The sequence below is a fragment of the Pholis gunnellus genome (genome assembly GCF_910591455.1).
Source record: "Pholis gunnellus genome assembly, chromosome: 10".
Lineage (NCBI taxonomy): Eukaryota > Metazoa > Chordata > Actinopteri > Perciformes > Pholidae > Pholis > Pholis gunnellus.
Genome location: NC_136537.1, coordinates 1,579,008 through 1,651,096, shown reverse-complemented (window position 1 = coordinate 1,651,096; position 72,089 = coordinate 1,579,008). Strand labels below are relative to the sequence as shown.

At 41.3% G+C, this 72,089-nt stretch overlaps 1 protein-coding gene across 1 annotated transcript; it reads right to left on the bottom strand.

Moving 5' to 3' along the window:
* Positions 1-14,284: 14,284 nt before the first annotated feature.
* Positions 14,285-66,532, bottom strand: LOC306702538 (uncharacterized protein; the record flags this gene model as incomplete). Its single annotated transcript, XM_079168176.1, has 3 exons — positions 14,285-15,173; positions 15,299-15,456; positions 66,404-66,532. The coding sequence occupies 3 exons, from the start codon at positions 66,530-66,532 to the stop codon at positions 14,285-14,287; spliced, it is 1,176 nt and encodes a 391-aa protein (XP_079024302.1).
* Between the last annotated feature and the right edge of the window lie 5,557 nt (positions 66,533-72,089).

The window sequence follows — 72,089 nt, the reverse complement described above, 5'->3', positions numbered from 1 at the left end:
ACAATGAATAGAGAGAAACTGGAAATGTACCACTATAGAGAATATTTGGGGTTTTAATGAGAGAAACAATCCTACTGTTGCAAAAACTATGTTTTGACCCTAACTAATTTAACTCTAATAGAGAGGATCTGGGAATGTACCATCAAGGGTTGTGGTAATAGATGATTATCTCAGGGAATGATGAAGGTGAGAGTGAACATCTATTGCCGATGCCTTTGCCAGTGTAAAACTACATTTGGCTATAACAATACTATTATTGTTATCATCATTAGGCTATATTGAATTTCCCCCCTCATTGTTTCACGGCACCATGCCCTGCATACAACTGACACTTGCCACAGACACACACCGTCTGGTTGTAGATATAACCTATATCTAATAAATTGGGCTGTACCAAAGAATATCCTCCAGATTTCTTAAGATATCAACAATAAACATTAAACCAACGGGATCAAGTAAAAACTGAATCAATACAGCAGAAACTTTGATATTTGTATTTAACAGCATTTTTGTTTTTTACCCTGTCAACCAACAATGTCAATAACTACTTTAATATTGTAAAAAAAAAGCTACTTGGGACATCATTAAGCATTATTCATGTAAAGTTTTGACTACCTTGCATCTCCACGGCCAGTCCGAGTCACCATAGTTATAGGTGATCTCCTCTCCTTGACTGATGTCTCGTGCTGCAAACAAGCACAGATGGGGCTTCCCTTGGATGCTTAGGTACTTCATCTTGGCATTGGGGTTTACATTATCGTCGTTTACAAGCCTTCCAAGCTACCCATCCTCTTTTGCTGCATCAACACTACAAAAACACAAGTAAATATTAGTTTCATAACAGTAAATATATAAAATCAAGGCAATGTGTCATTTAATTTTGATTAGACTAAGCATTGACATAATACGCACCACCATAGTTTTCCATTAAAATGAAACTTGAACATGAATACCTTAAGGCAGTCGTGGTAAAGGCTCTGTCTCCTCTCACATTCTTACTGGTTTATTAGTTCACCTCTATATTCCAACAGAAATTCTCCCTTTTCAAATGGAGCACAGGTGAAGATGCCGCGACCTATTTCATACACACACAGAAAAAACATCTGTTAAGTTTATTCATACTTTAATCATGATTACAAAATCAGAACATTCAACTTACCTTTGAAGGCATTGATGTATTTGACATCAAGTCCCACTTTGTCCCCTCCAGTATCAGTGTAGAATTTGGCATCATCCTTTGGTAATTTCAGCAAAAAAAAATGCAACGGCGAAGACGCATACACCCAAAGATGATGGTTGTCAGGATTATTATCTTAATTTATAGAACATGCGTGATCAGAAAACATTCTATAGCCATTTAAACCAGTAATATAGTGGGATAAAATATGAAGAAAATGCATAACTGCTCCATTCATATTTTTATTTGACACTGCTTCACAGGTTTACATTTACACAACGTTAGCTAACGCTAGCTAGCGATCATTCGCTAGCGCTAGCTAACGTTAGCTAACACACAATGTGGCTTGACACTGGCCTTAACAATGACTAGCGCTCGTTCGCTAATGCTAGCTAACACACCACATGGCTCGACTGCCCTTAAAAATCACAAAGCATGCCATCATAGCTCACCTCACACTGTCTCATGTCCTCCAGTCTTAACCGAATCACCTGCAGCTAGCTCCGTTTTATACTTACAAATATAAATGCTTAACTGGTGGTGTTTAATCCTCCATGAGTCCATGCATGTGTTCCATGCCTGTCTCCGTGTTTAAAGGGCTGACGGAGGCATGGACTTGACTCCTCACTAGCTACCTCCCACAGGTGTAAACTGGCCAATCCGACTTGATGTCCGTCCCTCTCTCTGACGTCCCTCCCCCGCGGGAAAACCAGCCAATCACAAGGCAGCCCGCGAAATTTTAACCGTGTGTATCAAAATGTGTATGAAACTGCACCAGCATGGTCAAGCCACTATGCAGCGCTGTTCTATACACTGGGATACACAGAAATCAGGTGAGGTGGTAAAAAAGGACTTTCCCCCAAAAAAGAGAGGGGATGTTAGTTAGACACTTATAAGGCGTTTACACTCTTTGTTTTATGAGGACTTCGGCATGGTCCGCATATACCATATAGGTCCTCATAATGTCGGTGTGTAATCAGGTGAAAAGTCCAAATAAACCATATCCACCAACACACACACACACACACACAAACATACAGTCCGTGAGTCCGGCCTCACCGCCCCAAGAACCCTGCCTCTACCCTGCAGGACGCAAAGGACCGTGTCGTTGCTGGTGGAGGGGACTGTACCGACACCAAACTGGTCCTCAGCCGCCATGAGATCCAGTTTGGCAAATACAAAGGCCAGACCTTCCACTGGCTGTTCCGCAACGACGCTGGCCACCTCGATGATCCTGGCATCTCATCAGCAGCAGCGTGACTCGGGGGACCTCGACACCAGCTCGCTGATGCAGAATAAGGACGCTCTGTCCCGGTACGCCAGGCTGTTCCCCTGCGTTATGTCTGCTGTCCAGCAGAGGAGGGTGTCTGACGGCTCCTCCTCTGAGGGAGCGCTGGACAGCAGGCTGGTGGGATTCGGGGAGCATGCTGGACTCTCGTACCGGGAGTTCTATGAGTCTCCAGATCCTATAGTGCAGAGGTAAGTCACAGAGCGAGTCTTAATCAAAACGTCACCGTGAGGCGTTTTCTGTTTTCATCTAATGTGGCTTCATCCCTCCACAGCTACAGGATGTGGCTCAGGAGAGCCCGCGTGAACTCCAAGGGCTCCGGCATGGACAACCTGAAGAGGTGACATTTTAGTGAGAGGACCACTTCTAGAGGTTGTGCGGTCCAGGCTAGGGTCATCACACAGTTTAGATCCCCTCCAAGTACCAGTTGGTGTTAAGTTTAAAAGGAAGGCCAAAAGTCTTTTAGCAAAGTCGACGTCGTCCCAGTTGGGAGCGTATACATTAAGCTGTAGATGTGAGAAGCTTAATTGACCTGATTTACCTTTATTGTGAATAGCATGAAACAGGAAGTGCTTTTACTTTGAAGAGCTAGGAAGTAGTATGATACGTGCTTACGATGAGAATGATAGTATGAAGAAATCCACATGTTGAGTGTGAGAGCGTGTTCTCTTCACTTTAACAGTTTGTTATACGCAGTTTATCATGGCAAAAGCTCCTGCACTTGATGCCATGTCTCCCCTGCGATCACACGCTGTGCATGAGCGCTGCCTGTTGCGCATGTGAGCGCTGCCTGTTGCGCATGTGAGCGCTGCCTGTTGCTTGTGTGAGCGCTGGGCAGCCCCGCCCCCTTGCAGTCAATGCGTGCCGGCAGCGTGACAGGAAGTGGAACAGTGAGTGCGCTCTGATTGCTCGCTATTTTAATGAAGTATCAATACTAAAAATATGCAAAATCGTATCGTTTTTAACATACGGGTACCGCGGTACCTTTTTAGTATCGGTACACCGTGCAACATTATGTGCCCATGGTCTTTGAACGAGATGATAAACGAGCGCATGGGTAAAATGTTTGGGTATCCATACACTAGTGACCATATATTATAGGCCAGTGTATGCTTTTATAAAACTTTAACACAAGAGTTACCAATGAAGAATTGATATCTAGCTTGAATATGTTTGTCACATTTACATGGTTAAAGTGGCACATATCACAGCGTTAAGGCTGATAACATCAATGGAAAATGTATCTAAAAAACAAATTCATGTGAAACTTTGCTAAACTCTTTGTATCAAATGCTATTCGTTACCCTTGAGTGTGCCCACCATGTATTGCATATTGTGATGCTATGTGAGACAAATTGAATGTGATGTCTTTCACCAATTAAACTCAAATGAAGTCACTTGACATCTGTGTTCTTGGCTGGTTGAATTCTTAATTTTATGGTGTAGTGGAGGACTCAAATGCACGCCAGACAGAGTAGTGTGAAGCAGGTATTTAAGGAAATTAAATCAACACGGGAAAGGCCGAGAGTCAGAGTCCACAGTGGGGTGGGTGGAGGGGGTCCGAAGGAGGGACGGCTGGATCCAGAGTTGGTCCAGACACAGGTGCTCGGGGGAACGGCCGGACTGGGGAGACTGGCGGTCAGGAGGACGGAACAGGGCTCTAGAGGCCGGGGATCAGACGGGGAGCAGGGCTCTGGAGGCTGGAGATCAGATGGGGAACAGGGCTCTAGAGGCTGGGGATCAGACGGGGAGCAGGGCTCTGAACCCGGGATCTCGGGTGGGCGGCCGGACTGGGGACACTGGGGCTCTGGAGGACGGAAGTCGCAAGTCAAAGATCTTTGAGCGACTCCGAGGAAAGCTCTCAAGAAACAAAAGATGATCACGTGTCTGAGAGAAAGCATCAAACTTTTTCAAAGAGTGCTCATTAGAATCAGAGAAAAATTTAGATAGCATGGATGAATTTCAAAGAAGGGGAATTTGTACAGGTACGCACCAAAAAGGGAGGGGGAACCAGAAAAGTGGTATGTTTCAATGCAGAGGGCTGACAGTAAATCTCCGTTAAGGAAGTAGTAAAAGCTAATTATTTCACAGCAATCAAAATGTCTTTGAAGAACCCAAACATGAAAATGGTCTTTTACATCATTATGTCATGCCATTTATTACACAATTCTCTGCACAGAACATAGGCAATGACTGTCTTACACATGGTCCTTTTTGGCTCTTAAAAATATTATTGGGCAATCACCTGTATGCGTGTGTCAATTACCTGTATTGTTTGAAGAAAGCAAAACTGGATCAAGGACTTGTCCAAGAACTTGTCTGAGAAGTCCATCTTCTCTCAGTTTGTCAAATAGGTCCATCCAAAAGTGGACACACTCACTTCGCAAGATCAGCCACCATCGCTCAATCCGCTGGTTTCCAGTGCTTCTTAGCTTGGTTCCCAGAAAAATGCAAAAGCCGCTGCATTTCAGCCATATGTCCATTTTCTGTTCCTAAATCAAGTATGAGTCTGGCAGGGCATCCATCAGTAATGATCTTTGGGTCATTGCTTTGTTTTGTAAGCTTCAAGCCATATCATCTTTCTGGAAAACCCATCAATGCATCCACTGATTGCAATTCCAAATGGCTTAAGCTTGTCGTAGCCAATAATGTGCCAGACATAGTTTGGACCACAGCTGTGGTAAACACGCCTTCTCAGTCTGTTTCTTGACCTCAGATCAACACCTTCACCATCCAATAACTGCAGCAATATTCAAACTGTCTGACGAAAACCGTGAAATTGCTAAAAAATTTTAAACATTGCTAGCTATCGTTATTTCCAAATAGCGGTCATCTGTCTCTGGTCTTAGGTAAACTGTAAGCACTCTTTAATATGAAATACTCTTGTTTATATTAATAATGTGCTAAAGAGGCAACACACTGTGAAATAAAAGAAACGTTACGGATAAAAATGTGTACTGGCCTACTCCCTAATTTATCCTATAACTTCGTGTTTATTCTATTATTTCAGAATGGCGTTACAGACTCTTCTCTGGACAAAGCCTCCAACACCCTATTTCAAGCCACCGCCAACCCACCGATGTGTAGTGATGGTAGCGGAGCAGCCCAGGGTGGTGGCCTGGGAGTTTGATGCTTCTGGTGCGAGACCAGCGTCCACCAAACCTAATGTACTGGCTGCAATTTTGGACGGGAAGTCGGTGGCCAAAGTCACTATATACGAAGAGTTTTCGTCTAAATTTCAGGAGGGTGGGAGCTACGTTTTAAGGGGACACACCTTCAGAGGGCAGTCTCCACCATAGTTACTTAGCATAAACAAAGAGAAGATTTTTTTTCGAAGTGCGCCAATCCAAATAACCCAGGAGCTGAAACAGCAGGCGGAGGCTCTCTGCTGTCCCCTCTCTCTGCTGACCCCACTCAGCAGCTGCAGTGACGCAAAGGGCCTAGTGACCGTGGAGGGGGAGGTGATCGAAGTAAGTTCAGTTTTAACCTATGGTGGTATATACATATATAAGGAAGAAAGTTTAAGAGTTGGTATAAAATGTGAATTAACTCACAATTCCATCTTTTTCAGCTGTCCACGCTGAGAAAGATCACTAAGGGGAAAGATGTATTTCCCATGCGAAATATAAAACTGCAGCAGGTAGGCAATCCACTTTTTTATACACACACACACACACACACACACAGAAAGAGAGAGAATTAGAAATAAAAGATTTAAATATTATTTCACATGACCTTCTACAGCCTTCGGTGGACAAGAAGCTGCAGATTGGGGCACGGATCAAAGTGTCCCACCTGAAAGTGACGCAGTCTGGTTACGGGATGCAGCTGCAGTGCACCAATTTCTCCAAAATCGAGGTAGCCCTACTTGGTTGTTGCTGTTGTATTAATTATTAAATTTTTTTTATACAATATTGCCATTTATTTTTTAACGTCAATTTGAATAGCTTGTATGCATGATTATCATGCAATTGACAGACAATGTTGATATTGGCATTGGTACCTGCTCTTTAACATGTTGGACACACCAGCATGGCATTGTCTCGTAAAATGAAGTTCCCATCCAATAACACTGGTCTACAGAAGACTGTTTGGGAGGAGGGCTGTTTAAAACTGTTGAAAACTGCGACTGTAATATGAGAAAAAAACATGTCCCTCGAAATGTAATTGAAATTGCAGTTTAGTGATATTGGAATGTAATTTTATAGGAAAAAGGAACGTTTCGACGGGTTATCTCTAGTGAAATACAATATTAGTTTCCTCTTTCAGTGTAAATTTGATTCATTTGCTCTATCATCACGAAGGTCAAAGGTCACATGTTGCTTGAGTACACTGTAGGTGTGTCTCAATTCAGGGGCTGCATCCTTCGGAGGACCCAGCCTTCGCGGTCTACGTGGGCTGCATCCTTTGAGGACCGTGTAGGCTAGACCGTGCGGTCTACGAAATGAGACAGCCTACGCCACAGAGGACATCCTGTTTGCGTCAACAGCTGTTCCCGCCCCGCCTCCTCTTGCTGCTCCCATCGCCTAAAATCCCTGCTCAACAGGATTATATATATATATATATATATACATACACACACATTTATAGTGTGTGTGTATATATACACATTATATATAATCCCTGCTCAACAGGATTGTAAATATATATACATATAGATACATTAAACTAAAACCTTTTCAGTATATATACTGGAAAGGTTTTAGTTTAGTGTTTTAATCAGTTTTTTTTATCATATATTCAATAATTCATAGATCTTTTTCATAATGTTTTTCTAAATTAATAATCAGTTAATTAAATCAGTTACTATGTTAAATAACACATTTTCAATCAGTTATAGTTCTTGTAATTATATGTATTTACCAATAAATATTTATTTCATTCACATATATATATATATATCTATACATATACATATATACACATATATATATATATATATATATATATATATATATATATATATATATATATATATATATATATATAGCAATCCTAAGGCAGTGGAAATCAATCAAGACAGTTGACATTAACAGCAGCAAAACAAATGTCCGCAAACGTGTTTAATAACTTGCAGTAACACATACTTTTTTATAATTTACACAGCAGAATATACACAAATTCACACAGAAATCATTTACATGGATGTCTTATTTCAATTTAAATTAATAACAGAAAAAGGTGACATTAACACATCAAAAGGATCTACTGGTTGTCTAACTAGAAAATGCATTTCCTGCTGAAAATGCGTTGGAATGCTGAAAGCTGAAATGAATTGCGAAAACATTGCTGAAAATAGATATCCAATTAAAAGAAAAAATTGCAAAAAGCTTAATAATTCAAAAAGTTTAAAGATTACAAATTTCTGAAAATACAGAAATGGGAGACTACCTGTCTGAAAAATGTTGTAGCCCGAAAGCATTTAAACTGCACTGCTGAAAACCCTTCTAGTTGAAATGTTTAACTATGGTGTCTGTAGCTGAAAGTATGAGAAAGAAGAAGGCTTTGAAGGTTAAAGAAGTTTAACAGGATTTGAAGATGTTCTCCATAGATATCCCATTAAAAAAAGATTGCAAAAAGCTTAATAATTCAAAGTTTAAAGATTACAAATATGAAAAGTCACATCAACCCTCTCCTCCTCTAAAAGTATCCAAGACCTGAATGACTAAATGAGACACACAGAGAGATAGAGGGAGAGAAGTGTATGTGCACGTGTGTCTGTGAGCCTGTGTGTTTATCAACATTGCTGATTACCTTAATCACGAACACCTGTGTGCCAGCAGCCTGTTCATGGAGAACAGACAGGCAGACAGACAGTTAGATGGACTGAGTGAGTGGGAGAGAGAGACAGACAGACAGAAAGGAGGTCTAACAATCCCTCCAAGTCATGTGCGTAGAGAGACAGACAGAGAGAGAGTGAGACACAGACAGACGGAGGGAGAGAGTGACAGACTGAGAGATAACCAGACAGAGAGAGACAGACAGACACTCTGAGCATTCCAACAATAAAGAGAAACAGGATAACAATACTTGGAATGCTTATAAGCATTCCAACAATAAAGAATATGATAACAATAGTTGGAATGCTTAACAGCATTCCAACTAATGTCCCGAGCCATGAGCGAGGAACCACGAGAACAGACTTCCAGGAAGTGTTTTAACGGCCGACACGCCCCCTCATTGTTCATCAGTTATGTGATTGGACGCTGCAGCCGATCAGACTGACTGACTGAGTTTAACACCAGAGTGAAGACAGATCAGATTAAACTCTAGTTTATATTTGATTAGTTTTCTGATTCACCGTCTGGCTTGAATAGATGTTCATTGTAGACTGAACAACAAAAGGACCACAAACAACTTTCATTTATTAGAAAGATTTGTCTTTTCATGATATTTCCCTCAATAACTTTTATTATGGAAACAATTAAAGTCAGAGAGCTTTTTACATCATGTATCATCATTTCATTCAGTCACGTGAGGCTGATCATTCCTGAGTGTCGGTTTGATGAGTTTTATCATTTAAGAGAAACAATCATATTCTGGGTTATTTAATGTCGATGTCACAATCTTAATTTCAAAACGTACAGACGCAAATAATGCATAAATAATACGATCGTATTCCGCCGGTAGAAATTGATCCTGCACTTATAAACAGAACACAGACACAGTTTGTTAACAGGCTACAGAGAGACAACACCTCTACAGTCAGCATAGAGAAGCATTCCAACAGAACAGCATTCCAACAATAAAGAAACAGGATAACAATAGTTGGAATGCTTAACATTCCAACAACAAGTTAGAAAGTGGAGAGTTGGTGGACGGGTCAAACTAACACAGGATTTCAAACCAGAAGAACGCTGTTCATGTCCCGTGTCAAACCTAAAGTAAACATTGACTTTACACTTGTTATGTAACGTTGTGATGCTTATTGTTATTGTTGTTACGCAATATAGTCCGCTGAGGTGAGAAGGGTGGTTGTCATTTATTTATGGTAGTTACGCTGCGTTATTACGTTATTATTTGAACAGAAACCAGTCATTTCACGTTAACCACTTGGCACTATGCGTTTCTTTAAAAGACATTTCAGGCTGAGAGGAGGCCAAACGTGGATTTTGTGAAAGTATACATAGTTTCAAAGATTTTCTTCAAAAAAGTGCCTTAGGACAGTTGATTTCAAAGCTTCGTGATGTTTTCATCAATATCTGCTGTTTTCAGCACGTTACCGGCTAAAGATGCATTTTTCATTTTTTATGCTCTTAAAAGACGTTTCAGGCTGAGAGGAGGCCAAATGTGGATTTTGTGAAAGTATACATAGTTTTAAAGATTTTCTTCAAAAAAGTGCCTTAGGACAGGTGATTTCACAGCTTCATGATGTTCCCAACAATATCTGCTGTTTTCAGCAATTTTCTGCCTCAAGATGCATTTTCACTTTTTATGCCCTTAAAAGATGTTTCAGGCCGGGAATAGGCCAAAAGTGGATTATGTGAAAGTATACATAGTTTCAAAGATTTTTTTCAAAAAAGTGCCTTAGGACAGTTAATATCACAGCTTCATGATGCTTTCATCAATATCTGCTGTGTTCAGCACGTTACTGCCTAAAGATGCATTTTTCATTTTTTATGCTCTTAAAAGACGTTTCAGGCTGAGAGGAGGCCAAAAGTGAATTTTGTGAAAGTATACATAGTGTCAAAGATTTTCTTCAAAAAAGTGCCTTAGGACAGGTGATTTGACAGCTTCATGATGTTTCCAACAATATCTGTAGTTTTCAGCAATTTACTGCCTCAATATGCATTTTCACTTTTTATGCCCTTAAAGACCAGTCCACCTTAAAGATCAGTCCACCTTAATGATCAGTCCACCTTAAAGATCAGTCTACCTTAAAGACCAGTCCACCTTAAAGATCAGTCCACCTTAAAGACCAGTCTACCTTAAAGACCAGTCCACCTTAAAGATCAGTCCACCTTAAAAGATGTTTCTCGTCGGGAAGAGGCCAAAAGTGGATTATGTGAAAGTATACATAGTTTTAAAGATTTTCTTCAAAAAAGTGCCTTAGGACAGTTGATATCACAGCTTCATGGTGCTTTCATCAATATCTGCTGTTTTCAGCACGTTACTGTCTAAAGATGCATTTTTCATTTTTTATGCTCTTAAAAGACGTTTCAGGCTGAGAGGAGGCCAAACGTGGATTTTGTGAAAGTATACATAGTATGTACTGCCTGTCAAATGACTGAGTCACTGAGTGAGTGAGGGTTTCTATGGAGAATATTTTCAAATCCTCTTAAACTTTTTCGACTTTCAAATCCTTCTACTTCCTCGTACTTTCAGCTATAGACACCATTTCAACTTTAAAATGTTGAGCTGCAGGGTTAGTCGGTCATTTAAATATAACTGTCACATATGTGATGAGTGAGACAGGCAGATAGACAGTGTTATGTACTGAGTGAGTGAGTGAAATATAACTGTCACATAAGTGATAAGTGAGACAGGCAGAAGGACCGTCATTTGTACTGAGTGAGTGAGTGAGACAGGCATTCAGACTGTTATGTACTGAGTGAGTGAGTGAAATATAACTGTCACATACTGTATGTGATGAGTGAGACAGGCAGAAGGACAGTCATTTGTACTGAGTGAGTGAATGAGACAGGCAACAAGACAGCAGTTTTATATACTGAGTGAGTGAGACAGAGGGATCGACACAGAGACAGTCATATAGTTAGGTGGAGTGAGTGAGTGAGACAGGCAAACAGTCGGTTTTATGTACTGAGTGAGTGAGTGAAATATAACTGTCACATATGTGATGAGTGAGACATGCAGATAGACAGTCATTTGTACTGAGTGAGTGAGACAGGCATACAGACAGTGTTATATACTGAGTGAGTGAGACAGGCAACAATACAGTGTTATGTAGTGAGTGAGTGAGACAGGCAACAAGACAGTGTTATGTACTGAGTGAGTGAGACAGGCAACAAGACAGTGTTATGTACTGAGTGAGTGAGACAGGCAACAAGACAGTGTTATATACTGAGTGAGTGAGACAGGCAACAAGACAGTGTTATGTACTGAGTGAGTGAAATATAACTGTCACATATGTGATGAGTGAGACAGGCAGATAGACAGTCATTTGTACTGAGTGAGTGAGTGAGACAGGCATACAGACAGTGTTATATACTGAGTGAGTGAGACAGAGGGATAGACACAGAGACAGTCATACAGTTAGGTGGAATGAGTGAGTGAGACAGGCAGACGGTTAGATGGAGTGAGTGAGACAGGCATACAGACGGTTTTATGTACTGAGTGAGTGAGTGAAATATATCTATCACATATGTGATGAGTGAGACAGGCAGAAGGACAGTCATTTGTACTGAGTGAGTGAATGAGACAGGCAACAAGACAGTTTTATATACTGAGTGAGTGAGACAGAGGGATAGACACAGAGACAGTCATACGGTTAGGTGGAGTGAGTGAGGCAGGCAGACAGACAGTTATATGTACTGAGTGAGTGAGTGAGACAGGCAGACAGTTATATGTACTGAGTGAGTGAAATATAACTGTCACATATGTGATGATTGAGACAGGCAGACAGACAGTCATTTGTACTGAATGAGTGAGTGAAATATAACTGTCACATAAGTGATGAGTGAGACAGGCAGAAGGACAGTCATTTGTACTGAGTGAGTGAATGAGACAGGCAACAAGACAGTTTTATATACTGAGTGAGTGAGACAGAGGGATAGACACAGAGACAGTCATACAGTTAGGTGGAGTGAGTGAGTGAGACAGGGAGACAGTGAGATGGAGTGAGTGAGTGTGTGAGACAGGCAAAAAGACGGTTTTATGTACTGAGTGAGTGAGTGAAATATAACTGTCACATATGTGATGAGTGAGACAGGCACACGGACAGTCATTTGTACTGAGTGAGTGAGTGAGACAGGCATACAGACAGTTTTATATACTGAGCGAGTGAGACAGAGGGATAGACACAGAGACAGTCATACAGTTAGGTGGAGTGAGTGAGGCAGGCAGACAGTTATATGTACTGAGTGAATGAGTGAAATATAATTGTCACATATGTGATGAGTGAGACAGGCAGATAGACAGTCATTTCCACTGAGTGAGTGAGTGAGACAGGCATACAGACAGTGTTATGTACTGAGTGAGTGAGACAGAGATAGACACAGAGACAGTCATACAGTTAGGTGGAGTGAGTGAGTGAGACAGGCAAAAAGACGGTTTTATGTACTGAGTGAGTGAGTGAGACAGGTAGACAGTTAGATGGAGTGAGGTGTTATTGAACCATCAACATTTTTAAAATAGACCTTGTAGTTACAGAATTGTAGTCTCTTTAGTATGGGTTACAATTTTCGAGAAGAGGCCTAAAAAAAGGCTTAGGAGCTACGGTTATGGGGGTTTTGAGGATTTGTTTGAGAGGTTTTTCGTAGTTTCATCTACATTTAAAGCCTGCAGGCACACAGGTGTTTCTAATCAGCAATGTTGATAAACACACAGACTCACAGACACACGCGCACATACACTTCTCTCCCTCTATGCGTCTCTCTCATTCAGTCATTCAGGTCTTGGATACTTTTAGAGGACCCCCCCCCCACACACACACACACACACACACTTATTCTAATGCTACTAATACTTCTACTACTTATAATACTAATAATAGAGTGAGGCAGGCAGGCAGACAGACAGTTATATGTACTGAGTGAGTGAGTGAGACAGGTAGAGAGTTAGATGGAGTGAGTGAGTGAGTGAGACAGGCATACAGACAGTTATATGTACTGGATACTGTTTCATGAGCAAAAATAAGTAATAAAGGTCCGGATCTTAAACCACTATACTATCATAGCTTTAAAAGAGAAAAATGTGAGTATATTGGCAGGCAAATTACTATTTAATTGAAGCAGCACTTTTGAGTTATAATATTGTTTTATTGTTGATGTTCAAAGATGAACCAGATCGGTCATCAGAGGACGGTGAGGAAGAACCTCAAGGTGCTGCCCCTGCTCCTGCCCCTGCTGCTGCTGCTCCCGCTCCTAAACAACGTATGTACATCACAAAAGTTGGATTGCATTTTTTTTTTTGAATGAATAAAATTCATGCATTCATGGTATGTTTTTCACAATGACAAATATTAACTTTACAAGCTATTATAGTGATGGGATGCAATAGTTTCACAAAATGTTGTTTCCATTTCATACAGGAAAGAGAAGGTCCCGAAAAAGGCCAACCAGGATCGAGATGCAGCGGGAAGTAGAGGAGCGCATCCTGGAAGCCTTGGGGAGGGACTCCCCTCCTCCACCAGCACCCCCACCATCGGAAGATGAACTTTTTATGAAGAGCCTGGTTCCTTCCCTGGAAAGACTGCCACCCCAACAAAAAGAATTGGTGAAATTTCAAATTCACAAATTAATTTTTGAAGCCAGCACAGTGGTGCTGAATTTGGAACATTTGGAATAAATGTCTGGGGGACAATCTTTCCAGGGAACGAACCAGGAATTTCTTCTTATTTTTTTTTTTTTATATATTTTGATTGCATATATAATATATAAATAAATGCACTTTATTTAAGTTACTTTGTCCATGTTCTTTATTGTAGTTTTACAAGAAAACTCTTAAACAAAGGATACAACCATATGTGCTGTTTTTTATATCATCCCATCACTGCACTGAATATAGTACATTATAGTGTAGGATGATTGTATTGTGAAGGACACACTGCTACTACATATATTAAGTAATATTGCAGGAAGTTTGCTCAGTTGTAATGTGTGGGTGGCTCTTAAAAGAGCCGTTTTGGATGTGCTTGGGCATTACACGGTGTCTTGCCATGGGACCGTTCCCTCAGCAGAGAAATAGGATGTGAAGGCCTCCCTCACCCTGATGGCCTCTCTTGCTGAGTTGTTGGCAGCAATTCTTCCCAGATCTGGCAGTGGCTCCACCTCTCCAGCCGGTATGCTCACTACGGTTGTTTGGGTGGTTTTCCGCAGAAAATTATGCAGAACACATGTAGCCTTCACACACTTCTCTGCAACTTCTGGGTGGACCTCAATGGCTCGCCTGTACATCCTCCACTGAGAAGAAAGGATCCCAAAGGCATTCTCCACAACCAGCCGAGCTCGGGAGAGACGGTAATTGAAGATCCGGCGCTCCCTTGGAAGGTTGCGGCCGGGGAATGGCCTCATGAGATTTTTTCTCTGTGGAAAGGCCTCGTCAGCAACAAAGACGTGTGGCTGAAGTCCTTGGTGGTCAGCTCCTGGTAATGGCAGGTCAGCAGGCAGTTGGAGGGTGCCAGACTTAAGAGCTTGACCAAAAGCTGAGTTGGACAGACTCCCACCATCAATGGTTCTTCCGTAGCCTCCGACATCAATCAGCCGGAAACAATATTGTGCATCCACAACTGCCAGGAGAACTAATGAGAAGGTTCCCTTATAATTGAAGTACTGAGATCCAGAATTAGCAGGGGATTTGATGACAACATGCTTTCCATCCAGTGCTCCACAGCAGAGAGGAAAATTCCACCGCTCCTCAAACTGCACAGCAATTGCCCTCCACTCCTCTGTGGTGGGTACAGCCATGAACTCTTCCACAAGGCAGTCCCAAATAGCTGTGGCAACATCTGGGACAATACTGGAGACAGTGGAGACCCCAACACGGAAGCTGTTTGCAATGGTCCTGAAGGAGTCACCAGTAGCAAGATATCTGCAGCACAGAAAAACATTCAATTTATTAGTGAAGATACTATAGCTGATAATAAGTCGTTTTTTATTGATATGACTTCATGATTTCATGCTTTCATGAATTCATTTTATGAAACTGCCACTCACCGGAGACAGATGGACAGGCGCTCCGCAGCTGAGATGGAAAGCCTGTAGTTGGTGTCCAGCCGAGAAATCCTGTCACCGATCCGAACCAACAGGTCATCAAACTGGCTAACGGTTAGCCTCATGTAGCGCTGGAAGCGGCAGTCATCCAGACGTAATTCCTGGAGAAGTCGGTGAAATTCACCGAGCTGTGTGCGCCTACGGATGCTATTATGAACCCACAGACGACGGCGATTGGCATTCCGACGTTTGAGGGACTTCCACAACAAATACAAAGCCGCAATTGTCCTTATTCCTTTCATGGTTGAAGAAATAACGGAAAGAAATGGCGGACAGTTGGCTTCCAGGTCGTATAAGCCACGCCCCCTTTTTGGCGCGTCCAGCGCGATGGACGCGAATGAACACAAATAGTCCCCGGCGATGCCGGCGGCGCGTTTGGCGCGATTCGCGCGTGTGAACGCACCTTCATTCAGTCATTCAGGTCTTGGATACTTTTAGAGGACCCCCCCCCCCACACACACACACACACACTTATTCTAATGCTACTAGTACTTCTACTACTTATAATACTAATAATACAGTGAGGCAGGCAGGCAGACAGACAGTTATATGTACTGAGTGAGTGAGTGAGACAGGTAGAGAGTTAGATGGAGTGAGTGAGTGAGTGAGACAGGCATACAGACAGTTATATGTACTGAGTGAGTGAGTGAGACAGGCAGACAGTTATATGTACTGAGTGAGTGAGTGAAATATAACTGTCAAATATGTGATGAGTGAGACAGGCAGACAGTCATTTGTACTGAGTGAGTGAGTGAGACAGGCAACAAACAGTTAGATGGAGTGAGTGAGTGAGACAGGCAAACAGTTATATGTACTGAGTGAGTGAGTGAGACAGGCAGACAGTTAGGTTGAGTGATTGAGTGAGACAGGCAGACAATTATATGTACTGAGTGAGTGAGTGAAATATAACTGTCGCATATGTGATGAGTGAGACAGGCACACAGAAAGACATTTGTACACTGTACACTACTGCTCAGGTACACAGTAAACTACCTGCTCAGGTACACTGTACACTACCTGCTCAGGTCCTATGTACACTACCTGCTCAGGTACACAGTAAACTACCTGCTCAGGTACTATGTACACTACCTGTTCAGGTACACAGTAAACTACCTGCTCAGGTACACTGTACACTACCTGCTCAGGTCCTATGTACACTACCTGCTCAGGTACACAGTAAACTACCTGCTCAGGTACTATGTACACTACCTGTTCAGGTACACAGTAAACTACCTGCTCAGGTACACTGTACAGTACCTGCTTAGGTACACGGTAAACTACCTGCTCAGGTACACGGTAAACTACCTGCTCAGGTACACGGTAAATTACCTGCTCAGGTACAAGGTAAACAACCTGCTCAGGTACTCTGTAAACTGCCTGCTCAGGTACGCAGTAAACTACCTGATCAGGTATACAGTAAACTACCTGTTCAGGTACACTGTACACTACCTAATCAGGTCCACCGTACACTTACTGCTCAGGTACACTGTACATTTACTGCTAAGGGAGACTGTACACCACCTGCTCAGGTACTATGTACACTACCTGCTCAGGTACACAGTAAACTACCTGCTCAGGTACTCTGTACACTAGCTGCTCAGGTACACAGTAAACTACCTTCTCAGGTACACATTGAACTTCCTGCTCAGGTACACTGTACACTTACTGCTCACTTACACTGTACAATTACTGCTATGGTACACTGTACAATTACTGCTATGGTACACTGTACACCACCTGCTCAGGTACACTGTACACTACCTGCTCAGGTACACAGTAAACTACCTGCTAAGGTACTCTGTACACTACCTGCTCAGGTACACAGTAAACTACCTGCCCAGGTACACAGTAAACTACCTGCTAAGGTACACAGTAAACTACCTGCTCAGGTACACAGTAAACTACCTGCTCAGGTACTATGTACACTACCTGCTCAGGTACACAGTAAACTACCTGCTCAGGTACTCTGTACACTAGCTGCTCAGGTACACAGTAAACTACCTTCTCAGGTACACATTGAACTTCCTGCTCAGGTACACTGTACACTTACTGCTCACTTACACTGTACAATTACTGCTATGGTACACTGTACACCACCTGCTCAGGTACACTGTACACTACCTGCTCAGGTACACAGTAAACTACCTGCTAAGGTACTCTGTACACTACCTGCTCAGGTACACAGTAAACTACCTGCCCAGGTACACAGTAAACTACCTGCTAAGGTACACAGTAAACTACCTGCTAAGGTACTCTGTACACTACCTGCTCAGGTACACAGTAAACTACCTGCTAAGGTACTCTGTACACTACCTGCTCAGGTACACAGTAAACTACATGCTAAGGTACACAGAAAACTACCTGCTAAGGTACACAGTAAACTACCTGCTAAGGTACACAGTAAACTACCTGCTAAGGTACTCTGTACACTACCTGCTCAGGTACACAGTAAACTACCTGCTAAGGTACTCTGTACACTACCTGCTCAGGTACACAGTAAACTACATGCTAAGGTACACAGTAAACTACCTGCTAAGGTACTCTGTACACTACCTGCTCAGGTACACAGTAAACTACATGCTAAGGTACACAGTAAACTACCTGCTAAGGTACTCTTTACACTACCTGCTCAGGTACACAGTAAGCTACCTGCTCAGGTACACAGTAAACTACCTGCTCAGGTACTATGTACACTACCTGCTCAGGTACTATGTACACTACCTGCTCAGGTACACAGTAAACTACCTGCTCAGGTACTATGTACACTAGCTGCTCAGGTACACAGTAAACTACCTTCTCAGGTACACATTGAACTTCCTGCTCAGGTACACTGTACACTTACTGCTCACTTACACTGTACAATTACTGCTATGGTACACTGTACACCACCTGCTCAGGTACACTGTACACTACCTGCTCAGGTACACAGTAAACTACCTGCTAAGGTACTCTGTACACTACCTGCTCAGGTACACAGTAAACTACCTGCCCAGGTACACAGTAAACTACCTGCTAAGGTACACAGTACACTACCTGCTCAGGTACACAGTAAACTACCTGCTAAGGTACACAGTAAACTACCTGCTAAGGTACACAGTAAACTACCTGCTAAGGTACTCTGTACACTACCTGCTCAGGTACACAGTAAACTACCTGCTAAGGTACTCTGTACACTACCTGCTCAGGTACACAGTAAACTACATGCTAAGGTACACAGTAAACTACCTGCTAAGGTACACAGTAAACTACCTGCTAAGGTACACAGTAAACTACCTGCTAAGGTACTCTGTACACTACCTGCTCAGGTACACAGTAAACTACCTGCTAAGGTACTCTGTACACTACCTGCTCAGGTACACAGTAAACTACATGCTAAGGTACACAGTAAACTACCTGCTAAGGTACTCTGTACACTACCTGCTCAGGTACACAGTAAACTACATGCTAAGGTACACAGTAAACTACCTGCTAAGGTACTCTTTACACTACCTGCTCAGGTACACAGTAAACTACCTGCTCAGGTACACAGTAAACTACCTGCTCAGGTACTATGTACACTACCTGTTCAGGTACACAGTAAACTACCTGCTCAGGTACACTGTACACTACCTGCTCAGGTACACGGTAAACTACCTGCTCAGGTACACGGTAAATTACCTGCTCAGGTACAAGGTAAACAACCTGCTCAGGTACTCTGTAAACTGCCTGCTCAGGTACGCAGTAAACTACCTGTTTAGGTATACAGTAAACCACCTGCTCAGGTACACTGTACACTACTTGCTCAGGTACACAGTAAACTACCTGCTCAGGTACACAGTAAACTACCTGCTCAGGTACTCTGTACACTATCTGCTCAGGTACTCTGTACACTACTTGCTCAGGTACACAGTAAAGTACCTGCTCAGGTACACAGTAAACTACCTGCTCAGGTACACTGTACACTACTTGTTCAGGTACTATGTACACTACCTGCTCAGGTACTCTGTACACTACTTGCTCAGGTACACAGTAAAGTACCTGCTCAGGTACACAGTAAACTACCTGCTCAGGTACACTGTACACTACTTGTTCAGGTACTATGTACACTACCTGCTCAGGTACTCTGTACACTACTTGCTCAGGTACACAGTAAACTACCTGCTCAGGTACTCTGTACACTAGCTGCTCAGGTACTCTGTACACTACTTACTCGGCACCAAACAGCAAACAGTCAAGCTGGTGAACATAGTGGAGCATTTAACAGTTAAAAAGACAGATATTGCCCCCAGGAGTTTGTGGAGAACAATGAGCTTAAAGAGAGAGTATTACACTTACATTCATCAGTTGACACAAACATGTTTCTTCATGTTGCTTTGTGTCTGCTGGATGTGTAAATAGGCAACTGCTATGCCACATATTTCACTGTTGTAATTACCGCTTGTTGTGCCACCCAATTTTGGTGAAAAGAATCAAATAATGCTGCTGCCAAAATAAGTGTGTGAAGCCTCGTGGGGAGGGGAGGGGGGAGCTGCTCTCATGTGATTGGTTGAAAATGAGGCTGTCATCTGATTGGCTACAGATAGGTCCATGTTGAAAAAAACACATTTGCTAATCCAACCACGTCAGGGGAGTCTCAAAAAACCCACAAACAAATGTGGAGAAATCCACAAATAAATGCAGTGCGATCCACAAACAAATCCACAAATAGAAAAATCCACACACAAATCCATACAAATGCAGAAATATATTTGTGATTTTTTTTTTACATTTATATAAATTGTAATTTATTTATGTGTGCATTGGAGTGTATTTGTGAATCGTTCTGTGTGCATTTGTGAATCTTTCTGTTTGCATTTGCAATTATTGAGACTGATCTGACCCCATACTTTTGTGATGTCCTCAGGTCTTGAAGTCGTCTTCGAAAGTACTCAACAGGTTTATCTTTGAGAGAAGGGTGTTTTGTTTCCAAATGCTGCTTCAGTTTTGACGGCTTCATGCTTTCTTGTGCCAGAACCTCGCTGCACAAAACTGTGGTTTTTGTCCTCTTCTGTCCTCAATGTAAGAACATCCATATCTCATGTAGTCTGTCTCGTACTTGCCTTTCGCTGAATTAGCACATAGAAACAAACTTTGCGGGTGTTCTTCTATACTGTGAAATTGCGGGTGTCTATTAGCATTACAAGGCATTAACGCCAAATACTGTTTTTTTCAGCCCACTGAAAACGGGTCCCACCAGTTCAGAATCACTGATGTTGAGAATACAATGGTTGTATTGCCTTGTTTAATTACCATTGCAACAGGAAATGAATCAATGAATGACTGAAATAATGTTTTTTAAAATGTATTATCAATGCATAACTACACCCAACCCACTTACAAGTAACCACTTGGGCTTACAAGTAACCACAAATTCAAACATGGCAGGACCAGAGTGCAGTGTACACATTTTAGTAGAAAAAAAAAAATACAAAAACACTCTGAGCTTAATGTTAATGTTCTGCCCTGAATAAGTTAACTGTTAAATCTGTTTTCATTGTTTCATGGATAAATGTGTGGCGCTTTTATTTTGACACCTGTAATGAAGCAGGAAGTGAGAAGCAGGAAGTAGGAAGTTGAGAGCTGTAAACTGCAGAGAACATGGTCGCAGCTGTGTGGTATCCCATGTTTAATCCACAGTAATCCTTCGCCTGAATTCCTCAGAAAGCAATGTCTGTAAGTGTTTTATGTTCTTAGTGTGTTGAATAAGTAAGAATGGTGACCTTTGTTAGGTAAATGTGAACATAAGGCTGTTTATATTGATCTGTTATTCATATTGCAGTCAACTAAGATGTTTTGTATTTTCTTTTCTAGTTTCACTCTGATTCAACGTTGTCAACCTGATTAATATGTACGGAATCAATAAAGGAGCAGGCACGCTCGCAGTCCTGGCTCTTGAAAAGGAGTTTGGCTGGCTGTTTATCTATGTTAACACTTTGGAAGTAAAACACATAGAGAGAACAGTACAGTTAAGATACGGTTACTCCAAGGGGCTTTTATTTTGAAAGGATGGGACTGGGTGGGGGAGAGAGGTGGAGAGGAAACAGAATCATAATGTTTGACACACATACACAGGTTATTAAATGACAGGCATGTGTGTGAGAGAGAGAGAGATTGTGGAGAAAGACAGAGAGACAGACAGACAGAGAGACAGACAGAGAGAGACAGACAGACAGACAGACAGACAGACAGAGAGAGACAGAGAGCGATACATACAGACAGACAGAGAGAGAGAGAGAGAGAGAGAGACAGACAGGCAGGAGGTCTAACGATGCCTTTGACTGAATATCTCCAAGTCGTGTGTGTGTGTGTGTGTGTGTAGAGAGAGCCTGCGTGCATGTGTGTAACTGGTTGCCATGATAAGGACGCACCTGGTTGGAGAGGCAGACTGATTAAGAAACGTTACAGTAAACAGTGATTTTGAACAAAACCCCTTCCTCCTTTTAACAAAAAGCAGGAGTCTGAGTGCCAAAATATGGATACCATAAGAAAGATAAGACTCTGCCGAACGCGGTGGTGTGGTTTTTATGTTTGTGGTATTAAAAATTTGAGCTCTAGAGCAATATACAAAACTGGTACCGTCTGCTTTCTTTGAGAAATTAGTGGTGAAATTTAACATGGAGTCTAATGGATCAGTTGGTTGGAGTTCATGTTGCTCTGCGGCTCTTTGAGCCAAATGTGTTAATCCATTAGGTTCCAATGACATCTGTGTGAGACAGCACAACATTTCCAAGCTTTTTGGCCAAAAATGATGTATAAAGAGTAAAAATTGTGGGACTTGGAGCATTTTGTTTGGAAAAATCACAGAATATTTTCATGCTCTGCTCCACTCTAACGCTGAACATTCCGTTCAATACCCACCCATTATAAAATCTGAAACGGACCCAAAATGTTCCTTAAACGTTAGTTAAATGTTAGTAAAAACAGTGCTACCTATCAAAATGTCCATTTGGCTCAATAAAGTCCAGCGTTTTGTCAACGTTTTAAACTTAAAATCATTTTTCTACGTTAAAGTATAGCTAGTGAATATGGGCCCAAAGTTAAGTGTTTTTTTAGCTCTCTTCACGCCGAAACCCCAAGTGAATGAGGACATTTTGCTCCATTTTGGATTTTTAGGATAACCGCTGGGTGAATCTCTCAAAAAAATACTTAGCACACTATTTCCGATAAGGCCGCACGTTTTGATGTATTTTTGGCGCAGGTGTTGGCAACGCTGTGTGAGGAGAAGCGCGCTAAACTTTCTGCCGAATAAAGATTAAGCCCGATGGATTATATACAGTGTGCTTTGGCACAGGCAGTTTTAGTAGAAGTGCTACCCTGAGCCTTCCACTTAGCACTTATTGTATTCGTATTAGTTTGTTGCACTTATTGTATTTGTTTCTTTCTGCACTGTACATTTGCTCTGGTCTATGCTCTTAGATACTTGTTTAAGAAAGGAGATGCACTTATGACTTCTGGTGACTAGTAGTTCTCTTGAATACCTTGAATACACTTATTGTAAGTCGCTTTGGATAAAAGCGTCTGCTAAATGACTGTAATGTAATGTAATGTACTGCTTTTGTGCTACAAAGCCACACTGCATAATAACGCTAATAGACATTCATGAGGACTGTCCCTGATGAGTACATAAAAGAAATAGGATAGAAAGAAGAAAGTGGGAGGAACAAAGAGGGTCAAAGCTTATTTTTAGGCCCTCTAGCAGGTTCATCCTGCCCTGGATGTATCATATTACAATTCCAACAACAGGGGGAATCTAATGCAATCTGCAATGCTAACATGTACAGAAATCATTGCTCTGAAGCCATCATTTTTCTACATTGATGCACATGACAAGACAAATGTCGTTTCCTACTGCAGGGGGCACTGTTGCATCACAAGTAACACTCCAGTTGCCAGTGCCCACTTACACAAACACACACACACGCACATAAAGGTTATAACAAAGTCTTCTTGATTATTATTCAGAGGACGTCTGGGTATGACCAATCATTTAACACCATCAAATAAACAAAACATAGAATCAGATCAACAGACAGCCAAACAAGGAAACCAGGTTGCAACAACACTTCCACATCCATGTCCCCACACACACACACACACACACACACACACACACACACACACACACACACACACACACACACACACACACACACACACACACACACATAAAGGCTCTGTTGAAGAGGAAGACAGCGGATTCTCTTTGGGCTAATAGCATCTCTGGTGACTGACATCACTGGTGCTCAGAGATGACACATGCTTGGAGTACAGTCACTACGGTAAACCCAGAGGCATCCGTGAGTCACCATGGTTATTGTGATTCATTAACCCCTAAAAGCAGAGCCCAGGCGTCTGATTGGACGGTTGAAGGTGAGGAGCATTAACAGAGCTACAGGTGAATAGGGTCAGCACAGATCAGACCTGTGGGACTGGGAGAGGTCTCAGCCATTATTATGGATTGGTCTGACAACAAAGAAATGTTCCCCCTGGCCTCAGGCAATGACTCTCAATGAAACAGACACACAGTCGGGATCAGACTCATATTTTGTCCAGTCAGTGTGAGGTATTTGTTAAATTTGTTGAAAGTTTCCCTCTGACCACAACTGCTCAATATGTCTGGATGAGTTTTCAGTCCCATGAGGTATGGTTCCTGTGTAGTGTTGAAGGTTTTAAATCAGTCAAACATTTTTTTGTACATTTATGAACACAAAAACAACACACGTTTATCTACCTTTGGTTTTGAGAAGAGGCCGGTCAAAGGTACAAATCTGAACTGTAGCAAATCAATAATGCTTCATCACTACAGTGATACTATCATAATCAATTCATCCAAAATGAACAATGGAACATGGTTGATGTTGTGACATGGTTGATGTTGTGACATTATCACGGTTAACATTGTAACACATGGTTAACATTGTGAACCCTCCCTGGAGAATCCAAATCAAACTTCTGAATGCGCAGCATCATTCTTCAGAACCTTTTGGGCACACTCACAAGTGGCATTTACTATTCTCTTACCATTCTCAGCACAGATGGGAGACTTAAAATAAAAATGTGTCTCCAAAAGGTTGGACATGGCCTAACTACTAAGCTTTCTTCTATTTGCCGTCTCATCCTATAGCATAGGATTATAGAGACTGTAAATAAACCCATCTCCCCTCCTGTACCAACTGATACCAACCTTCAGAAACACATATTGCCATGCAGACAGCCTTATCACCACACCGTCTGTGTATTGCAGAGTACAGTATGTGCTTCCAGGACTACAGTGTGTGTGAGTGTGTAAGCTGGTGCCTCTGGTGAATAGATTAGCGTTATTGCATCTTCAAAACAGGGCACGGCTCAGCCCAGCGCACACGTTTAAACTAAACGCTAACACAGCATACTGTCACTGCTTGGCTTTGTAAAGAAATCCTTCATAGATGACAAAGGAAGGTGGTGCAACGCAGGGATCAGAGGGAATGAGACGAGGGAGAGGAGGGAGACAAGAGGAGAGGAGGGAGGGAGGTGTAAAATAAAAGATGATATTTATTCTAACTGAGAGAGAACAGAGAACCCTGCCTATGAATTATGTATCTGCAGGAATGGGCATCTCTTTGTAAATGACAAAATCTTTATTAAAGGAGAGAGTTCTCTCGCTATTGCTTTAATGCAGTAGCACCTACAGTGTGGACAGCTGCGATGTGAATAGAAAGAGAAGGAGGAAAGAAATACGCGAACAGGAGAGGGGCGATTAGGAGAGGCAATGAGGAGATAAGGAAAATAGGAAAGAAGGAAAAAGTGGAAAACTGGGAGAGGAAATTGGAAAATGACATAGTTAGAGACATGTACATGCAAAATGGCTATAAGAGCTTATCAAATGTTTTGAATATCTTTCATCACTAACAGTTCATTTTTGGAAGGAAGGGTTTGAATACATTTCTTGCTTTATTATTTAATGGATTTAGGTACTTGGTTCAAACATTATAATAGTTTGTCAGCAGTTAAACACATATTTATACCAATATAAATGCAGTAGTCTTTTTTCAAACACTTTTGTTGCAAAGCTACATACAGATATTATTGTGAAATAAACAAATTCAGGTACTAGCTTGTAGCTAGCTACTCTCCTCCATTGGTCAGCATTGCTCACTCATCGACACCTAATATTTGATCAATGGAACAGCAAACTGTTTTTGTCATATACTATGATTTAGGTGTGCATTAGTAGAGGAGAACAAGTTGAACACAGTGCATTTGAGTGTATGTAAGATTTTATATTGTACATACAGTAACTATATGCCACTTCTTATACATATCTGTGCTTACAGTACCCAGTTATATTTTTGACATTGTTTTGACACTTTTGTGTTTGACATTTTGACACCTGCTTATTTTTATGATCTTTACCCTTAACTGTTAACTTTATGGCATGCTTTTGCATTTTGGATTTGCGGCTTACTCTTTACTAGTTTATATTTATCACACCGTTAACTTGTTTTTATTTCTGGCATTGTCTAGGTTTGGGTTTTGTACATTATCAATAATCTTATTGTTTATATTTTGTTTTGTTTGCATTGGAGCCTGTAGGTGACATCAGGACTTCGATTCTCCATTTTCCTTCACGGTCCAGCAAGCACAGTCTGTTTTCACTTGTGGAAGGCTGCTGAGGGGTTCCCATCTCTGTCCTTGCATTAGAGACTCTTCTAGTTGGTTGGGGCAGCTGCACAGGGTGTTTGAAACCAGTGGATGAACATAATGAATATTGACCTGTTTAGAGCTGTCAGTAGAATTAGAGGTGACAAAGACTGCAGTGCAGAGGAAATCTTCAAAATTCTTCAACTTCACTAAATGTGGGAACTAATGCAAAGTGTTGTACACTTGATAACACACACACAGAAAAACACAATCTGCCAAATGATGCCCATCCAGAAATCTTTGAGGCTGCGTCAGACTGACTGCAGCTCGGAGGTGTGGCGAGCTTCACTTCAGGTGTCAGCAGCATTATACGGGCCTGTTAATAAACACCATTAGATCAAAGCTGTGTTTGCTAGTTATTACAACTCTGGAGTCTTTAATCGCTTTCATTTGGTTTGTTTGGCTTAGTAAGTCAGAATCCATTGAATTCAGGTGACACCAAAACTACTGCAGCTTTAAAGTTATAAGACATTGGCTTTGAAATAATGTTGTGTTCAAGACCATATGCATAGAGCCAGAGTCAAGATTGTAATAAGTAAATTAAAAATAAGTATGTGATCATTTGTCCACACTAAACAAAATTGCAACCAATCAGTGTGTAAAATACACTTGATCTACATTTTCTTGCATATATGAGGATTATATTGAAAGCTTGAATACTTGTCAAGGTATTCCTGCTCCAACAATTTAGAGGCAATGCCTTTGTGAACCATAATTCATTTCCAAAATATTAGACATTTTGTAAGTAGTATTTTATTGATTTTTTTGTCATATAGATTGTCACATCTTGGTGAACAAATTAAATGACTCATATATACAAATACAAATAAAATAAATACAAATGAAATACAGAAAAACAAACATTTAAAATAGTCTTACATTTATTTTCAGCATTATGTGTCTGAGAATCAATGTGTTAAAAAAAAGAACCTTTCTTTATTAGTCTGCCTCTCCACCCAGGTGCCCCAATCACCATGGCAACCAGTGACAAACAGCACACACCTTTACATTTCAAATACAAAGATGAGAGGAGCAGAAGCCCTCATGGTCACATTTGTAACACCACAAACACAAAGATTACATCAGTCTTTTCTCTCTGTTGATAATATTTTGGCGATTGTTTTTTCGAAAGGCTTTTAAAGGTAGTTTTGTAGAAAAATTAACTTGCAGTCTAAAGATCTAGTCTGCTTCTTTTACCCTGGTGCCGCATTCACCATGGTAACCAGTGACACATACACACCCAAGCAGCGCGTACGCAACTATGAATGTCTTTGAAGCAATAGTTACCACTACAGAAATGACATAAGTGAGAGTATGAATCTCAAATACAGAAGTGAGAGAAGAGATAGCTTTTCCAACAATACAAATCTCAAATACAGAAATGAGAGGTAGCTTTTTGTGAACAGGAAAGAAGGCAAACAGGCTTGTTTTTATAAAAAAAAACAGCATGGTATTACAAGAGCACGTAGCTCAGTAATGATATTAACAATGCCTTATACCTGTTGTGACTGGCATTTGCTCAACTATTGTATTTTCTCTCTCTCATACGATTACTCAATCAACTCATCAACTACATACACACAGCATGTGGCCAATGTACCTCAATGATACATCTTACTGCTGGTGATATTGCCGAATATGTTGCAATACGCAACATTAGGTGAAATTCTTAAGAGATCTTCTACCATGCATTGTAGAGGTTGACTATGATAAGGTGGGATTTAAATTCAAATGGTATTTTGCTTCACAGGGCATTTATAGTGGGGAGAACAGTCTACATTCAATCTCAAACCAGGGAGGGGCCCTCTCAGGTTGCAATGTCCATTGAGCTATACGGCAGAAGGCATAATGATAAAATACTAGTTTAGGGAGACCCATGCCACACTTACCGGTTGGCACCTGAAGCTTTTCTAAGCTTTTCTCTCTATTCTTGGACATTTATTGTTCCAGAAGAACATTTTGCAAATATGGTTAAACCTTTTAAAGTACTCATTGGTAATATATAAGAAGACATACAAACATATAATTAAACCTTGGAATACATCTAATTTTCAGGACATTGACTTTTCCGCACAATGATAGAAATAATGATGACCGTCTTTCCATATACACTGACATTTTATTTGAAGTGGGTTAGTGGAACAACCTCTGACTAAATCTATTGACCTTATACTCGGATAGCTTGGAGAACGATTCAATATGATCCAATAGTGTTGGGACTGATCTGACTGGGTATATGGCAAACCACAATATGTCATGTGCATAAACTTATGTATACAAGTATATGTTATTATGATATTATTCTTCACTACTAAATACAATTCCTTGAATGTTTGGGTTCTTACGGATAGCTGCCGCAAGAGGATGACCCTGAATATATTCAATTTGGATTCATAAAGGCAGGCAGTAACAGGTGAGGGTAAGCAAAATATCTATTTTATATTTATCATAACAGCTAACAGTGCCATAACACATATTTACAGCCTGGTTTGTTTTTTCCCCACTTTAAAAAAACTTTTCCTCATTTATTTTACCAATCAGAAGTTGGCATTAAATTCCCTGGAGGGTGGAGGGAGGCTGTCAGTAGTAATGTCATATACATATGAAAATAGTATGGTCCTTTGCCCAGCCAGCTGAGCCTATGAGTGAGTTACAGCAAGCCAGACAGAAGACATCTTCACTGTACGTACACGGTGCAGAGATGGTTTTACATATTGAGAGGATCTAAATGATTGAGAGCTAGACATACAGTGCATTTAAAGTGAATGGTACATTTGTAGAGATGTGGGCTGAACTCAGGTCTGCCATGCGGAACGCTGCAGTGTCAGAAGACTGACAGGGATGCAAGAGCAGTGTGCAAATGAAAGAAATTGTGTGTATGTGTCTGTGCTCTGTCTCTTAATCCAGCACAAAATTGAAACAGACACACACACGTGCTCAATATATGGCTGAAGCTGGGTAGTCTGTCAGTTTGATGTACAAAATCTGTCTGGGTGCCTACACCTTTAAGTGGGGCTTCTTTGGTGTTTACAGTTATTCAAGGACACAGTAGCTATAGCCGTGCGGTGGGTGCAGTGCTACCCATTAACTTCCTTGTTCTCACCGCTATGTTTACGTTTATATGTAAATTGTGAAGAATTTCAGTACTAAAAGTATTATTAGTAGGATTATTATTTGTATTCCCTAGTGGTGAATAAAAGTGTCACAATAATAGAAGGTCAAAATATGTTAAAGAGTCACAATATATTTACTAATGGAATTAATTATATGTTTATAATATGTAAGAGACACAGGAGGGAGCCGGGAGGAGACCAGGGGCGGAGCCACACAGACACACAGACGCACAGACCGTGGGCACATCCCAAGTCTCTTAATTGTCATTTCCTCGCTCCTCGCTTGAACCGGAAGTTGTTCTGCACCGCCATATTGAAGGCCGTCCCAAAGCTCTTATTTAGCTCAGAGGAGCGAGGAGAGAGGAGTGAGGAGGGATCTCCGAGGAGTCATGAGCGAGGAACCACGAGAACGGCCTTCCAGGAAGTGTTTTAACGGCCGACACGCCCCATTGTTCATTGTTCATCAGTTATGTGATTGGACGCTGCAGCTGATCGGACGACAGATTTTTTTCAACATGTAAACAGTGAAGACGGATCACAGATTAAACTCAACCTTTATATTTGATTAGTTTTCTGATTCACCATCTGGTTTAAATATATGTTCATTGTACAACAAAAGGACCACAAACAACTTTCTTCATTTATTAGAAAGATTTGTCTTTTCATGATCTGATATTTCCCTCAATAACTTTTATTATGGATACAATTAAAGTCAGAGCGAGCTGGAGAGACTAAACACTTTATATATGTAATGTATGTAAGTGGGGTTGTTAACTGTTTAGAGACATGGTGTTAAGTTCTATGCATCTGCCTCATTTAGAGGGGAGACACAAGCTGCCGTGAGTTCCACGTGTGTGGGTCCGAGCACACAGGCCGAGTACTGGTATGGGAGTGAGTTCATTATTTTCTTTGAAAATAATTGTGTTCCTGTTGAAATAAATGCTATCTACAGGAGGAAGCCACTACTGTTGTTTTCTATGTAGCTTTCGAATATAGTGTTTCCAGTTGTCAGTCCTGTTATTATGTAATCCTAAATTGAGTAATAAGCAATTGTTTAATTTTGCAGTCAATTGTTCTGTACCTTTTAAAATTTGACTAATTAACGCTGTACTCCAAGAGTGCAGTGGGGGAAATAAAAGACCCACATGAAATATAAATGTATCTTAGTGTCCAAGCATCCCTGGTGGGAGGGACTAAGACGCAAGGAAAGGACCCAAGTGAAGGAAACGGGGATGCAATTAAGTGACTTGGGATGTACCCACAGAGACACAGGAACACAGGAACACAGGAACACAGGGTGCAAAGCCTAAACCGTGACACTCTTCTGCTTTTAGAGCTTGATCAGGACTGGAACTATAAATGTGAAGTTTGTCCAGACATCTTTTTTGCTAGGTTATGCTAAATACATGTTCTGTATCTCTAAACTGGATGTGCAGACATACAAAGGATATCTGTCATTTTAATTTGAATACAAATAATAAAAAATCATGAAGAGGAAGTAGAAATCTGCAAGAATAATAATATAATAATATCTATTATCTCTGAAGCTCACATTTCTATCTTCCCTTTTGTTGACTGTTTCCAATTAACACAAGATAACATTTCTCTGATTTTAGAGATATTCCTGAGTTAGTAGAAACATGATTGTACATTTTTTTAATATATTGTTATATCCAAAGCTTAGCTCACTGTCAAAAGTAACACCCAGGTTCTTAGTAGTGCTCTTAACAGGTTCTTAGCAGTGTTCTTAATATTATTATTTTGAATTTTCCTGCCTCTTGTGTCCCATGTTTAGTTCATTTCCCGCCTTTGTGATTTGTCTGCCCTGCCCCTGATTGAATCCTCCTGTGTCTAATCACCTGCACCTCTCCAGTGTATTTAAACCCTGTGTTCTCTTGTCTCTTTGTTGGTTCGTCTGTTATGCTATACCTGCTTTGCTCTGCTTCCCGGTATGTTCCCTGCTAACCTTGTGCGTTTTTCCTAATTTACCTGATCCTGTTTTGTGTTTTGCCTGTTGTGTTCAAATTGTTTGACTCCCCTGCTCTGCACGTTTTGTTTTGAACATTTTCTTTATAATTAAAATCACCGTTGCTCATCTCTCTCTGCGTTTGGGTCGATCCCCTGCTATCATTTTTGCCCTAAACCCTGACTGAACAAAAGCTTAAAATGGACCCAGCAGATGGATTATTTAAAGAGGAGCTGTACAATTTAATTTATACTCTCCTGTGGTATATGTCCTCCTCTGTTTTTATGGAGAGTGGAGGAGAGCTCCTTGCAGAGAGATGGAAGAGGCTGCGCTGAGGTTGACACGTAGGAAGGCATCAACAATGCCATGGCTGGTGGGTTCTTTGCCTGACTGGGCTAGGGATTTCTGAAACACCCCTGATCAGTCACCAAGCCAGTTAGCCACCAGGCTGCCAGTGTCCAGCCTGCTTCTCCGCCTGCCCCAGCCCCTAACCCGTTCCTGGGAACCCGCCTGGCTTTTGGAGGGCCTTGTAGTCTCAGTTGTATAGCTGAAGTGCCGCCAGTTCCTGGGTCGGCTGTCGCAGACGGCTGGCAATCTCCTGTTCCTGTTCCTGCTGGGCTGCAGCTATCCCTGGTTCCTGTTCCCACCGGGCCCCAGCTATCCTAGGTGCTGGTTGCTGACGATCCCCCACACAGAGACACCCAAATGTGTCTTTGGGTCCATCCCCTGTTACCATTTTTGCCCTAAACCCTGACAGAAGTAAGGGGACCAAGCAGTGGCTTGACTTGGTTACAAAGGTGCTCACAGCCGATGAGTTCAACTGCAAACAGTTTTGTGACATCCAGTCTCTCACATCACCGATGCTGCAAGAGTTTGGCTAGCTTGTTGTATTCAGAGGGTTGAATGGAGCTGTGTATTGTCTGCATAGCAGTGAAATGAGCTGTTATGGTGCTGAATGATATGAACCAAAGGAAGCATACATATAGAGTTCAAAGAACTGGTCCAAGAATAGACCCTTGAGATATGCCACATGTTGTCTGTGCAATTGAAGAGATCCATCCATTTTTCTCCGCTTATCTGGAGTCGGGTCGGGGTGGCAGCAGGCCAAGCAGGCTGACCCAGACTTCCCTCTCGCCCGCAACATTTTCCAGCTCATACTGGGGGATCCCGAGGCGTTCCCAGGCCAGCTGGGAGATATAATCCCTCCAGCGTGTTCTGGGTCTTCCCCGGGGTCTCCTCCCAGTTGGACGTGCCCGGAAAACCTCCAGTGGGAGGCGTCCAGGAGGCATCCTAATTAGATGCCCGAACCACCTCAGCTGACTCCTTTCGATGCGAAGGAGTAGCGGCTCGACTCCAAGTTCCCTCCTGATGTCCGAGCTCCTTACCCTATCTCTAAGGCTGAGCCCGGCCACCCTACGGAGGAAACTCATTTCGGCCGCTTGTACCCGCGACCTTGTCCTTTCGGTCACGACCCAGAGTTCGTGACCATAGGTGAGGGTAGGAACGTAGACTGATGGAAGAGATGAATGAATCAATTGAGACATAACATGTTCTATTTGACAGATAGGAGAACCCCTCCAGAGCCGTTTCAGAAATGGCAACTCAACCCTTAAGTCTTTTTAATAGCGTAGCATGATCGATGTTGTCGAACTCTGCGCTAAAGTCGAGCAGCACCAGTACAGAACAGTGTCTAGTGTCTGCCGCCATAAGTTGGTCATTTGTAACCCTTAGAAGAGCTGTTTCGGTACTATGTAGCTTTCAAAATCACGATTGAAAATTCTCAAAAATACAATAGACATCGACATACAAGGTACACACAGACAGGATAAAACATGGCACACACAGAACTTTGGCAGGTATAATAATACCTCATGACAGCATCCACATAAAATTCATTCACAGGCCATTTTTTAGGAACCCAGAAACTCAAGAGGCACCTAAAGAGACAAGGATTATGTGACAACAATGATGTTTCATTGAAAGAGCTGCTCTAATGAAATCTTTGTTTGGATCAGTGCTAGACTTGTCTGTTTGAAATTTGAGGCCGTTAGATGAATGTGATATATGAATGTATATTGGAGCAGAAGCACGTCATCGGCTTGCCTCATCCATCTGCACCGCTCTAATGTTGTAATGATAATGCAGCGGAACATTTTCTTTGCTCTGCAGGGTTTTCTTCTTTGCCCCGACTTTGTTAAACATGTAAGCCGCCATCCCAAATCAGAGCAGCCGTTCAGAAGACTGCCCAAATATTACACCTTAATGTCCAAGAATTATACTACAGTTCCTAAAACTAATGAAATAACATACAAAATTGGCATGAGATGGATTTTCCGTGAAACTAAACCTTGTGCTTCTGTAGAGCTCCTGGAATATAGCATCCATAGACTGGACTTCATATCACCTGCTCTCTCTTCTCTGTCCACTCAGCTGATTCTTTTACTGCTGTGTTAAAATGTCTACAAGCTGGTCCAGTGAGCTGGTGATCAATACATAATGGATTTATGCTGCATGGAAACTACAGTACAGGCATATTGATGAAAGAAGAGCTGGAGATTCCTTTCTCTTCCCCTCTCTTCAAATGTTTCTGTACATAATTACAGGTGATGGGAGCCATCATTAGATGTGAGTGCTGGGGATGGTGGTTGTGTCGCAGAAATCCAATAACACACTACCAAGAGAAGAGAATTGACTAAGTGTTGCCTTTCTCTATTTTATTCAGACTTTTAGGTTTGTGTGTGTGCTGCTGAGGCAAGACGTGTTGAGGCAGTGGAGTATAACTGACGCCTATTTAAGTAATCTTGCTGTTTAACGAGGCTGCGTGTGTCCAAACGACAACAAGCTACAGTCATGGAATGCACATATTTACTGAGGTCATGTTTGACAATGACGCCAAAAAATACAGCTTTTGTTCCCAATTGGACAAGCCATCCCTAGTTAACTGGTCTTGGGTCTAAAGTGTGTCTTAAAGGTAGGAGCACACACATTCTCACAGTACAAAGACGGACAAGCGGTAACCTCCAGTTCTCAAAAAAGTGAAGCAAATGCTGAAGTGTCTTAAAGCTGCATTCTCTCTAATGTCCATCAGGGGGCGACTCCTCTGGTTGTATAGAAGTCTATGAGAAAATGACTCTACTTCTCTCTTGATTTATTACCTCAGTAAACATTGTAAACATGATTTTATGGTCTCAATCTCTAGTTTCAAGTCTTCTTCAATACAGCATGATGTTCATTTAGTAAATGATGGTCCATTTAGAGTCAAACACACCATAATGCAGGGCACATCCACTTCTTATACACAGTCTGATGTTTTATTAAGTAAAACTATGCACAAAATAAACAGATTTATTGTTGTCTGCAGATTTATTGCCCAAGGCCATCTCAGCAGCAGTTGTGGATGGACTACAGAGAGCTACTTTACATTAAAGGTATAGTTCAAGATTTGGGGACATTTTCTTCTGCCTTATTTCTAAGTGAGATAAGAACATTGACATCTCTTTTTCATATGACTTCGGGTTCTGTGAGCATGTCTCCCTTCTGCTGGCTTTCTGCTCTGCAGCTACAGCAGATTTGAAGTCCCTGTCACTTGTCTTCCTGGACTGAGTAACACGGCCTCCATATGTTTAGCCCTGGGCGTGATTGCTATTTTCTCTCTCTCCCCCAATCTCTGTTTCTTTCTCACTCCGGTTATCACACAAATAAACAGGCTGAGTGGCTCAGCCGTTCACAGTAACTTTTTAATTATCTTTTTGTGCTATTTCTTGCCATCAAGCCTTTGGGACTTGCTCGCGCAAAACAATTACCAGTTGCTGCTTGTTTTCTGTCTCTTATCTGAGGAAAGCTGCTGCCTCTAGGGTGATAAAACACCACTCCATCTTCCTCGCTCTCTCGTCTCTTTTTCTTGTGTCGTTCTTCCCTCCATTTCTAAGTGTGTTTCTCTGGTTTCCTTTCCTCTATTCTTCCTTTTCTTATCTCCTCTTTCCTTTCCTTGTTTTAGGGTTTCTTGGCTGTTTTCCTCACTTGCTCTTCACTTTCTCATTTTCTGTCCCTTTTTCCAATATGTCTATTGAGTGTGTTGCCCAATACAGAATAAATATGTTGTCTTCTTTTTTAATAATCTTTGTAGATTGAGATTCATATATCACACTGATTTTGTTCTTTTGTCCAAAACGGGACCCTTTTTTTCTTAACACTTGAGGCCACTCAATGCTTAAAGTCAATTCATTTTATTTGTATAAGAGGGATAGGAGAGAGACGGAGAGACGGAGAGAAGCACTAAATAACTGCAATAGGGCAGATGTTTTAAATGCACTTGAAGCTCATTGTCTGGTGGGGGGGGGGGGGGTGTTCAATTCCCAACAGGTGCCTGTGTTTAATCCATGCTGTTCTGTGTTTTGATTTCATTTCACCCATTCATTTATACTTTTATGATTATTTTATGGGTATAGATAAATACCTTATCTGTTTTTATGTTTGTTTAATGTATCAAGTGCTTTGTGGGTGGCTTTACTCTTTGTGTCTCTGTTTTTTTTTAAGTCAACTCATGTAGACAAATTCCAATAAATCCTGTTGATATTATGGCTGGGAATCTGTCCACAATACCTTTTAAGCTATAGACAGATATAAGACAAGTACCAAGTAGTATCCAAACGCAATCGCTCTTTTTTTTTTTTTTGTACCCAGATCGAGAAAAGAAATTACTATTTGTATGGTTTTGCTGGCAGCCAATCACAAATACTTCTTGATTTAATGCAACGTGTGATTGGCCCACTACCGCAGCAGCAACAACCAATACAGCCGGGATTGCCTGCCTGCGCATGGCTCTGAACATAGAGATGTTCTAGCTGACAACGGTGCAACAGTTTTAACCCGGAGGGAGACCAGAGCGGGGGCGCTATTGAGGAGACTGAAAAGCAGTTGGAAGCAAAAGGGAATTTAAAAAAGGCGATAAATGGGCAAGATCGGACAAACATGTTACTAATTACCAACTCATCAAATATCGCTTGGTCAGTGACCCTACCCTTAAAACTATGACGCTCTACATACCTAGCATCAGTTTTAGACGTGTCAATATCTGCTTGTTACATGCATAGTGTCTTTTCAAAAATAAACTTAATCACAGGACGTTAGGTTTAGGCAGCAAAAGAACTTATACACTAATACGAACAAATTAGCTTATTTATGCAGATTGCTGATAAACATGCACCTTTGGGAAAAACAACTAAGGGCAAAATGTGCCTCATGAATCAGTAGAGATTTAAAAACAATCATGGTGAAATGAAATGAGGCAAAAAAAGTGTTTGAAACATCTGGCTTACTGTCTGATAGCAGAATGTAATGTAAATTAAGAAATCCGGTAACTAGATTGAATAGAAGTAAAAAGAGTATTACCACAGTAAAAATATTGATTCAAAGAATGATGGGATAAAAAACTGGTAAAAATGCAGAGGTGCTGACATTTCCAAAGATCTCTAAAAATGTGCTTGGCTGGAAACAGCTGCTGTGTCTCACTTTTTGTCTCTGTTGCTCCATTTTGTCCCTCGAATTGTCTCTTATTTTGGAAGGGTATTATTAGCATTTACCCAGGGTGGGTCATATCAGCTGTGTCTGACATGCTGTCAGGGGTCTATCATGCAGATGATGGAGTCTGTCAGTCATCCTCTCAACAAAATGAGATACTCCAGTGTGAGTGTTGTGTGTGTGAGTGTGTGTCAGGGCATGTTACAGGCCAGGGCTCAGTTCGTTAACAATGAAATCAAGGCAGGAGGTGGATTTCCTCCTAGTTGAAAATGAGAGCACTGTTATTGGGTAATAGATTGCATTTTATTTCCACTTTGTCCTGATTGATCTGCAGGTAAAGTGACCAATAACTCTGGTCGGCTTGAATGACGCTTAATTAACAATGTGGAAGTCAGTGGAAAGTCAGAGAAAACTTCTTGCTGCATCGTCAGGTGGGAGTCACTGTCGAATCCTCAAAAATGATTTCCTTTCCTAACCACTTTTCCTTCACCTCAAAGGAAAACCGTCACGAGGTCAAGGAAAGATGGATAATTCACAAGATTTAATGAAGCACAACTGCAGTGCTAAGAGAATCCCACTGCACTGACACTATGCAACAGTAGCCGTTTTTTTTTCAAAGCAATATTTATAACACAGGAAATGAGTACAGTGACAATCTCAATGCTGAACCTTTCCATTGAGGGTTCCTGTCCAAAATAGAATCACCTCCTAAGAAGGGTGGTTTTTGAATGTATCCACAGTGTACAATTATTGTTAACAGCAACGGCAGATGTTGTTTGGATGTTATTAATGGCGTCGCTTTAGATTTTGCTGCCGCAAGGTAATGTATGATGGAATTATCCCCTTTCTTTTCATAAAGGATAGTCCAGTGCACCTTATGCTAAAGGAGATAAGAAAGGAAGCATTGAGGAACCTTTCCTTAGCATAAAGAGAATTCGATCAGCTCTCATTATGGCTGCCACTCAGTTAGGAACCCGCAGCCTCTGTCAAGGATCAGATCAAGGGTCAAGGATCAGATCAAGGGTCACCATTAGAAATGGAGCCCTTCTATCGATCACAAAGCAGATAATAAAGATGATCTCTGCACCCACACACCTTTGGCTTTTAGCTAAATGTCTTGATTTGTAAACACTTCAGTGATCTCTTAACTTTGTATTGAATTCTATCATCATCTCACTTTTAAATTGGTCTAATACTTTGGTTTATGATCAACTACCTGCAGAACTGATGACATTCAGCTTTACTTTATCTTTAGTGCTAATTAACAAAAGCTAGCATGTACAGGTACTTTTGTCATTCACTGCTTGTAGCCATATGTAAAAAAGTACTATAGTTCGTATGTAACACGTACACAATTCTTATGTAATCCACGTAATCGCAAGCCAGGACAGGTGACAGTATAAAGAGAGGCCTCGTCCTGGCTTGTCCTCGTGGGTGGACGGGTATATCTAAAAACACTAGACTTTCACACAGGAGACTGCTGGTCGTTTCTCTTAGGCTGCATTTTTATTCTCATAATCCCTTTGCTTTTCTACCTGTGTGTGTGTGTGTGTGTGAATGGAGAAGCTCTTCAAAGGAAGATAAAATAACAGTCTAGTGTGTTGGCTCTATTCTCCCTGCAAGTCAGTGCAGTCAGTACCAATTGTTCTTTCCAGGAGACCTTCAAGAAATATTTTGAAATTTATTAGGAAATAACTGACCCATAAATAAAGCATTTAATTTGACCTTGTAGTCTCAGAGCTGTGTGCACAATGACTGTTATACCTGGTGTGCTGGATACTCGAGATATGTTTTTATTGACTTCAGTGAACAGCGAGGATGGCTGCTGTGTCAAAGAGTGAGAAACATTTTTCACGATCAATGTGCCATCCATCTCTCAGTCCAAGAGCATGCAAGTCAAGTTTCAATAGACTGAACCTGCAGAGCTGTGTCACTGATTATTTGATACAGGCTTTAATATGACTCATGGCACTTGCTTCACATCTGCATGAGTTAAAGCAGCACACACCTCATCTCAACTTCTTTGAGGGATTTGGAACTCTCTCTATAACAATCAGTTCAGTGCTACAGGTTTCTGTACAGTGGAGATGCACGGATTGGGGCAAAATATCCATGGGCGGATCTCCTAATAGAGAAAGAAATTCGGACAAATTGATGATTTCATGAGGATTTGGAAGAGCCAATCCGCACATCACTACTGTACAGGCACAATGGTACAGAAACTGGCACCCTCACTGTCACAACAAGACTGTGCACAGTCACTGCACCTGACTCTTGTTTGCCAAGAAATAGTTCCAATACTTCCAACTCCTCAACAAACTACAAGTTGTTGTTTATGTAAATCTGTATGTGTGCAGGTCAAACAGATGAGATACACCGTGTTAAGTAGTGAGACAGAGCCAGGCTAGCTGCTCAGGTCTTTATGATGAGATAGGCTAACCACTTCCTGACTCTGCCCTGTTTGGGATTGTCTCATCCAGAAGTGGGAAACCTGTATGAGTGAGCGAATACAAAACAAACAAATGAAACACCTTGAGATAATCCTCGGATGACTTACTGATTTGGAAAAAACCTCCAGTTTGCATGAGACCAGTGTACCTCGGCTACTGCAGCTCCACTTCTCAGTTGCCGATTGGTTCGCACTATCATGCCCCCGACTGAGGATCGGTTGTTCCATCTGTCAGTCCTATTGCTCAATCAGGTTAATTGTCCAGCACGTTGGGTTCAAACTGGACGTGAAAGTACCGTCATTTTTCAGAGAAATGCTTCCCACTTCCTTTCAACGCCCATGTAAACCACTTGTGCTGTTCACACAGGATCCGGATCGTAGCTCCGCCCCTCATCAGCGATAGTTTTGGTACTTGGTCTATTTTCTCCACAGGCTGAGAGCGAAGCTGGCAAAAAAACACACTGATAATCTATTATACATTATATATTATATATGATATAGCTTTTGACTATCCTCATCGCTCTCCCTGCTGTTTCAATTCCCTTCCACATGATCAAATTTCAAAATCCATCCACTATTAGAATAGTCTAGTGCAGGGGTATTCAATTAAAATTCCAAAAGGTCCAGATTGAGAAAATCTCCTCGGGCAAAGGTCCGGAACATTACAATAATATCTAACTTGCGCTATTTAGTGCCATATATATTAGTGCTGGGCAAGTTAACGTGTTATTATTGCGTAATTATTTTATCGCCCGTTAACGCTTTTTTAAAATTTTTAATATTAAGCGGACATTTTTAACACAACAACCAGCCGGCCGATCGGCTGGCAGCTAGCGGTGAACAGCTGTTTGTGTGGCGTCTCTTCCATCTCTTCCTGTTTCCTTCACCTACATTCCCCTGGGTCCTATAAGTCCCTCCATGTACAGTTTATTATCACCCTCTATGTACCAACGTACATTTATAGAGTATAAATGAACCAGACGTTAATCTAGGGGCAGTAAACTATGGCAGACAACAAAAACTACAATCCTAAAACCAGTTAAAGACAAATAATAAAAAATGATTAAAGCACAGAAACAAATAATTACGCATGTAAAGTAAACGCCAGAATCAAATCAAGAATACAGCAATTAATACATTTGCATGCACAAACAAACAAATCAAAAACAAGAAAATATTGCTGTGTGACATTTATATGAGAAAATGTATTGGCAGCTATATCACTATGATATTTTTGTAACTTTTTAATATCAATATTGCTATTGAGCTAAACAATTCAGTATTGGTGGGGTTGTAATAACAGAACTTTTAGGTGATATGGTTGGAAATGCTGAAGACCTTTACTTCTCTGGGGCTGAACTTCACAAATGGTCAGTGGTGCTTTATACCACAGTATTGTGGTTCCAGCTTTGTAGGGGAGGTTTCACAAATTCCACCTCATCTTAGATTGTTTTCATCCTCCCTGCCTGTTTATCTAACTCTCCTGTCGTTTCAGGTCCTGCCACTCACACCCTTCTGTCCTGTGACGTATTCCCCAGTGAAACGGAAGTTAAAGCATCTTTAGCTTCTGTCATGTGACGTATACTCCAGTGAAACGGAAGTTAAAGCATCTTTAGCTTCTGTCCTGTGACGTATTCCCCAGTGAAACGGAAGTTAAAGCCTCTTTAGCTTCTGTCATGTGACGTATTCCCCAGTGAAACGGAAGTTAAAGCCTCTTTAGCTTCTGTCCTGTGACGTATTCCCCAGTGAAACGGAAGTTAAAGCATCTTTAGCTTCTGTCCTGTGACGTATTCCCCAGTGAAACGGAAGTTAAAGCATCTTTAGCTTCTGTCCTGTGACGTATTCCCCAGTGAAATGGAAGTTAAAGCATCTTTAGCTTCTGTCATGTGACGTATACTCCAGTGAAACAGAATTTGTTTGCAATATTCTATGATCAATTTGTCATAATTTCGAAGAATGTAAGAGATGATTTCATAGATAAATCTTCCACGGACAGGAACATATTAGTCTGTCATACCAACTAGATCATCACTGAAAACATCCTGTGGGAACCATGATTACACATGTATGTGTATCATACATGTATTATATAGTTCTGGGGTTTGAGTCACAGGCACAGTGGAGAAATCAGCCATTAGGGACATTTCATACAGTATAAAAGATTTGCTGTTGTAATTGCATCTTGGCTAATCTCTTCTGCATCTTCATTATGTCCTGAAGTCTGCTGGGGCAAGAGTGATGAAGCAGCATACAGATAAGCCGTTATTCATACAAGTATGGAGCTTTTCTTGGTCAATGCATAAAGTTTAGACTATTAGAAGGAAACATTCTCCTCTGAAAAATAATAATATTATTTATCATCATTATTAGATGGATTTTAGTGGCGTGAGTAGAAGTATAGTTTCTTGGATTACAATATTTAATTCTAGATTAGTACACATTATGTCAGCGGTCGATCAGATTTTTTAAATGGATGGATGTAAAACTAGGCTGAAGGGTTGTTGTAATAAACCAAATACACTCAACACACACAGCCGCGACTCTGTAGCCGCGAAGGCAGGGTAGACCCTGGATAGGTCGCCACAGGCTGTCACAGGGCGGACACATAGATACAGGCGCACATTCACACATACGGCCATCAGGTATTAATCTAACCTGCACGTCTTTGGACTGTGAAAGCGACCAGGAGAAAAACCCACGCCGACACGGGGAGAAGATGTGAACACAGACGGACCCGGGCCAACCACCACACCGGGAATAACATCAAGTCAAATTCATTTTGTGTCTGCTCTCCAAATGTTTAATATTCTGTTGATGTGGCGTTTCCTCCTACTCTCTGACTGGATCGATTTACACTAGGTGGATAACATTACCAATAGGAGGGAGAAAGTGCAACATTCCCTGAGCGGTCGAGGAACAGGAGAAGACAATGAAATACAAGTTGGGAACAATAATCTTAAAGTTTAATGTTCTAAAGCCTTGTTTATGGTTCCTACAGGCTGTAATGGTCACACAAATCTGAAAATTTGGGCCAGATTATTGTTCATTGGTTCCCCATTAGAAGCACATGGGTGTGCCTGTGGGGTCCTGGGGTCCTGAACATGAAAATACAATACAGACATACAATACAAGTACAAACAATACAGACAATATATAAATAGTTTACTGATGACTTGTGGAGCAGCACTATTACATTCTCTATTTTCCTCGACTTTACTTTTTTTGGATTTGGAATCCATAGCTAGCCAAGGAATACTCAAGACTAGCCAGCGATATAGAGGATAAAGGACACTGTAGAGGGGCTAAAGAAGGGTGTGACGCCTGCGGTGAGGTAACCTGTATGCCTGAGAGCCACAACCCAGGGCACCACTTGCAGATGCCCTTCAAAGTCCCAGTGAAACTGGAGTTAGAGCGTTGCACATGTTACAAGGATTAAAAATGATATCCTTTGCTTTTGATTGGACCGCTTCAAAGTAAAATGTAAGCTTAGAATATAGCACCACACAATTTGGAAATTGGTTGAAGTTGGTTTTACAGGAGGAAAGATGATTGAATGATTTGATGTAAAAATACAAAATAATTGATGTATATATAATTATTAATCGTGTATTTTACATGTATTAAATAGGAGTACAACATGACAGGGGATGTGATCTAAAAGGGTTAAAATTGCATTTTTTTCATTTCATCTCGACTTTAAGGTTATTGCTGTGAGTAACTGAAGACTATGCAGATGAGTGGATCAATATTTTCATCTGGACTGTACGAGAACACTGTTCAAAGAAAATCAACATGAAACAATAAAAACGAGGTGGATATGTTGCCCCCATCCCTGGTCTGTTCAGCCAGACCTTCAGTTATGTTCCTCATGTATTCAAACCCAAAGATTCTAAATAAAGGTGCACCAAAATGCTATTTTCCAGAGCCCCTCTGAAAGCGTGACCTGGTGGAGGTTTTTCCACGATGACACTGCCGCATAGAAAGCCTTACTGCTTATCCATAGTCAGTGTATCACCTACATTAGATGGCGGTGAGCATGGCGTACCAGCATGGGGAGTGCTAACCACCATGGTTAGTTTGGATCCCAAAGTCACACAATGACACAAACAAACTAACTGTTGGAGGCAGACCAACAACTCCATGTTCTGAGAGGTAAAATTACAGTCTGGTGGCTTTGAAGAGAGCAGAGATAGATGTAACAGCAATTGCAAAGGGCTGTCTGATGGCAAGGTAAAGCAGTGAAAATAGTCCAAATATAACGTACACTTTGACTGATATTGATTTGTTTTGGTGTTAAAAAACATTTCGCCACTGCCCCCGTCCACAACGGCACATTGCATAGTTTCTGTGCATCAGCACTGTAAGTGGCTTTTACCTTTGAAAAACGCAGAAAAGAACGCATATGGAGTTGACCTTTAAGTATTCAAAATGTAAAGGGTTCATCCGGTTACAAAACTACAAAACAATAAGTGGAATCAGAATCAATGAATTCTAAAACCTATATGTACCAAAATGTGCAAGTAGGCCCATCAAGGCGCCTCTGATTAGATAATAGACTTTGTTGAATGTACCATTCACCAAACAAATACAATAGTTCTACTGCAGAGGTCACATTTGACATATGCATGCAAGCACGTTTCTCAACAAGAAGTAAATCCCCACAAGGAAAGCAAATGCCATGAAAATACACTTCTCTCTTTTGATAACCAGCTCGGAGCCAAAGAAGCGTGTACTGTTAAAATGTCAAAACTAAATGGGGATCACCTAAAAGAAGTCGATGGCGTCGTCTCTGTGGAGCAGCGCTCTCATCCTGTGTGGTGTCCTGTTTGCTACAGCTGCGTTACAATGAATGACCATTCATTTGATTTGTAAATAGATGAGCTTGAGATACTATTGGATTCCCTGAATGATTGATCTGGTGAAATGCTCTCGCTGCCTGTGAAAGATTGATCTCTCACAGGCACAATGGAAATAATTGAATTGAAACACAAGCTCACGCACACACATGTGCCTAATGTGACGTGCACACATGCACACACACACACACACACACACACACTCTAGGAGGTAAGGAGTGCGGCAGTGTGAGATGCTGGTAATTTAAACAGCTCTGAGGTCTGGGATATTTATTAGCCTCCTGCTAAAAGATGCTGACATTCAGCTTACTGTGGGGGGCAGGTGTGTGTGTGTGTGTGTGTGTGTGTGTGTGTCCATGACCAGATGCTTTGATATGTATCTCTGCAGCAGTGTGTTTGTGTGTGTTTTAAAAAGGGTCCTTGTGTCACTTGGAATGCACCATGTCACTCTGCTTCACATACAGTTCTTATTTTGAACACTTGGGGGCACTTGAACACCAGAAATAAGAAGACAAGCTAATACACAGCATGCACCAACTACTGTTGTGGAGAATCAGTTCACATATTCACACACACACACACACCAGACACTAGGAAGGACAACTTTTTTCAGAGAGTGTACGCAATGTGTGTGTATGCAGCAGGAAACAGGCTGCATCGTTGTTTTGGCTACTGAGGGCAGGGAGTATGGCTGGAATGGACTATGCATTTCCCCCCATCAACCAGTAAGCCCGTTCTGGGTTCACTCACCAGAACAAGGCAAAGAAGGTGCCACACTGGAAAACCTGTGTGGAGAAGTATCATTAAGCTTTTATGCTTTGTTGGAACTTTATGTTTTTATTTTACAAAAGAAAAGACTTCAGAAATGAGGACTAAGTGGTTAGTTTGAAAAATATACATCCGGTAAATGTCACTATCAGCTCTGATCATGTGGTACAGGGAATACACAACAAAAATCACCTTTGCTGGTGTCTGGTGTGCAAAACAAGTGTGTGTTACAGAATCTGAGTACATGTCACAGTTTCTAGCCCAAAAGACTAGCATGTCAAAAATGTTCTGCTTCTTAGTGAAGTCCCACCCTCAGGTCAGGAACCTTTGGGTGGGACGTCACCCTCTTCACACATATAAATGCTAATCACTTCAAACCCCTGTCCCACCGAAATGATGTCAGAAGCAGGTTTTTCTAATGCCGGAAAAAACATCTGAAATAAGGAATCAGCTCCTTTCCTATTGTCAGTACGTGAGTATTTCTTTCAGTTTCGATCTGGTGTGTCATGTTTGACATCACAAACGTGACACAAGACGGGGTTAATATACAGTAGGAAGAACGGACAGAATATTTTGTCTTGAAAGACAAAAATAACATGTAGTGAATTCCCAACATCATATATCCATGTCGTCTCCAATTAAAAAATTGCATCTTTCTCTTTAATCAACTGCACTAAGTGGATATTCCGACCCCCGCAAACTAAAGTGTTAAAAACATTCTCCAGAGAGGATAGATTTGGAAGCGTCAGTCTCATATGTGGACGGGAAAAACAAAGCTTTTTCAAAAGCTGCACATACATGGCAGAATGTGTTGCAACTGTTAGGCAATCAATGGAGACCTTCGTAAGTAATACAAATGTTTGTGTGTGTGTGTGTGTGTGTGTGTGTGTGTGTGTGTGTGTGTGTGTGTGTGTGTGTGTGTGTGTGTGTGTGTGTGTGTGTGTGTGTGTGTGTGTGTGTGTGTGTGTGTGTGTGTGTGTGTGTGTGTGCCTCTGTATCTGCACTCCATGGTGATACTGGCCAGTGTGTGATGGTGCAGTAAACTAAAGCAGGTGTACCCAGAGGGTACTGTCAAGGCTTAGATGGTAAACATGTCACCCTGCAGGACATCAAACCTCAATGCACTTTCAGATCAAGAACTGCTTCATCCTCACATTTGTGTATTTAAAAGTGAACAACAGTGTTTGTGTGTGTGTGTTGTCAGCGAAAACTAAAATCCAAGTTGACATGCTCTCATTGATTTGTGTGGAAAAGGTGCTTTTGGCATAAACAAATAAAAAGCCGCTGTCAGCCAGTGGTACGCACAGAGGATTGAGATGTAGAGTAAAGACCAACACTTTTAACCAGCCAGCACCTGCTCTAAAATCAATACCCTCTCACTGTGATGGGCAAATCCACACACTACACTTACTACACACATATATATTTTACGTGGGCAGCTCAAGCCAGCACCTGCCAACAGTAATCCTGAGCATCAGACATGAATATTGGAGATGCTACCAGTGTGACAGTCTCCACGGGGACCTGGGGCGAGGCACAGATGTTTGTGTTCTTGTATTCCCGTCACATGAAAAGCAAATGTCCTCACAAGGATAGAAATGCAAAGGAATTCTCTAAAAACATCCTTTATTAAGAACCACAGTAACATAGCGTTTATTTTTATCAAGTGAGTGTGTAAGAGTGTGATAAAAGATCCTGGTGTGTTGCAACTCAAATTGGAAGCAGAAATAATGAAAAGAAACACGACTCGTCCAAAGATTTTTCCACTTTTACTTGCTAATAATAGATTTTATGCTGCTGTCATTTAAAGTGCGGGATTTTCTCAGACCAAATGAAGCAAAAGCCTCGATTCAACGTTCTCATCTCTGCAACATATTTAAGTCACCCTTTGCATTATGGTGGTGTACTAAAGCTGTCAGTGCTGTGCTCATTCTTTTGTTGACTTTTTTTCACACTGAAAGCTATGCTATCCACACTGCTACTGCTGCAGCTGTTCACATTGCATTAAGCCCCAGGATCCATCTGTAGGCTCTGAGTATGTTCACGTGTAGGGGAGGTCATTAGCATCACTCTCTGCATCCTGCTGTGCTGAGCTTAGTGTTTCCTTTAGGGGAGTGAAGAGGTGTTCACTTAATAGTCCATTCAACATGAGTTGATCCTTTTTCTACCTGGGTCTATCAATATGTTCCCCCTCACCTGTTTTCATGTGCATTTTCAATTTGTGCTTAAAGAAACCAAGTGGAAATGCTGGAAAACTTGAAATGTCAAAAGACTTTTACACTTGGTGGAAAAATTGATAAAAGCTAAATGTGAAGGATGTGACTTAATGGGTAACCAGCGAGGACCATTTGGGGTTCCAGTGAGAAAGTTTAGCGGAGAGAGTGTCGTAGAATGCACTTCTCAGAAACGAATAGAATGAATGTTACACACATGTTATATACGCACTTAACGAAGAGATTCTGGGCAAAAATATCATCCAAGCCATTTTACAAACTCCAAACACAATTATACACAAACTAACATAATCTACAAGAAGGTGTACCACAATATCACGTATTTTTCACAATGACTTGGCGAGCTACGCACTCCGCTCCGAGATACCCACTCCGCTCCGAGATACCAACACAAAGCTAAAGGCTAACACGGACAACAAATACATTACAGAGGCACGGCGCAGTTTTGATTTTGACTGGCTAACAATTCTGTCAATCAATCCCACATTACCCCCGCTCATTTCTATGGACTATGACGCGTCGAAGGAGGGCTCATTCACTGAAATCGACCAATCATAGGCTGAGATAAGTCCACATACACACAGGGAAACTGCAGTCAGACAAGGATAGATCCATGGTTCACAGGCTCAGAGAGGATTCAGGCTCTCAAAATGATGCCAAACTGCTGTATTTGGATAGATTGAACACTATTAGTGATAAAACAAGTGAAATATATAGTTATATAGTATATACAATTACAATGGTGCAACTACAATGCTAGAACAGCTGTTTCCAAAATGACAATTTAGCTTGAACTCGCCTGACCTCTCTGTACTAAAACCTCTCTAACTTTGTTCTGCTTCACTTTATCAAAGTCAAAATTTGCAGAGAGACTGTTCACATGTGCTATGATTTGGGAGATGTTTTAGGGTAACCACTGCCTCATTTCAAAGAATGAATAACAATTAAAGGGCTTTTTTTTTCAGGCGAACCTGAAACTTTTCAATTTCAGCTGTGTGCCATCTTCATTTACTCTTAACCAGTAACATATACACTGATATCCACAAATCTGAACAAATCTAACAAGTGTTACCTTTATTATAACATTACAATTATTAAAATAGACCTTGTAGTTAGAGAAATACACTCTTTTTAGTATGGGTATGCAATTTTTGAGCAGAGGCCTAAAAATAGGGCTAGGGTTTTAAAGGTTTTAAACGTCCATTGAAGCACTTACACCACTGGAGAAACGAAAAATGAATGAAAAATGAATACATTGGCTCTGTGGAGAGCGATGAGGAGACAATTCTATCATCATTTCTACATTGTTTTCATTAATTACAGCTTTGACTGGAGAATTTTCAATGAAGTCATGTCGTTGTGTCTTCTTCTCTGCAATGGTTTAATGTCCAGACTGGAGAATTAGCTCCATCAGCTTTTTATCACGACGCACTCAACCCCCAAAATTCAATTTGGCTAAAAGTGTTGGATGCATGTACTTTTTCAATATTTCACCAAAACCACAATCTTTCTCTCACCCCAACCAGAGTGCACCTCCAACCAGCACAGATGCATCTTAAACATCATTTAGCGTCACAACTTTATGTATCATTCGGGCATACATTTTCTGGTTTTGACAGTTATATATTTATTATATTTTCATTCACTTATGACCACGTGCTATTCCTTCCTATTTTCTGCAGTCACTAGACTGATGTATTTCATATTTATGGTACATGTTTTGATCCTACACACACATACACACACAGTGTTGTCCTGCTAGCAGTAATAAATCCATAGTACAGGCCTGTTAGATTGAGAGCAATAAGCGGCCCTCTGAGGGTTGTCAAAACGCTCTCAGAGAATAGAAGCAACCATTGTGTACCTGCAGTGGAAGAAGACTAGCTAGTTTGAGGATAAGTGGACCCAACAACATAGACAATCACAAGATTTCTTTCCCAAAATAACTGATGGAATGTACCAAACATTACAAGTTCAAGTTCTTTATTTGTCATGTGCACAACAATCACAGTGGAATCAGCAATGGAATTCTTTGTATTCAGGCTCCCTCAGGCTACTACAAAATGCAAAAGAGAAAATCAAGTAAAAATGAGAATCCAAGACAGGGGTGGCCAACCCGCGGCTCCCGAGCCGCATGCGGCTCTTTGCCCGGTTTCATGCGGCTCTTACGTTCATATCGAAGTTTGTATTTGTGTTTTTTTAATGTGCGTGTTCGCTTCGCTTGAGTTAAATACGGTATTTTCGTCAAACGCGCATGTGCGGCCACAGATTACGTTCCTCGTCGACCCATTTAACGCCGAGACGGACTGTTTGAAAGCCCCGTTAGTCACAGATGAGGATGCGGCTGAGTTGGAGATGATCGATCTTTGTGAGGAGGACCAACTCAAACCTGCTTTAAGGGACGGGACCATTGATTTCTGGAAAAGTGTGCCAATGAAAAAATACCCCAATGTCAAACGGGCTGCGCTTTAGATACTGTCAATGTTTGGGTCAACATACGTCTGCGAGTCTGTGTTTTCTACCCTGAAACACGTGAAATCAAAGCATCGATCTGTTCTGACTGACACCCATGTGAAAGAATTGCTTCGAGTGGCAACAACGGAATACAAGCCAGATTTGAAGAGGATTGTTCAAGGCAAGGAATGCCAGAAGTCCCACTAAGTAACATGCATAGTAAAAGAAAAACACTATTGTAAATTATTATATTTTTGTTTGTGGACTTAGTTGAACTGAGAGTTTGTCTGTGTGAGACAGTGTACACAATGTTCATTGTTGAAAATGACTGGCCTGTGGTCTTAGGAGTCCATTTCTGTCATTATCATGTTGGTGTGTGACATTTACAATAAATCTGGCTGAGCAAAGTGTGTGTGTGTGTGTGAGGAAGGGATAGGGTGATGTTCATGTGTGCCCATGTGTATGATGTGGCTCTTTGCGGTAACACAGTAAAAAATGTGGCTCTTGGTCTCTGACTGGTTGGCCACCCCTGATCCAAGATATGAAACATAAAATTAATTCAAAAATAAGTAACACTATAAAACAAGAAAGAAGTTGAGGAGGAGCTTGAGACAGGGCAGCCGTCCTCGGCGCCATCTTCTTGTTGAGTTTGTCTTATTACAAAGAGCTAGTGTTGTTATTGAAGCTCCCCTTCAACATCCGGAATATGATTAAACATACAGAGAAACAACAACAACATAAAGAAGTCATTTATTTTATAAATACAGCATCTGGAAGGTCCACAGCTGGTTAGATAATACCCTTCTGGAAACCGCATCAAAACCAACATTGCAATCAAGTAGGGCAAGTTTATTGCAAAGAACCAATCAGGGGAAGTATACAAGAAATGTTCCACACCACTAAAATATGTGAAGCATAACTGTAAATCTACCTGAAGGAGACCAACACCACTGTCAGGCACTGAACATATAGCAACTGCTGTCGTGTTATTTAACAGTCACAGCTTATTGGATGTTAAACAACTGAAAGTGGGAGAATGTCCGAGTGTCTGCTAAAATGAGTCATATGCCCAGTCATTACCAGATACAACAGAAGTAAAGAGACTTTTAGTGTGCAAAAGACATATACACATGAAAGAGTGAATCTGTATCTTGTCTGTTTTGTTTTATTTTACAAGTGTGTGGGAAATAGCCGGCTACGCCTGCATATGTCAGCCCATAGAAGAGGAAGCCTCGAGGCTGAGCAAGTGTCCTCGTTCTTACATTAACGCTGGAGATGGCTCTCTGCAGCAGGCCCTGAGATGCTGAAGGTAACATGAGCACAGGTAACATACACAAAAGAATAATGAAGGGTTTACACAAAAAAACATTGAAAACCTGTTTTGTCAATTAGCCTCTTACTATGAGCAATTATAGGAACACATTACTTTCTGCCAAAGTAAGACATATCTCACAGGAGATCACTGTTTCTTTATTAGTCTAAAAGGTAAAAGGTGATGTCACATACAAAGGTGTTCAGCAACAGTTGAATCTAAATGTGCTGACAGTTGAGAGGTTGTTTGCTTTACTGTCGGATCGCTCAAATCTGATCAAACCACACCCACACAGCTCTGATGAAGCACATGAGTTTTTGAGTGTTGAACTCTTCATAAATAATATCTAAGGTACCCAATTTTCTATTTAGAATATTGTTTAATTTTATGTGAAATTTGAACTCACCTTGTGCTCATGTAGATAGCAGGCTATTTTTAACCACAATAGTGGTTAGTAACCATTACTTGCTAAACATCAACATGTTAACATGGTCATTGTGAGCATGGTAACATTTAGCTGAGGGCACCACTGTGTGTACAACCTCACAGAGCTGCTAGAATGTCTGTCAACTCCCAAAAGCTCTCAGATGTTTGGCACTTATTAGCAGACATGGCGGTGTTGTAGTTTGCTGACAGCTCAGTAGCAGCAGGAAGTGTGATCAATTAAACCAAAAATACATTTTGAAATACGTTTTCAGTTAATTCTACTCAACGTTACAGGGATATTTTAACTAATATCATGTAACATTTTGACAATAGCTTTAGTTTTACATATTGTTCCTCAATTATATTTATAACACCTTCACAATTTGGCAAAATTGGATTACAGCAGATAAATTATGAATCATGCCTTGAATTCATTAGATGCAATTAAATGCATGAAAAGAGTCCCAATATAGTGGGAGGAAACAGGTCGAGTGCCAATGCTTACCCGTAAAATATGTGTAGAAGTGTAGATGCAGCAGGCAGTCTGTCACAGAATCCGAGAAAATAAAACGACAAGAGTGTACAAGGAAGTGTGTGTGTGTGTGTGTGTGTGTGTGTGTGTGTGTGTGTGTGTGTGTGTGTGTGTGTGTGTGTGTGTGTGTGTGTGTGTGTGTGTGTGTGTGTGTGTGTGTGTGTGTGTAGGATGGAGCGATACGGAGTGGGGACTTGGTAGAGGAAAGAAAGTGCAGAGAAAAGACTTCAGTGAAAAAATATCAACAGAGTGAGACAGAGACAGAAGTAGAGCTGAACCCCAGGGATCAAGTTAGAGGTAGCTGGACAACAAACAACAGCACATTGGGGGGACTGAAAAATGAGAAAAAAAACAACCATCAGGTTTAGCTGCATGGAGACACCAGAGAGTTTTATTATCGCATCACATCACCTCTTCCACCACCTCTCTCAGTACCTCGGCTATTTTCAACCTGTCACTGTGTTCTACCTCTCAACCAGCTGCAATTAAACAAACAAGGAGAAACAAAGAGAAAGGGATTTACAGAGAGACACATGGAGGTATCAAATCCATCTCTGCCTGTGAGAGGGCGTATGCGTATGAATGTGTAGAACACTTGTCTCTGACGCTTTTGCTCCTCAATATTTCTCCCTCAGTGTTAGCCCAGTCTTCCCTGACTAGTCATGGATTAGTTGCCCCAGTTGGAGAAGCAGACAAATCAACTGAAGCGACAACATCACTGAGCTCAATTTTTTGGGTCAATATAATCTATTGGAATCTGTTTTGAAGTCAGATGTGGTGAGTTGTGAAATGAAACAAGTGTTTGATGACTGTGCTCGAGTTTGGACCGTTAGTGGTGTCAATAGCAGAAACGGAGGAGAAAAGGCCTGAATGTTGGTGAGGTCAGTACATCATCCTCAGGGTGACCAGATCAGCCTGATAATCGATGGACTGCGAATGTTGACCAGGTGCCACTACTTGTCTTGTGAGATATGGATACAGCGTCACTGTATAGTTTAAACCAGGGGTGGGCAAACTTTTTGGCTCAGGGGCCACATTGAGTTTTAAAATTTGACAGACGGGCCAGGCCAGTAGTAGATGGATGGAGAGTGTTTGTGTGAACTAATATAAATTACAAGTAAAAGCCATTACCTAAAAAGTAAAGAAAACTTACATTTATTTTCAGTGGAACAGTGTTGGTCACCCTTTTTTGCCAGTGCATCAAAGTTTGGTGTCAGTTTGGTTGTGGCTATTCTCAGGACAGATCTGAGGTGTTCATCAGTTAACTGGGATCTGTGACGTGATTTGTAGATGTTCATCACGCTGAACGTCTGCTCACACACGTAGGTAGAGTCTAACAACACCAGCATCCTCTGTGCATCCTCCTGATGTTTGGAAACTTAACTTCGCTTAGTGAAGCAGAAAACTCATCCAGTTTAAGGGAGTTGAACTTTGTTTCAAAACAAAAAACGATCTCCGTCCACACGGCGTTTCAGCATCGTTTTAGAAATGATCTCCGTCCAGATTAAAACACCTGAAAACGAATATCACGTGACTATTCACGTACACTGGGCATGTGGGTGCCGTATTAACAGGAAGTAGATTGGTTGCTTAGCTAAACAAAATACGACAGAGTAATAAAGTAGTCTTTAATAATGAAAGGTCATGTTTGATACTTAAGATCTTCTCTAAAATCTTCCTCTATGAACTCAAACAGACACATTTAGTGGAAAGTTTTAGAAGTTTTATTTTTCAGACTTAACTTAGTTACAGCGCTGCAGGTCTTGCTCTATCTCTCTCTGACATCAAATTTACTTTAAAATCAACACTTACACATACAAGTTTACTAGATTATGGGTCCATAAATATAGTCAACACGTCTCTCACTCGTTTCCTCTCAGTTTCATTGTTGTCTGTTCTCACACGTAGCTCTGCTGGTGTCTGAAGTCTCTGTCCTACTGGAGACCAATTCATGTTTTGTTCCTTTACATTTTATCTGCGGACTTCACAATAGATTTGCAGAAGAAAATAAGCATTAATAAGGAGAGGAAAGTCCTCCGTTTTGTGTCCATCACCCTCCTCAAAGCCGCTAACCGTGACTTCAGACGTCCGCTCCGTAGGTCTGATAACGCCGCTGGTCACGCCGCTCACTAATCGTTCCAATAACAGCTGCTTCCTCCGTAATAATGCAGACTTTAACTGAACAACAGCTGCTAGTAAAGACAACAAGGTCAGTAATGCCTGTACTCAGTTGTGCATGTTGAATTAACCTGGTAGCTGATTGGTAATCAAGGCTGTTGTTGTCTGTGAGCTTCCGGGTACGGGTCACGTGATAGGGGTGTGACGACACACGTCGTGACTGCTAAGAACCAATCAAGTAGAAAACGCGGGTGTGGGCATCATCTAGAGAGAATAGACCCCAGCAAAGGTCAATCGTGTCTGGAGTGTGCCATCTAGTAGGATCAACTGAAATTGTAGGAAAAAGGCAAAATTAATGCGGTCTTTACTATAATTTGGACAATTTTGTACCAATATTTGACGAGCCGGATTAAAAAGCCCAACGGGCCGTATATGGCCCGCGGGCAGTAGTTTGCCCATGCCTAATTTAGACACTACCACTTGACTGTTTCACACAACACAATTCTCTGCTTAGGGTAAATGGCGGGGTTCTTTACTCTTTCAGCCACCTAGCTAGCTAGTACAACGTTAAACACATGCCATTGTACATTTCTTTAAGCGTGATTTGAGGCTGATAACATTCGTCCACATTCCACGTATCTGTGGTTTGCAGAAACGTACAATGACAACTTCTTCTGGTGACTGGGAGAGACAGCTACAGACACAGGGCTTTTTCTTTTTTTGTTTTGATTGCTGTAGGGATTTATTTCAACAAATATCACAAAAAAAAAAACATGACCTACCCTGGCTTTAACCACTGAAGTATCAAATATTTAATTCTGAACACCATCAAATGTAAGAATAAAATCACAATCCCTCACGTTTTTTTGTTAAGCTCATTAACCATAATTGTTTATCTCAAATATAACGCATTACATATTATTATGTTTAACATTTCAAACCTCCGTTCAGCAGTTCATCCATGTGATGTGAGTCTCTCAGGTGGTTTCCTACATCTGGCGGACCTTCTCAAGTCTGGTGTCACACCGACTCGCCTTTCAGACTCAGTTTCCTGTTTCTTCTTTCCATTTCTCCCAAGCACTTGGACATCCTCAGTCTTTACAGTTAAAGACGTGGAACCTACTTCCTTGAGGACAGTTGCTCTTGTGGTCCAGGACTCAGGGTCCAAGATTCTCACGACATCTATTTCTTGAAGAGGTTCCTGTCTCCTGACTGCTTTGTCATAGTTCCTTTTTTGTTTGTGCTTGAATTTTTTCATGTGAGGGAGTGTGGTACGCAGCTTGTGCGGAGCTCAGCAGGGGATGGTCCACACTCCAGAGATGCCGCCCTATAGCTTAGTTAAGCCAGACTAGGGTTTTACTGTCAATTGCATTTTAAATGGTCTTTTTTACAGTGTTTTGTTTTAACAGCCAAAATTGAGGCACTTACCAGAGTAGTAGACTCAATTAAACAACATATATAGCCACGGCAAACACAACAGACGTGCCAGTGCTCAATGAGGAAAATTACCAACACAAGAAGGGAGAGCAGTAACAGCTGTCCTAGATGTGCGGAGCAGGGCCTGTCTAACTGTAACCATTGTTTTCACTGCAGTGAAGAAGCTCATAGGGCCGTAGGTCGTCTCAAAAAGCCCAAACACCAGAGAAACTGGAGCCAGTCGCTGTAGGGGGGCGCCAAGTGACCAGGTCTCAAACGTCCCAGCCAAACAACTCACCATCTACTTCTCCAGTATTAGCTTGTACAAAAGGGAGAAATGGACACAGGGCGACCTCCAGTAAGTTACCACGAGAACCACACCAGTAATGAACAAGTTGCAAGATTAATTGGGAGAAAAACCATAATCCAATGTTACCTGGACAGGCTAGCTGTGCATGCTTTGCTGGATACAGGGGCTCAAGTCGACCGGTCCTGAAAAGCTAAACATCGACCTCATCTTGAGACCCGGCCAATTACTGAACTGCTGAAATATGACGATGAACTGGAAGTGTTGTCGATGGTTTTTACCTGGGAATGAAAATCCTAACCTGCTGATCAGTGTCCCTTTTTTAGTGAATCTACCCCTAGAGAGGCCGCTGGTTGGTTTCAACGTAGTGGAGGAACTGTTCCTGGGACAACCAGAGAAAATCATCCCAACACTTATTCCTGCTGGATGGACATATTGTTTAAGTAACCAAAAAATATTTTTCTGGAAGGATGTGTTAATGTATGGCGCCACAGTAAGCTTTATTCTTAATGTCGCCATAACGTCCATCAAGAGTTTTGTTTTTGGCTCAATGAACATTTCGGTTGTAGTGTTTTGCTGTTGTGTTAAACTGTTAAAATGTTTCGTGAATAAACTGATTCTGCTTAGCGAGGCTGGACGAGCAGGAGTGAAGTTGCCTTGTCTCATTTATTTATCCTGCAGAACTATCATCTGTCTATTTGATTCCAGTCGGAACCTGTAACAGCTTCCATGTCTGGCTGGTGTCAGTGCTAGGAGCTGGTTCCCCAGACAAAACAACCGTGTGTAGATTAACCCAAAATCATAGCGCTGTAGCTTTATCATCCATACACTGAACATGTTGTTGAGATTTATTATGATTATGACTGAAACCAGCTGTAAAGGTCGGCAAACCATAGCTGTGAAACTTTCCACAGCACACACTTAAACCCAAAGTTTCATTTTCTATTAGACTATAGCTTTTTTCCGTCTCTGTCGTGGATCTTGACTCATATGCTATTGATTTCCATTTGTCACCCTGAGCTTGGAGCAATGTCTTGTTGTTTTTTAGGGGAACAAAGAACATCAGTGGTTCGAGTCTCTTTCATTTTCTTTTTATTCTTGTTCATGTTGAACAGTCTGGTAAAGCACCTTGTTGTGCTGAAGCAGCTCTCTGATGCATGCTGTCTTGCAGGAGACATTATGAATGAATTTACCAAGGAAGTGTGTCATTCTAATGGCTCGTAAGACTCCTTTGTTTGCCAGTGGGAGGAGGCATGTCCACTGTGGCCTATGGACCAGTATTGTGCATCACTCATGATTGGCAGAGGAAGTTAACAGTGTGGGTATGTAGGCTAAGTAATTATTGATGTACACAAATGTGCTTGTCTGTTTGAATGAGGCAGCCAGCTCTGACATGTTGTGATGATAGATGGCTATAGGAGGTGCCTATGTATCCTTCTTCACTCTGAGAGACTCTATATAGGAGCCAATCTCTTCTCTGCCCGACAGTCAATCTGATAGGGATGTTTTATTCATGTCTTGTCCTCTATCTAACTAACTGGCAAACACTTGCTGTTCCACTCCTGGTGCCTTTGTGCAGCTCCTCTTTAACTATGTCAAAACTACGCTTCTCTCCAGAAACTATGGTTCAACTGATTGCTAGATTTGCAGGCTCCTGAGAAAAGAAAGGAAAGAAAAGCCTAAAAAAAAAGGAAAAACAAAATCTAGCAATCGCATACATTCAAATTAAAACCTTTTTATGAATTATACCCAGGGCAATTTATTGTGAAAGCAAGTTTATATACATTATTTCTAATGATTGGGAGAGATTAGTCGTTTTGGGGGTTTGTTGAAATCTAAGTTTTAAAATGCTGGGCCACTCCCAACATTATGAATATTTTCATTTGGCCCTCCTCCTGTCTGTTGCATAATGCAAAGCTGCTATCTTTATCTGGCCATTTAAACTTGAGACTTAGAGTCTACAGCAAAGGCAGCGGCTCTGTGATGCTGTACTCATGCATAGCAGTGCTTTGAGCTGAATGCAAACAGCAACATGATGAAATGCTCACAATGACAATGTTAACATATTGATGATAAGCAGGTATAATATTTAGCATGATAGCCACCTTAGTTTCATTGGAATACCAAAGTCCATAGGATTCATCCTGTTGACACCACGCCTTTCTGTACCAAATGCCACTACACTCCACCCGATAGTTAAAAAAAAAAAAGATGTCAAACTAATGGTGGCACTAAGGGGTTCACCAAAGCTTCATCCTCTGGGGACCATCACTTTCTGTGCCAAAGAAATAGAATAGGAGTAGAACATTGAACTTTTTTTCTGTGGTCATTTGATACAAATGAAAATGGCAATGGATGTTAGCTCTTATGTGACAACCACATCAGTGGTGCTGTAAAGTGTTACCCTAGCCCGCCGGGAAGAGAGCGGACTCAGCCCTGAGATGGACGGCTGGCTAGTTAGCTAGGTAACTAGCTTGTCCTTGAGGTGGAGGGACCATTGGACGCAGACCACTGTTGGGCTCATTTTCTGTAACTAGCGTACCATGACCGAATTAGAAAGCTAGCTAACTAGTGGATAGTTGTCTAGTTAGCTTGCTGACTTGTTAATTCGACGACACTTAAATGCTACACTTTTTACAGAAAATGAGAACAAAGTTGTCACTTATCTACCATTTACCAGTGCATAGACAGCAATACTGAAACTACCAATAACTTTGCAAGGGAAGGCTGAAAAAATTACAAACCGACCAAACATAGTCTTACAACATTATGCATTACTGTAAAGCCATCATCTTTCTTAGTGGCAGCTGGTCCAAGACATGTGGTCTATAAACACATGGTGTCACATACATTCTACATGGGACCTCTGTAGAGAAGCTGTCGATAGCTGATGTGATGAGAGGGACAATCAGAGCTCCACTGCTCTGCTGATAAGGACCCGACAGCCACGGCTCCAGTTGAGCAGCTTAACACTGCACTAGTTTATCTGAAAGGAGACACCTGTGTCCACGTACACAATAATGTCTCTCTTTAGATGCTTGGATTCAACTGATAGCATGCTGTCCATCACTAATGCCATAACTGCACACACTGAATGATGGATTATGTGCTGCATGTTTTTAACAGGAGCAATATTCAGGAATACTAAAATGAATGTGGCTCCAACAACAGCTCATTATGTTGAATGAATTCAGTTGTTTGCTGAACATAGATACGCAGTCAATTAATATAGCAGCATTTCTACAGCAACTGATATTGCAGTTCTTAGCTTCTGATGAAGAGGGGAAAACAGAATATGCCGATTTCATGGCAGACTATGATAGCAGGTAAAGCATTTAGTATGCAAGTTCACGCTTATTTTCTGTAACAACAATCCCAACAGTAACAGGACACAAAAGGGAGGAAATATAACAACTGTAAATAGAAAATAAAAGGTGTTCTGTAGAGAGAGAGAGAGAGAGAGACCACACACATACAAAACAAGTTTAGTCTAAAGGTATTTTCTCTGCTGTAAATCGGTTGCACCAGATTGGTCTTTTGCCTCTTTCGCTTTGTCTTTCACAATAAGCCTTTGAAATATTCAGGGTTTACACTCTAGCACTTTTGATCTTAAGACCACTGAGGACACTAAACCGTGGTAGAGACTCACGAGAAATAATAATCTGGCGGATCTTACCAAATATATCACAACAGTTTGGGATGTTTCCCCTACTGTTCAGGTCTTGGGACGAGTGCATTGGACTATGCCATCTCAGACATGGACCATCCTCATTCAGTTCTATCACTGTCCGAGCCCAATCCCCCCTTTTGGATCACAACCAGAAAACTAGAAAATTTCGCAAGAAATTTTGACAGTGTGGCTTCTACTGCCGGAAGACGTCGCAATATATAGCTACACAGGCCGATGTTACGGTTCGATTGAGTTATCGCTTCTCTCTTTTCTGCATTTAAAATCCATACTCTTGAATTTAATCTTGTATAACGGTTTCAATTTCCTGTACATGTGAGTTTTTCACACACCAAGCCGGATCAAGTGCTGTCTGTCTTCAACAGGCAGTTAAATATATTGTCCACCGTTAATGGTGTCAGCATTGGAGCTAGTTTTCTTATGTGTATTGAGAGGGACCCCTAGTCATGGTCATTACTTTATAACAATGAACAACCCACAACTAACGCTCTTTAACAGAGCAAATCACAACGACACAACAGTCTGTGACACAAACAATTTGTAACACTAATCATTTTACATTTATAAAATTACACCGCCGAACTGCATGCTGGGTACAGCTCACTCGCCTGCTAGCAAAACAGTCTGCTAACAGCTGGGAGAGGCTCCGTTGCTCCAGTAAAGTTTTTCACATGATCTGCTCTTCAACTCATCATTCCTCTCATGTAGTCATATCGGAGCAATAGGAGCTACGGTTATGGGGGTTTGAGGATTTGTTTGAGAGGTGTTTCCCTGCTTTTTCTCCATGAACAGGCTGCAGGCGCACAGGTGATTCTGATTGAGCTAATTAGTGAACAGAGACTCACAGTGTGTGTATGTGAGTCTGTGAGCCTCTGTTCACTAATTAGCTCAATCAGAATCACCTGTGCACCTGCAGCCTGTTCATGGAGAAAAAGCAGGGAAACGCCTCTCCTCACATTACGTGATGCCTACTAGTAATGCCTTTGGAAATGATGGGAGCTTACGCTCCCATCATTTCTCTATTTGAGATAAATACATTTGTTTGAGAAGCCTTTGGAAATGATGGGAGCTAACGCTCCCATCATTTCTGTACGAACCTCATTCTGAGCTTCATGTTAAGATACAGTTAATCTATGGGGCTTTTATTTTGAAAGGGTGGGACTGGGTGGGTGAGAGAGGGGGAGAGGAGACATATTCATAATGTTTGACACAAACACAAAGGTTATTAAATGACAGGCTTCATCACAAGTATTCCAGTTAGGATTCACTCTGTGGGGCTTTTATTTTGAAATGGGAGGGGGGGGGGGGGGGGGGGACAGAAAGATTAGTGAACAGAGACTCACAGTGTGTGTATGTGAGTCTGTGAGCCTCTGTTCACTAATTAGCTCAATCAGAATCACCTGTGCACCTGCAGCCTGTTCATGGAGAAAAAGCAGGGAAACGCCTCCTCACATTACGTGATGCCTACTAGTAATGCCTTTGGAAATGATGGGAGCTTACGCTCCCATCATTTCTCTATTTGAGATAAATACATTTGTTTGAGAAGCCTTTGGAAATGATGGGAGCTAACGCTCCCATCATTTCTGTACGAACCTCATTCTGAGCTTCATGTTAAGATACAGTTAATCTATGGGGCTTTTATTTTGAAAGTGGGACTGGGTGGGTGAGAGAGGGGGAGAGGAGACATATTCATAATGTTTGACACAAACACAAAGGTTATTAAATGACAGGCTTCATCACAAGTATTCCAGTTAGGATTCACTCTGTGGGGCTTTTATTTTGAAATGGGAGGGGTGGGGGGGGGACAGAAAGATATAGAGAAACAGAGTGAGTGAGTGAGACAGGCAGACAGACAGAGCGAGAGAAAGACAGACAGAGAGAGACAGACAGTGTGTGTAGAGAGACAGACAGAGAGAGCCTGCGTGCGTGCGTGTGTGTAACTGGTTGCCATGGTGAGGACGCACCTGGCGTTAGAAGCAAACTGATTAAGAAACGTTACAGTAAACAGTGATTTTGAAACAAAACTTTTTAACAAAAAGTAGGAGTCTGAGTGCCAAAATAAGGATACCGTGAGAAAGATAAGACTCTTGCGAACATGGTGATGTGCTTTTTTATGTTAGTGGTGTTAAAAATGTGAGCTCCAGAGCAATGTACAAAAGTGGTACCGTCTGCTTTCTTTGAGAAATGAGTGGTCAGATTTAACATTGGTCTCTATGGAGCAGAAAGCTGGTTTTCCTGTCAATTAAGGTCTGTAGTGCAAAATGTGTAAATGTGCTGGATTCCACAGTCATTTCTCTAGACCAGCACACCATTAGCTAACTTTTTGCAAAAAATAATGCATGAGGTGTGCAAATTGTGGCACTCTGAGCAATTTGTTTTCAGAAATCACAAAATATTTTCCTGCTCTGCTCCACTCTAACAATTATGCCCTCACTCTAGCCCTTAACGAGCTGCGCAATACACACCCATTATAAAATCTGAAATGGAGCCAAAATGTTCCTGAAACTTCATCTGCGACTTCATGAAAACTGTGCTAGCTATCAAAATGTCCATTTGGCTCAATAACCTCCAGCGTTTTGTCTACGTTTTAAACTTTAAATCATTTTTCTATCTTAAAGTATGGCTTGTCAATATGGGTCCAAAGTTCAGTGTTTTTTTTGCACTCTTCACGCCGAAACCCCATTCAAGTCTATGGGCCAATTTTGCTCCGTTTTTCGGGATTTTCGGGAAAACCGCTGGGCGAATCTCTTATAAAAGTCTTAGCACACCATTCCCGATCGGGCCGCACGTTCGGATATACTTTTCACGCCGCTGTTGGCAACGCTGTGTGACTAGATACACGCCGAAATTCGGGGTGGCAGATGGAGAATAAGAAAAATAAGCCCGCAGGATTACAGTCAGTGTGCTTTGGCACAGGCAGTTCTACTGCCTTTGTGCCACAAAGCCACACTGAACTAGAAAATGCATTTCCTGCTGAAAATGCGTTGGAATGCTAAAAGCTGAAATTAATTGCAAAAACATTGCTGAAAATAGATATCCAATTAAAAAAAATTGCAAAAAGCTTAATAATTCAAAAAGTTTAAAGATTACAAATGGCTGAAAATACAGAAATGGGAGACTACCAGTCTGAAAAATGTTGTAGCCTGAAAGCATTTAAACTGCACTGCTGAAAACCCTTCTAGTTGAAATGTTTAACTATGGCGTCTGTAGCTGAAAGTATGAGAAAGAAGAAGGCTTTGAAAGTTGAAGAAGTTTAAGAGGATTTGAAGATTTTCTCCAGATATCCAATTAAAAAAAGATTGCAAAAAGCTGAATAATTCAAAGTTTAAAGCTTACAAATATGAAAAGTCATATCACTCCTCTCCTGAAAGAGCTGAACATTTTAATATTTGAATGGTTTCTGTGGCTTAAAAGATGTCAGCAGTAGCGATATTTGTTTTAGTAGTAGTAGAAGTTGTAGTTCTAGTAGAAGTATTATAAGTAGTAGAAGTATTAGTAGCATTAGAATAAGTTTGTGTGTGGGGGGTCCTCTAAAAGTATCCAAGACCTGAATGACTGAATGAGAGACACAGAGAGAGTTAGAGAGAGAAGTGTATGTGCGCGTGTGTCTGTGAGTCTGTGTGTTTATCAACATTGCTGATTACCTTAATCACAAACACCTGTGTGCCAGCAGCCTGTTCATGGAGAACAGACAGGCAGACAGACAGTTACATGGACTGAGTGAGTGTGAGAGAGAGACAGACAGCCAGACAGACAGTTAGATGACTGAGTGAGTGTGAGAGAGAGACAGGCAGGCAGACAGTTATATGTACTGAGTGAGTGAGACAGGAAGACAGACAGTTATATGTACTGAGTGAGTGAGTGAGACAGGCAGACAGACAGTAATATGTACTGACTGAGTGAGTGAGACAGGCAGACAGATAGATATATGTACTGACTGAGTAAGTGAGACAGGCAGACGGACAGTTATATGTACTGAGTGAGTGAGACAGACCGACAGACAGACTCAGACCGTTAGATGGACTGAGTGAGTGAGACAGGCAGACAGACAGTTATATGTACTGACAGAGTCAGTGAGACAGAGAGGCAGACAGACAGACAGGAGGTCTAAAAATGCCTTTGACTGAATATCTCCAAGTCGTGTGTGTGTGTAGAGAGAGAGCGTGCCTGCGTGCGTGTGTGTAACTGGTTGCCATGGTGAGGACGCACCTGGTGTTTATAAACATCCCTAATTAGAAACACCTGTGTGCCAGCAGCCTGTTCATGGAGAACAGACAGAGAAACACCTCTCAAACAAATCCTCAAAAACCCCATAACCGTAGCTCCTATTGCTCCGATATCATTACATGAGCGGAAGGATGAGTTGAACAACAGATCCTGTGAAAATTGTGTCTGTAGTGTAAAAAATGTGGCTAAACTGGCGATGTAGAAATGGGGTACCGAGTTCTGTGGAAGATGTTTTTGCAGCAAGATTTAACATTGGTCTCTATGGAGCAGAAAGTTGTTTTTTCCTCTCAATTAAGTGATTTTCTGCCAATGTGTAAATCTGTGGGATTCCACAATCACTTTTTAACGAGAAGACAGGATTAGCTACTGTATGAACTAAAAAATATATATGAAGAGTGTAAATTGTGGAGTCGAAGGCAAAAGACTCAGATTCACAAGAATCTGAAGCTGCTCTTCACTCTAGCGGTGACATCACGCACTCTAAGCTGCGCAATACACACCCATTATAAAGGCAGAAGAGGACTGAAAAAATCATAAAAGTTAAAATGGGACAGTTCAAAAAGTATAAAAGATATTAAAAAGATTATAACATACAATAATAGCTTAAGATTTTCTCAGTATTTTAAAATGGTGTCTGTTGAAATGGTGTCTGTAGCTGAAAGTATGAGGAAGTTGAAGGATTTGAAAGTTGAAGAATTATTTGAATTATTTGAAATATTTGAAAATATTCTCCATAGAAACCCATTCAAAAAAAAGTTGCAAAAAGCTTAATAATTCTAAAAGTTTAAAGATTAGTAATATGAACAGTCATAGCACCCCTTTGCTGAAAGAGCTGAACATTTTGGTAGTTGAACGGTTTCTGTAGCTTAAAAAATGAAGGAGCAGAAGCGTTTCAAAAAAAGGGGGACGGAAGAAATAGTGGAATAAAGAAACAGGATAACAATACTTGGAATGCTTAAAAGCATTCCAACAACTAGAAAATGCATTTCCTGCTGAAAATGCGTTGGAATGCTGAAAGCTGAAAAGAACTGGGAAAACATTGCTGAAAATAGATATCCAATTCAAAAGAAATTGCAAAAAGCTTAATAATTCAAAAAGTTTAAAGATTAGAAATCTGAAAAGTCATATCACCCCTCTCCTGAAAGGTGAACATTTTGACTAACTATGGTGTCTGTAGCTGAAAGTATGAGGAAGAAGAAGGCTTTGAAAGTTGAAGAAGTTTAATAGGATTTGAAGATTTTCTCCATAGATATCCCATTAAAAAAAAATTTAAAAAGCTTAATATTTCAAAAGATTTAAAGATTACAAATATGAAAAGTCATATCACCGCTCTCCTGAAAGAGCTGAACATTTTGTATACAACACATATAAATATATCACAATTTCAATGGTTTACAATATTGTTCATTTCCTACAATCAAAGGCTTTTCACATCGTGTTTAGACCTAGCGTAATACTCCCAGTAGTTCAAGACTTCAAGTTCCAGTAGCCCTGGACTGCCAGTCTTGTCAACATTGTCATTTAAATGATCCCAACATTAAGCTCAGTTTACTGAGCCTCATTGAAACGCTGGGTTTTAGAGTCACTCGTTTGACTCAAGGTTAGCAGACGAGCTTGGGAAGATTTGTTTTCCAATTCAATCTTTTGACAAGACTCTTTGAACCAAGTCATGTGTTTTAGACATTCTGAAGACAATACCTTCAGCTTGGATTCCACAGTCTGATATTTTAACACTGGGCTTACATATATGTATTTTCAATAGGGTTTAGATTACACTAAGGCTAGGTATACACATGTGAAACACCTTGACTATACCTACCAGCTGAAACCCCATGCTAATGACTCATGACTTTAGGATAAAAATGTGTCCTTTCCGCCAGGTTAATTAGTTCATATTCATGTAGCAATTGAAGTAACTGACACATTTTCATCCTTAATCTTTCATATATCTGTTAGAAAACTGATTAATGGGAAAAGAGAAGGATGACATGAATAAATAAATACAATAAAATAATGTAAAAGATATAGATTGTGATGAAACATAAAATAAACATACATTGTTGGACCAAATAAGGTAGAGATCAAACAAACAAAATAAACAGGTGTCCTGTTGTTTTGAGAGACAGTCATTCTGTCCATGTGTCAGTAGTGTATGTTGCTGTTTGTTGAATCTGTCTGTTCTTAACACAAACTAAACTGTGAACAGAGCTCAGTGTCAGTGTGATAATATAAAGAGCTGAAACATGATGACCTTTGACCTGTCCAGTGGCTGTAGAAGCACTTTTTTGTTGTGGCCAAAGAGAGATATTTTACTATGGAAGTAACAAACATTGTTACCTTTACAGCTTGTTTAGGGAGGAGCGTGATGCTGGACAAAGGAGGAACTGTCACTGTGACAGTGATGACTGACTGATGATGGATCTGCAGCAGTTTGGTTCCCTGCAGCCGTACACCTGATCACTTGCTTAAGGATCAACTGTAGTTAGTCTCTACTGAACTGAACTGTGCACAGCAATGGATGCACAGATGGTGATGTTGAGGAAGGAGGACGAAGCTGGTCCTGAAAAGAGAAAACAAAAAGTTATTGTAATAAACTGAAGACTGAAATAAAACATGTTAAAAAGTTACATAATTCACAATAATCAAATACCTTGAATTCTGCTGCAGGGCAGAACAACATGTATGTCCAGTGTCATTTCACACAGAGAAGTTTAGGAAGGCTGCATGATGTTCAGCTTCTTCTATATGTTTAGCTCTCTGTGCAGTCCTGAGTGTCTTCACTGTGAAGGAGAGGGATCACAGAGGAGGAAGACCTGAAGGAAGAAGTTGATATAAATTACAATGTTGTACTGGCTGTAACATCAGTGTTATTCAAACTGTTGCATTAATACAAAGGGAATAAATGACTGAACACACAATTAAAGCAAAACATTGTAAATCATATATGAAAAAAAAAAACTATACCTTATGCTCTGTTGCGAAGAAACCTCGACACTGGCAGGGAGAACATGTGTCTGTGTGGTCCAGCAGTGGTGGGTCCACTGTTGATGAACAGTTAAGATGGTGCTGCAGCATCTGGTCTATGGTGGCCATGATGTCTTGGTTGTTTTGAGCTCATCCAGTATCTCAGAGCCAGACAGAAGATGGGGCAAAGGCAGGCAGGTGTTTTCTCATCCTCTGCTTTGAAGAATGACTGGGACAAGCAGGAAGTAAAATGTGTCTCTATGTGATCCAACAGTGATAAGTCCTCCCCTGATAGACAGTTCAGTTAGTGCTGCAGTCTCTGGCCTTTTGCAGCATGTCTTGGTTGCTGTGAGCTGATCCTCACAGTGCTGAAGGAGGTGAGGCCAAGGCTGGCAGGTGTCCTTACAGAGAACACAGGAGAACTGTGTCTTCTGTCCATCAGAAAGGAAACTTAGCATTACAGAGGACACAGGAGAACTGTGTCTCCGGTCCAGGGGAAAGAAAAGTTAAATGAGTAACAGTCTCTAGCAAGGCCACCCGCCCTGCTAGAGTGTGAAATTGATTGGGATGGAAATGTGGGGTTTCAGCTGGTAGGTATCAGTACACCAGAAAGTATGTGTTACATCTAGAACACATACTTTCTGATGTATGTCTGCTACGCTAAATGTTAGCAGCTGTGTACAATGCTGTATACAGCTGCTGAAAGAGTTTTGGCCTGTGCATTTATCAACCCTAACCCTAACCCACCCTGATAAATGCACAGGCCAAAATGTGTTGGAAATATAGCTCAAAATAATATGGTTACCTGGAAAGAATATTACCCATAATATTGTCCAACACTGTGAAAAGATGATTACCAAACAAAATCCCATTCAACTTACTAAATAAAGTCCAACATGTCTTGTGACCGCATAATTAGGTTTCCTTTACGTGAACATTACTCTTGATAAATTAAATCTCTGCAAGTCTGTTATATTCTATACATCATTCACAGTAAACAGTCATCACAATATACTCCTTTTGAATTTATCATTGTATCTTTCAATAATGTTTTTATCAGAATGTGTCATTAATACATATATCACTAACCTTTGTTCATCTCGATTAGTCTATACTTCATTGAGTTATGTTTCATCAACACACTGTTATGCTGTATTATTTATACACTACATTATAATAAACTATTTTCTTAATCTCTGCACTGAAAATATTAGTTTAAGTTTAGTTACAGGTTCTTTGCATTTTTCTTGATCTTTAAAACTCAGCTGATACCTTTATGGACTGTTAGAGGACATGACACAGTAGACCGGGTTGTGATAACTGTAATAGGTTTTCATCACACCAGAGTGGAGACAATGTTGTGGCTGAGAGATGAAAATGAGGTCCAGCAGTGTGTTCTTCTCTGTGGTTGCAGTAGTGATGACTTGTGCATATCCCCTGGACTGAAAGAGCTCAAGTATTGGCTTACGTGTGTTGGATAAGAGATTCTCGTTGAAATCACCACAGACAATGATGGGCTGACAGTCCATGATCTCCAATGAGTCCAGAAGGCTTCCCAGGTTTGACAGGAATGATCTCACACTGTAGTCTGGTGGTCTGTATACAGCTGCAATCAGTGCACTCACTGGGGCTTCAACCTTCAGAGCCACAAACTCAAGATCAGTGACATTATGTATGTACTGTTTTTCACGCACTTGAATGTGGCTTTTCACATAAACAGCAACTCCACCACCACGTCTGTTGGCCATTTCTGGAACATTTGTGTAGGACAGGTGTCTGTTGCGTTTGAACATATTGTAGCCCTCGATGTGGAGACTGTCTGCAACAAAGGAGCCTTGAAGGTGAGTTTCTGTGAGACACAAAACATCTGCAAGACACAGTTCATGATGGCTCCTGATGTCATTGACATGAGATGGCAAACCTTCTGTGTTATGGTGAACAATGGTCAGAGTGTCATGTCTGCTCGATGTCTGTTGGATTTGAAGAAGAGGCATCATGTCATCCAATCTGACTTGTCTCATGGTCTGGAGGGCTCCAGTGATTTCTGGGTTGGCATATATCTTACTCTCATCCAGATCCAGCATGTGCAGTCCACTGAGAGAGGTCACTCTACTGACAGCTACATAAGCCATGCCAGGTTCAAAAATGTGTTTTAGTGAGACTACAGCTGATGTCCTTGTCATACCTTGAACCTTGTGTATTGTACAAGCAAAGGCAAGTCGAACCGGAAACTGTCTGCGTACCACTCCTTTCTGTTTCAGATTGTCCTCTGCTCTCTCTACGTACACTAGATCATCAGGTCTGCCTGGTGCTCTATTACGGTAATTCATTCCAGCGGTTTCATCATCCATCTTGAGCCCAAGCATAGTGACATGTGCAACACCACTTTGTTCTGAGGTTATTACCCTGACTAGTGTAGCAAACGATCCATTCACCAATCCTTGAGACACATCTATGTTTCTGGTGAGCATGACTCGAGCACCTTCAGCTACATTTAGTGTATCTGGTAACTCATTTCTGTTTCCTTTGTATGGTTTGGTTTGTCGGGCCATTCTTCCAGTTCGTGGGTCCTTTTTGTAGTCATCTGCATCGATCTTGGTGATATGAGAATGGAGCAGAGCTAATGTTGCTGAGTTGTGTGAATCAACCTGTTTATTAGTTGCAAAGATGTGCAGTACATCAGTTGGACAAAGTGCTGGTTCAGTGATGGTCTGTGACAACAAAGCTCTGTCTGCTTCAGACAACTTATCTGACTTTCCTTTCACACGGATCCGGTTCAACATCTCTGCAAAGTTAACATCATCCTTCTGACGCATTATCTCAGTTAGAGTGATCATCTGAAAGTTTTCCTGCCATAGGTCAATCTCACATGGCTCATACATACAGAGGGTCTTGGGCTGTCGCACTGGTGGTAGCTGATAAAAGTCTCCTACAGCTATTACTGACATTCCTCCAAAGGGTCTGTGACTGCCTTTGATCTGTTTCAGTCTCGCATCCACATAAGCAAACAGGGGCTTTGACACCATGGAAACTTCATCAATGATGAGGATTTCAGCATTTAAAAGTTCTGATCGGACTTCATCCAGTTTGTTGCCAAGTCCTTGAAATGGAGGTTTCAGACTTCGTGGTAGCTTGAGCAGAGAGTGCAGTGTTGTACCTGATATATTAAATGCTGCAGTTCCAGTGAAAGCAGTCAACAGGACAGTGGGGTTTGATATGTCAGCCTCCTCAGAATGTCTCGGAAGTTTGCACAGGATCTTAGATGCCTCAGAGTAGATGCATTTAATGAGATGTGACTTTCCTGTTCCAGCACCACCATTGATGTAATAGAAAAACTGCTCAGAATTTAGGCCACAGACACGCTTTATGCACCAGTCTCTAACTGCATAGAATACACATGCTTGTTCCTGGTTCAGGTTCTGATACATCTGTCGTAACAGTGTGGGGTCTAAGACAGGGGGCTCTCTGACGGCTCTGACTTCTGTTACAGCATTATCCTGATTACTGTATTCTGGGACATTCTCTTGTACATTTTCATGATCTGGCTCTCGTGCCTCCAGTTCTTCTATACATTCCAACCTGACCACTTCAGATTCTGGCGCCAGATTACACCATTCATCAATCACGCCTCTGTTCTGTTCAAATTCTTCGACTGCATTTTCAATCTCCTCAGTGTTTTTCTCATATTTGTCTCTGTTTCGTTTCACAATGTATTTGACGTACTCAGTTTGGTCAGAACCTCGCAGTTGAACAAGACAACTGTTGTAAAAGGACTCGTACGTGGGGAAATGCGGTCTTTTCAGTTCCTCGTCTGATCGGTGAGGAAGGTACAGTTTCACTAATGTGCCATAGAACTTCTCAGGATATTTTTCCTGTGAGCAGCGGTAAAATCTGATGATAGCAGGTTTATCGTTTTTCCTCTTTTGCACAAATCCCATCTCATTGAGGAGAGGCAACACATCTTTACCTTTTTTCTGCTGTCCATAGACAATTCTGCAAGTAGCTGCAAAATCAGCCAAACACATCTCCTCAAACTCTGGTGTTTCAGGTCTGGCTTTGTATTTGTCAGTCAAAGATGTCATCCACACATTTTCACTTTCTGATGTTGTGTTCTCTAGGTAAGACATGGGGCGACTCATTTTCAGTGCGTTATCATCTGTCGGTATGAATACGACGCCACGTGAACACTTTTTCATGTTAATGCCAGATGCACGAGTCACACACTCCTGAGCACTGACCTCTCTCTTTTTAGAGTAAGCTTGCATGATTTCCCTCATTTCATCACATTCATTGACGTTGTCTCTGGTGGAGTTCTCAATGACTGTTTTAAGGTACTCAGAAAGTCCAGATTCCTTTTTGGTTATGTAGCTGGTGAGATACATGATGCATGAATATGCATTGAGAATATAACTGACATCAATATTGGCATCCCAGGCTTCAAGTAGATGTGGATTATATCCATTTACCCAGCAGTCTTTTGGCTCACGTTTCAGTATCACCGCACTGGATTTGTTGATCACATTGAGGCATCGTTCATACTCATGGAGTGTTAAGTCGCATCGAGCTAGGAGCTGCTGCAAACTGAGTGAGGCAGTTTCAGGTTCATTCAGCAACAAGTTCAGTGGTTGGAGCTTTGACTTTGCCATTTGCACTTGCAGTGGATCAACGTTCTCACCAGGTCTCGTTATCATTGTGTTTCTGGCAGGTGGTTTGGGAAATCCAAATCTGCAACCAGAGCTGGGACTTCTGAAACATGTCCTTGAATGGTTTTTGCTGTGTATTTGCACTTCTGTGACCTTCTTGTACAGTTCAGGTTGTGAATGTCGGTCAGGCAGCTGAGCTGTGATGTATTTGGACACAAAATCTGACACAATCTGATCATCATCCTCCTCAAACACAGGTGCACCGTCTACCCATATGAGACAGTGAATGTGTGGGCTTCCTCTGTGCTGAAACTCAACTCGGTAAAAAAAGTCAACAACTTTGCCGAGAGGCTGTGCAGGAGATAAGAGCAAATCTCTGTATAACGCCTCAACACGCTTATCAAACATGCGCATTGTTGTCACTGGATTGCTTCTCAGTATGTCACACTTTGCTGACCAGTCGAGCCCTTCAACATTGACCTCTTCACCTTGCTGTCCTTTTATTGCCTCAATCACTTCAGGCCAACGCATCTCAGCTGCAGAAAACGTACAAAAGAATGTGGGGGTTCCCAACTGTCTGATCATGGCAAAAAGATCTCTTGTAGTTTTCTCCCAATAAGCTGGTGTTCCTCTCAGCGGCTGCATGAATCTGACTGCATCTTTATTTCTCACCAGTCTCTCGACCTCTCGTTTATTTTGCAGCATACCAGAAGTTATCCTTCGTCCATCTCTAGTCAGAGGCTTTCCTTTCCTCAACTGTATTGTCATGCTGGAGGTAGCCAAATGTATTTCAGTCACAAACTGTGCAAAGAACAAATAATTTGTGTCTCTGGCAAAACGATCATCAGTACAGAAAAGCCTTGCTTTGAAATAACTGCTGGGTGTTACTTTAATACGTCTCATTTCATCCAGTGTGTTTTGACCTGTAGGGAACTGTACCGGGAAAGCCATCGCCTCAAGTTTAGGTGTTCTGAAAAAGCCAATAGGACTGTTTCTTTCTGCAGGGGCAACAGAGTAGATTCCTTCACTGAAACATAAAATCT